General features: G+C 46.2%; 3 protein-coding genes across 7 annotated transcripts; all 3 read left to right on the top strand.

Annotated features, from left to right (window-relative positions):
• The first annotated feature begins 15,431 nt into the window (after nucleotides 1-15,431).
• On the top strand, nucleotides 15,432-20,265 carry LOC136503613 (uncharacterized). The gene is made up of 7 exons (XM_066498632.1): nucleotides 15,432-15,938; nucleotides 16,011-16,145; nucleotides 16,257-16,409; nucleotides 16,497-16,562; nucleotides 16,746-16,843; nucleotides 19,051-19,135; nucleotides 20,179-20,265. Exons 1-7 carry the CDS (start codon nucleotides 15,432-15,434, stop codon nucleotides 20,263-20,265), a joined length of 1,131 nt encoding a protein of 376 aa, XP_066354729.1.
• An 11,014-nt stretch (nucleotides 20,266-31,279) lies between these two features.
• LOC136506075 (protein DA1-related 1-like) lies at nucleotides 31,280-37,760 on the top strand. Of its 4 annotated transcripts, XM_066501198.1 has the most exons (13): nucleotides 31,284-31,903; nucleotides 32,456-32,597; nucleotides 32,823-32,919; nucleotides 33,076-33,283; nucleotides 33,670-33,790; nucleotides 33,878-33,961; nucleotides 34,069-34,188; nucleotides 34,800-35,012; nucleotides 35,103-35,162; nucleotides 35,255-35,373; nucleotides 35,549-35,607; nucleotides 35,830-36,197; nucleotides 37,692-37,760. In XM_066501198.1, the coding sequence occupies exons 2-12, from the start codon at nucleotides 32,493-32,495 to the stop codon at nucleotides 36,159-36,161; spliced, it is 1,518 nt and encodes a 505-aa protein (XP_066357295.1). In that variant the 5' UTR covers nucleotides 31,284-31,903; nucleotides 32,456-32,492; the 3' UTR covers nucleotides 36,162-36,197; nucleotides 37,692-37,760. The 4 variants fall into 4 exon arrangements, with proteins under 4 accessions (XP_066357297.1, XP_066357295.1, XP_066357294.1 ...); XM_066501200.1 differs by lacking the exons at nucleotides 35,830-36,197; nucleotides 37,692-37,760 and adding an exon at nucleotides 35,736-35,800 and having other exon boundaries at nucleotides 31,280-31,903; XM_066501197.1 differs by lacking the exon at nucleotides 37,692-37,760 and having other exon boundaries at nucleotides 31,286-31,903; nucleotides 35,830-36,530.
• A 10-nt stretch (nucleotides 37,761-37,770) lies between these two features.
• LOC136506076 (uncharacterized) lies at nucleotides 37,771-42,653 on the top strand. Of its 2 annotated transcripts, XM_066501202.1 has the most exons (6): nucleotides 37,771-38,265; nucleotides 38,642-39,011; nucleotides 39,094-39,248; nucleotides 40,449-41,040; nucleotides 41,159-41,454; nucleotides 42,487-42,653. In XM_066501202.1, the coding sequence occupies exons 1-4, from the start codon at nucleotides 38,170-38,172 to the stop codon at nucleotides 40,698-40,700; spliced, it is 873 nt and encodes a 290-aa protein (XP_066357299.1). In that variant the 5' UTR covers nucleotides 37,771-38,169; the 3' UTR covers nucleotides 40,701-41,040; nucleotides 41,159-41,454; nucleotides 42,487-42,653. The 2 variants fall into 2 exon arrangements, with proteins under 2 accessions (XP_066357299.1, XP_066357300.1); XM_066501203.1 differs by lacking the exon at nucleotides 42,487-42,653 and having other exon boundaries at nucleotides 38,646-39,011; nucleotides 41,159-41,636.
• The last annotated feature ends 28,525 nt before the right edge of the window (nucleotides 42,654-71,178 follow it).

Raw genomic sequence — 71,178 nt, 5'->3', positions numbered from 1 at the left:
CACATTGTCATGAGAGCCACTTATGCTTGCTTGATTTGTGTCAACTTACATATTTGAGTTAGAGAGTACTTGCACTTGATCATCTTTTTCATCAATCACTTGCCTAGGCCTCAAGTCACCAACATCCATGTTCTTCATGGCATTTGAAAGTTGAATACCTCTAACATCATCAAGATTCTCATTCTCATCTTGGAAACCCTTGGTTTCATCAAATTGAACATCATGAACTTCCTCAAGAGTACCGCTTTCTAAATTCCAAACTCTATATGCTTTGCTTGTAGTGGAGTATCTAAGTAAGAATCCTTCATCACACTTCTTGTCAAACTTGTCCAATCTAGTGCCTTTCTTCAAGATATAGGATTTGCAACCAAAGACCAAAAATATATACAATATTGGGCTTTCTACCATTCAAGAGCTCATGTGGTGTCTTCTCTTTCAATGGGTGACAGTACAAGCGGTTGCTACAAGCAAGCCGTGTTGATAGCTTCGGCCCAAAAGAATTGACTCACATTGTACCCGCTAAGCATAAAACATGCCATATCAATAAGTGTTCTATTCTTCCTCTCAACAAGGCCATTTAATTATAGAGTGTACTTGACTGAGAATTGATGTCTAATTCTAACGTCATCACACAACTCATTAATTTTTGTGTTCTTGAACTCACTACTATTGTCACTTCTAACCCTCTTTATGGTTGTTTCAAACTCATTGTGAATGCCCTTGATAAATGATTTGAAAGTTGCAAACACATCACTCTTGTCCACTAGAAAGAATGCCCAAGTGTATCTTGTATAGTCATCCACTATCACAAAGCCATATTTGTTTCCACCAATGCTAGTGTATTGTGTTGGCCCAAACAAATTCATGTGCAACAATTCAAATGCTTTGCTAGTGCTCATAATGCTCTTCTGAGGATGGGTGTTTCCAACTTGTTTGCCGGCTTGACAAGAGCTACAAAGCTTATCCTTCTCAAATACACCATCTTTCAAGCCTCTAACCAAGTCATGCTTAACCAATCTATTCAATTGTTTCATTTCAACATAACCAAGCCTTCTATGCCACAACCAACCCATACTATACTTAGTGAATAAGCATGTTGACAATTGAGCTTTACTAGCATTGAAATCAACCAAGTATAGATTCTCATATCTAAAGCCTTTGAAAATCAAGTTGGAGCCGTCTACACTTATGATATCTACATCGTCTACCCCAAATATGCATTTGAATCCAAGATCACACAATTGAGCCATGGATAGCAAATTGAAGTTCAAGCTCTCAACTAGCAACACATTGGAAATGCTCATGTCATTGGATATTGCAATCTTATCAAGCTCTTTGACCTTGCCTTTGCCATTGTCACCAAATGTGATACTATCATAATCATCATTACCATTGGTATTGATTGAGTTGAATATTCTTGCATCACCGGTCATATGTTGAGTGCACCCACTATCAAGAACCCAATGCCTTCCTTCGGCTTTGTAATTGACCTACAAAAGAAGATTAATTCTTTTTAGGTACCCAAACTTGCTTAGGTCCTTGAAGGTTAGTGACCAAGCTCTTTGGCATCCAAATGGCTTTCAGATCCTCATCCTAGCGGCCGCATTCAGATGTCGGCATCCAGCTCCATGGTGCCGATGCGTCCGACATCAGCAAGTTGAAGACCGCCGGCGATGCGTGGTCTCCTAGTGATGCGATGATTCTCGTAGTCCGGCGCCATCTCAATCATCTGGATACCGTGTCATTTTCTTCTCGGTCGGAACGGTGACACCGACCAATATGCATGCTGATGTGCAAGATTGAAAGAAACGATAAGAATGATGTGCACGCCATCTCCTCTTGCTTATGGCCTCCTCATGACTTGAACATGGACGCCCGATGGACTCTCATGCGGCCAATCGGACGTCAGGTGAAAGGTCCTAATGGCTAGAGGGGGTGAATAGCCTATTAAAAAATTCTACAACAACACTTAGCAAACCGGTTAGACAATTATGAGGCGATGCAAGTGTTATGCTAGCCTACTAAATTTGTAAGCCACCTATCATAATTCTAGTTTATATACTCTCTATCCACACAATGGCTATATCACTACACTAAGTTAGTGTGCTCTCAATGGCTAACTAAAGAGCCACACTAACCAAACTAATAAGCTCTCACGACTAGCTACACTAAAGAGCTTGACAACTAGTTTACGGTATTGTAAAGAGAGAGTGAGCAAGATGGTTATACCGCCGAGTCGAGGAATGAACCAATCAATCACAAGAGTGAATACCAATGAAGACCAATCACCTCGGAATCAAATGATGACACAATGTTTTTTACCGAGGTTCACTTGCTTGCCGGCAAGCTAGTCCTCATTGTGGCGATTCACTCACTTGGAGGTTCACGTGCTAATTGACATCACATGCCAAACCCTCAATAGGGTGCCGCACAACCAACACAAGATGAGGATCACATAAGCCATGAGAAATTTACTAGTTTACCTTTTGGCTCTCCGTCGGGGAAAGGTCAAGAACCCCTCCCAATCACCACGATCAGAGCCAAAGACAATCACCAACCTCCGCTCGACGATCCTCGCTGCTCCAAGCCATCTAGGTGGCGGCAACCACCAAGAGTAACAAGCGAATCCCACAGCGAAACACGAACACCAAGTGCCTCTAGATGCAAACACTCAAGCAATGCACTTGGATTCACTCCCAATCTCACAAAGATGATGAATCTATGATGGAGATGAGTGGGAGGGTTTTGGCTAAGCTCACAAGGTTGCTATATCAATGCAAATGGCTAAGAGAGTGAGCTTAAGCCGGTCATGGGGCTTAAATAAAAGCCCCCACGAAATAGAGTCGTTGTACCCCTTCACTAGGCACTGCTTAGGGTGACCGAACGCTCCAGTCAGATCGACTGGACGCACCTTGCCAGCGTCCGACCAACGGATGGCTGCCACGTCATCCCTCTCTTCAAATACTAAGCTCCCGATCCCAACGGTCAAGTGATGACTGGACGTAGCACAGTGCCACGACCGGACACAGGACCCCAGCGTCCGGTCACTTCCAGTAAGGTTCTAGCTATGATCGGACACATCCGTTGGATCACGATCGGACACAGGACCCTAGCGTCCGATCACTTCTAGTAAGCCTCCACTCGCGACCGGATGCGTTCGGTCATGCCCGACCGAACTCACCCAGCGTTCGGTCACTCACTGTCTCCTCTGTGCGCTGCCACATCAGTAGGACCAGACATACCCCGCCAGCATCCGGTCATGAAGTGACCCAGCGTCCGGTCGAAGACCGATGCCAGCGTCTTCACTGCTTCCACTAACCGGACGCTTCGATCCAGTTGAGACCAGCGTCCGGTGCACTCTGTGAAACCCTATCTTTTCTGTACAGGGCGTCGGTGGCACCATCGGACTGCCCGCACTCTACGAGTGGACACTCTGCCTGTGAAGTTTCTTACCCTTGCTCGCAAGTGCTAAACACAATGTGTATCACCTTTGTGCATGTGTGTTAGCATATTTTCACAAATATTTTCAAGGGTGTTAGCACTCCACTAGATCCTTAATGCATATGCAATGAGTTAGAGCATCTAGTGGCACTTTGATAACTGTATTTCGATACGAGTTTCACCCCTCTTAATAGTACGGCTATCGATCCAAAATATAATCACACTCTCTAAGTGTCTCGATCACTAAAAAATGGCTCCTACCACTTATACCTTTGCTTTGAGCATTTTGTTTTTCTCTTTCTTCTTTTCAAGTCCAAACACTTGATCGTCACCATGGCATCACCATCATCATGTCATAATCTTCATTTGCTCCACCACTTGGAATGTGCCACCTATCTCATAATGACTTTGATAAACTAGGTTAGCACTTAGGGTTTTATCAATTTACAAAAACCAAACTAGAGCTTTCATCAGGCCATCGTGCGGCCGGCCGGACGTCAGGAAGAAGGCTCGCTGTTGCCCTCGGCTGGCTGCCTGTGGACTCGATGAGAAGAAGAAAAGCATGGCTGCTCTCCTTCTCTAGAAGCAAATTGTGATTAGCCCCTTCGTTTGAGGCCCGGGGTTGTCCTTTATATCATTACTGGAAACTCGAATACTCGTGTGTGTGCCGAATTTTTCTATGTGTTTTTTTTGGTACGCACAGAAAAACTAGTAATTATTCTGTGAGTTTTAAAAATACAGACAGAAAAATACAAAAACCAACAGAATAATTGTATGATTTTTCTGTGTGTGCCAATACACACAGAAAAATTACAATTATTCTGTACGTTTCTATAAAATGCACAGAAAAAAGTAAACACACACAGAAAAAAAATTTCTGTGGGTTTCTAGCACAGAAAAAAATTATTCCGTAGGTTGCTATAAACACACAGAAAAATAGAAAAAGTGTCCTCATACTAACTTCATATGAACAAGCGCAATTTTTCTTTTCAATCTCTCTCTAAAACTTATTGAAGGGACCGTGACGCCTAAGAGGGGGGGGGTGAATCAGGCAACTTAAAATTCTAACTCTAAAATATGGCCTCTTTTTCTAATCCTAGCAAAACCTATGCAATAGATAAACTATCTAGATGTGCAACTATAGTTTTACTAGTATGTTGCTATCTCTACCGCAAACGTAGTAAAGTAAACAATATAAATACGGAAGCTAAAGAGCAAGGTAGAGATATACAAACTCCCATCGATGACTCTAGTATTTTTACCGAGGTATCGAGAAGCGCGCAAGCTTCCCCGTAGTCCTCATTGGAATCCCTCGCAAGGGCCAAGCTCCTGGTCGGGTAACTCCGTGGATAGCCTCGGGCCTTCCCCACGCGCAAGTGGGTCTCCGATGTGCCTTCCGGCACGCCTCTCCCGAATGCTCCCCGCCGTCTTCACTATCAAGCTTCCGGCCAAAATGCCGCAGGCCTTGTTCCCTCCGGTACACGGTGGCGGCCACACCATAAATACGGTTGGTGTGATCTCGCAAGACTTCAAGCCCCTCTGATGTACAACACTTGTGCTCGCAAGCACGAGGTAGCAAGAGGTATGCAAACCTCACTAAACACTAGGCCTAAACCTAGAGCAAGCGCATAAGCGGTGATCTAATCAACCTAAGCACTTCGCAAAGCCCCTACGCTAATCACCTGATAAAACACTAAGCACTATGCAAGTGGAGATCACTAAAATGGTGTATCAACACCCTTGGTATGTTTCCTCAGCTCCACTCCTTTCAAATGGCAGGTTGGGGGTTGTATTTATAAGCCCCACTTAGAAAGTAGCCGTTGGGGTCAGATTCCCGTGAAACTGCTACTAACCGGATGCTAAATCGTCCTGACCAGACACGTCCGGTCATCCCGACCATTGAGCCGGCAATATACTGATCGAACGCTGGCCAGCATCCGATCACCTGCCACCAGATGCGTCCGGTCGTAGATTTGTCGCTCTAGAACCTCTCTGTACTCGATCGAACGCTGTTGTCCTGTGTCCGGTCGGTTGTCGCCAGCGTCCGGTCCAGTGTCCGATCGCCTGTCTACCGAGCCACTTGTCCAGCGTCTGGTCGCAGCGTCCGGTTGCTTGTCTAGCGTCCGGTCCTGCATTCGGTCACCACAGTGAGCTCATTTCTTCATGATCTTACTTATGGCTTGGTTCCAATCTTTATGCTTGGACTTTGCATGATCTCTTGGGTCTTCTCTTATGCTCCTAAGGTCTTTCTTAAGGTGTTGATCATCGGATCTCCACGTCGCCTTCGTCCAAGTCACGTCTTGCACCCTATTGAACTACAAAATAAACACTTGCAAATTCATTAGTCCAATTTGGTTGTATTGGTCATCAAACACCAAAATCCAAAGTAAATGGGCCAAGGGTCCATTTTTCTTACAATCTCCCCCTTTTTGGTGATTGATGCCAACACGACCAAAGCAAGCAAATAATAGGAATTTGGAAGTTAAAAACTACCTACTTGCTAGGATGCAATGCAAAGGGCAAGGTTATATGATACTAATTAATAGATACTAATTAAAACTTTACTTAAAAGCTTGTCTTGCCCTTGCAAAATGTCCCCATGTGATATTATGGATTAAAGCCTAGCTTTCAAAAAAAAATTCCCATTACTTAGACTAATCCATAATTCACTTTCCTCCCTTTCTTGGACCATTACCACTTGTAGACATCAACTTGATGCTTGCCTTTGGTCCTTCAAATTCTCCCCCTTTGGCATCAAACACCGAAAAGGAAGATATTAGTAGCACAAGGGAGGGTCAAATTTCATGATCTTTTGTGTATAGAGTGAAATGGATCACAAAATTTGACTCTCACATTATATAGACTAAGCTCCCCCTAAATATATGCATACATATGGTAGAAAGCAAAGCATATGCATAATTAACAATTTATTGTACAAGAGAGTTTAATCTATATAATGCTTGGAGAAAGCATATAAATATGAAAGAAATCAACATGACGATGCCAATTGAAGAATGATGCTTAACTCTGGGGACTCCAATTTCCTTACAATGAGACTACTACACATGTGATAGGTTTGAAAAAATTGATACCATTTGAAAAAGTGTTAGTCTCAAAGCATCCAACTTGTAGATTAAGCTCCCCCTAAATTTGTGCACACAAGTATTGAATACTTGTAAAATTTGTGCACATTGATTTAAGTATTAACATACCACTTGAAAGATGATATTTGAGAGAGATTATCTACAATTTGGTCTTTGGCACATATTAGATAAATACTTGTAAAACAAGCTATGTACCGGGCTCCTAAACAGGTTTAAACCATGTAGGTTTGCTCCAAGGGTTGATAATGAAACCGAGCAAGCCTACCATATGATATACCTGTTGAATGCATGACAAAAGATTTAAGCATGTAAATGCAAACATAGGCATGAAAGATAACTAGATGCTTTTAAGAGTATATCAATTGAAAAACAATCAATTGAAATGAAAACTAATTGAAAGTAATGACATCTAGTTACCTAACATGGGAAGGGACATTTGGGTCCAAAGTATTCACTAACCCACTTGGCAATGACTTTGACCATTATGATGCACCCCATGAAATGCACCCAAACTTTGCCAAGTCTCCAAATTCCCCAAAGTCCGACGGACTTCTCACTTTCCTTTCGGGATCCAAACCTTCTTGGTGCTCTTCATGTTTGAAATGATTTCCTTTGGCACCCAAAAGCGTTTGACCCCATTGTTGGCTTGCTTATTCACCTTGATGGTCACCACCTTGTCATCTTTCTTCTTCTTCAAGAGATAAGGTGTGGAGGCCTTCTTGTCCACCTTGTTGGTGTAGGTGTTGGAGAGCTTGCTTGTTTGCTTTTTCTCTTTCTTCTTTGCTCCTCCCCCATTCTTCACCTTGCACTCATAGGAATTGTGACCTTCCTTGTGGCACACGTAACAAACTATGGTTTGTCCTTCATCAAGCTTCTTCACTCCCTTGACGGTGTTATCTTGATGAAGTTGGGTTTGCTTCGCCTTGCCTTTCATTTGAGTCAAGTCCTTGGTGAGGCGAGCTATTTCTTGCTTGAGTTGCTCATTCTCCTTTGCAACCTCTTGTGTGCATGTATCTACAACAACTTTCTCAACACAAACTTGGTTGCACAAAGGTGAGTCTAAACATAAATCATTGCAAGAAGTAGAGGCATCCCTTTTAGACATGTTAAAGATAGAACTTTTTTTAGATGCCTTGGTGGGGGTTGTGCTAATAGCTTCAAGATTAGCAACTTTATTAGTTAGCTCATCACAATATTTGCACATGGTTTCCATTTTAGCAAGTAAACTATTATATGCTTCTTGTGAGCTAACTAACTTTTCTTTTAATTTTTTATTTTTCTTTTCAAGTTACTCGTCATTGATTGTGCATGTATTTGTTGTTGCACTAGCCTCAAGTTTCTCAATTTTAGTAGATAGTTCAACATTGAGATTAGCAAAGTTCTCATATTGTTCAAGCAAGATTTTGTATGCTTTTTGTGAACTATCTAGCTTTTCTTTTAAGCTTTTGAGCTTCTTTTGTTGACTAGTGTAAGTTTTAGCAAATTTAAGATTTTCTTGCACAAGTTCATGATAAAAAGGCATATCATCATCACTATCACTCTTACTAGAGGAAGAGCTTTTGTTACCTCGTGCCATGAGGCACACACGAGAAAAGCTTGATGATGATTGCTTGCAGCCTCGCCTCTTGTGATGGGGTTCTTCTTCACTTGAGGAATCATCCCATGATCTTATTGATGTGTGGGTTTGGTTCTTACATGCCTTCTTCCTTGTCTTGGGTGTGGGCTTGTTTGGACAAACTTCCACAAAGTGCCTCAACTCGCCGCATCCATAGCATTCTCTCTTTCTTTGCTCTTTTCTTTGATTTGAGAAAATGAAATCTTGAATTTGGATGGGCACACCCTTGACATTGAGCCTTTGGATCATCTTCTCCACCTTGTTGATCACTTTGATTGATTCTTCATCAAGATCGGAGGTGGAGGAGGAAGATTGATCATCACTTGAATCTTCATCATCATCATCATCGTCCTCATCATCTTCTTCTTCTTCTTCACTTGAGGAACTTGAGCTTGAGCTTGTCTCAACTTGCTTGCTCTTCATCTTCTTTTTCTCGCTACAAGCGAGAGCTTTGCCTTTGCTTGATGAAGAAGCTTCTTCTTGACCCATCTTACGTGACATTTCAAATGCCACTAACTTACCAATGGCTATGCCTGGGGTCATGTTGCTCAAGTCCTTCATGTTGTGAAGGATGGTGATGATGCTTGTATATTTCTTTTGTGGTAGCATGGAAATGATCTTCCTCACGATGTCCGCATCATCTAGCTTTAATAATCATATAGAATGGAGCTCATTGATAATTAGATTCAAACGAGAATACATATCACGAACAAGCTCATCATCATTCATAGTAAAGGAATCATAGTTTTGGTTTGCTAGACAATGTTTTTGCTCACGGACATTGCTTGTGCCGTCATGGAGCTCTTGGAGTTTTAACCAAATTTCATGTGCCGTATTTAAAGTGAATACTTGGTTAAAAACATCCATACTAAGTGATTCAAACAAGCAATTTTTAGCTCTAGCATTGAAGTGCATTTCTTTTTCATTACACTTTGTAGGTTTTTCGGGATTCTTGATGGGTTTCATCCCGTCATGAGTGACTCTCCATACACCCAAATCAACCGCCTCAAGGTGGCAAGCCATTCTAGCTTTATAGTAAGGGAAGTTAGTACCGTCAAAGTGCGGAGGCCTAGCGGTATCCATCCTAACCACTCTAAATAGCGTCGACTCAACGGCGGTTAAGCCAAAGGTCCAAATTGAGCCAACCGGCTCTGATACCAATTGAAGGGACCGTGACGCATAAGAGGGGGGTGAATTAGGCAACTTAAAATTCTAACTCTAAAATATGGCCTCTTTTTCTAATCCTAGCAAAACCTATGCAATAGATAAACTATCTAGATGTGCAACTATGGTGTTGCTAGTATGTTGCTATCTCTACCGCAAATGTAGTAAAGTAAACAATATAAATGCGGAAGCTAAAGAGCAAGGTAGAGATATGCAAACTCCCATCGACGACTCTAGTATTTTTACCGAGGTATCGAGAAGCGCGCAAGCTTCCCCCTAGTCCTCATTGAAGCCCCTCGCAAAGAATCCCTCGCAAGGGCCAAGCTCCCGGTCGGGTAACTCCGTGGATAGCCTCGGGCCTTCCTCACGCGCAAGTGGGTCTCCGACGTGCCTTTCGGCAAGCCTCTCCCGGATGCTCCCCGCCGTCTTCACTCTCAAGCTTCCGACCGAAACACCGTGGGCCTTGTTCCCTCCGGTACACGGTGGCGGCCACACCACAAACGCGGTTGATGTGATCTCGTAAGACTTCAAGCCCCTCCGATGTACAACACTTGTGCTAGCAAGCACGGGGTAGCAAGAGGTATGCAAACCTCACTAAACACTAAGCCTAAACCTAGTGCAAGCGCATAAGCGGTGGTCTAATCAACCTAAGCACTTCGCAAAGCACCTACGCTAATCACCTGATAAAACACTAAGCAATATGCAAGTGGAGATCACTAAAATAGTGTATCAACACCCTTGGTATGTTTCCTCAGCTCCACTCCTTTCAAATGGCCGATTGGGGGTTGTATTTATAAGCCCCACTTAGAAAGTAGCCGTTGGGGTCGGATTCCCGCGAAACTGCTACTGACCGGACGTTGAATCATCCTAACCAGACGCGTCCGGTCGTCCTGACTGTTGAGCCAGCAATATACTGATCGAACGCTGGCCAGCGTCCGGTCGCCTGCCACCGAACGCGTCCGGTCGTAGATTTGCCGCTCTGGAACCTCTCTGTACTCGATCGGACGCTGTTGTCCTGCGTTCAGTCGGTTGCCGCCAGCGTCCGGTCCAGTGTCCGATCGCCTGTCTGCCGAGCCACTTGTCCGGCGTCTGGTCGCAGCGTCCGGTTGCTTGTCCAGCGTTCGGTCACCACTGTGAGCTTATTTTTTCGTGATCTTACGTACGGCTTGATTCCAATCTTCAAGCTTGGACTTTACTTGATCTCTTGGGTCTTCTCTTGTGCTCCTAAGGTCTTTCTTAAGGTGTTAATCATCGGATCACCACGTCGCCTTCGTTCAAGTCACGTCTTGCACCCTATTGAACTATAAAATAAACACTTGTAAATTCATTAGTCTAATTTGGTTGTGTTGGTCATCAAACATCAAAATCCAAAGTAAATGGGCCAAGGGTCCATTTTCCTTACACTTATAACTAGTTTTTCGCCCTCATACTTACTTTAAATTTGATGATTTTTTCCTAAAATTTTCTAAAATCATGCTCTATCAATTTATTGTGTTCTTATAGCTATTATTTTGGCCATATTTTCATGTGACTTTGTTTTATCAATTCAAAATTTGAATTTTGAAAAATGACAACTTCAAACAACATTTTGAAACAGTAAATGATTTCAGCTGAAAAAGTTATGAACATAAAAGTTGTTGAACTCATCAAGATCTATAACTTTCTCACATAGTTTATATAACTTTCTCACAAGATTTATGGATTTGTGAACAATGTATACCACCACTTTGTCGGATGAAGAAATGATCAAAATAAAAGTTGTAGACCTTGATGAGTTGTACAACTTTATTGGTGATAACTTTTTCAGCTGAAATCATTTGTTATTTTAAAATCTTGTTTGAAGTTGTTATTTTTTAAAATTCAAAATTTGAATTGTTCAAACAAAATCCAATGGAGAAATGACCCAATTAAAATTTGTAGATCTTAATGAGTTTTACAAATTTGTGTTTTACAACGTTTTCATTTGAAGTTCAAATTTTGAATTGTTCATATTTTGAAAAGAAAAAAAGACAAATAGTCTTGGGCAGCCCATTATTTACTTTTACTAAGCCATGAAGGATAGCAGGGCCCTAACCTGGGCCTGGGCCAGAAATTGGCATTCGGGCTACTTCCTCCCCCCGGCCCAGCTAAAGGCACGAAGCCTTCTGAGCCATCCATTGCGATGGGACAGTGGAGCTTCTTTCTCGTGGGATCAAAACCAGCATCCAGACGGCAACCCCCTCAAATCCTAACCATTTCTTTCTCCTTCCCCGTTGCCTCCCCTGACCCGGAGAGCCTCATGTGAGGATGCGACCGTGATGCCGCCTTCCACAGAATCGATCCCAACGGCGGCGGCCCTCAGCCCCCGACACCACGATGCCCCTGTGGCCTGCGCCCTCACGCTGCCAACGCCGCCCGTCCGCAGTTTCCACGCCGTGGAAGCCCCGTCTCTTCTCCGCTCCTCCACCGAGCATCGAGCGGCGGAGATCCAGATCCCCCGCCACCTGCTCGCCCCCACCGCCCCGTCGACCGCTGCCTAGTCGAGCGGGGAGCAGCATCCCCGCCGCGCCGCCACCCGTGGCTCTACACCTGGCCGGCAGCTGCCCAATGCCCAGTCCGCCGTGCTGTGGTGCCACCACTGGCTGGAGGTGGTGGGAGCCCTTCTGCTTTGGTGCCTCGTTCCTCCTCTCCTCAGTCCTTCGTTGACGAGCACCAACGAGGTATTGTTTTCTAGTTTCTTTAGTTCTTTACTCTGATTTGGCAAATAGATGCATGTCAGTGCAGGTGAGCGCATACTGTGATGACTGATACCGACCCAGTGTGGCCTGCAGCGTCGAATCAAACTCTACTACATCTACATCGAAGGGTAAGCTTGATTTCTTTTTCCATGTGCTATGGTTAGTTGCTCACTTGAATAAATATACGATATACTGTGTTATGCTTGGTTAACTTAAATAGATTTTGCTCCAAAATATAAATATATGAAACTGATAAGAGGACTATAGTAGGTCAGTGCACCAACTGTTTGTATAAATGCCTAGCTAAGAGGAAAATCATTATGCCTAGCTGGGAGGAAAAAGAATATGTCTTTGAATTTTAGTAACAGATACCCTATTAATAATATATTTGTTAATAGATTATATATTGCAGCCCTAGCACGGGTGATGGAGTGTTGATTGACAGTTTCTTTCACATCAGCAGTTAATTCTTAGGGCCTGTTCGGCTAGTATTAAAGCTGGCTGATAAGCTGGCTGAAGCTGTTTTGTTGTGAGAGAAAAATACTGTAGATTCTAGCTGATAAGCCGGCTGATAAGTTCAAACGAACAGGCCGGGTCCATCACTAATGCTTCGATTCTTTTATCTGATAGCAGGTCCCTTCGAGTACTGCTGTCGATTGCGCTGTGGCTGACTGCTTTTGTTAGTCTAAAGATATCTGTACCATATCTTTTTCAATTTTGACAGAAAATGGCTGAAACATTGCCTTTCATATTAAAACGATGGATAATAATATGTATTGAGTGGAATTCGGGTTAACTAAATAGCCTTTTTCCATTGAATTTGTCACCATGATTTCATTTGACTGTTCTTACGAGTAGAGATGGAGTGCAAGGTGAAGCAGTTTACTTTTGGTTGAACAAGAAAAAAAATATGGAGTGCAAGGTGAAGCAGTTTACAATTGGTTGAAGAAAAAAAAAATAGTATGGTTTGTTTTTTGATATATATATTTGTGAATTCATTGTAGTATTTGTGTTGACCGGGCACCAAAGCAGAAGGGCTCCCACCACCTCCAGCCGGCTCCTTCCTTCGTACGCCGGGTGAAACATCCACGTATCCCTCGTGGTAACGCTTCTAGGCCTTGTTTAGATCGCTGTTAGGAATCAGTATTTGGCACTGTAGCACTTTCATTTGTATTTGATAATTATTGTCCAATTATGGTCTAACTAGGCTTAAAAGATTCGTCTCGTAATTTACAATCAAACTGTGTAATTAATTATTTTTTTATCTATATTTAATACTCCATGCATGTGTCTAAAGATTTGATGTGATGGAGAGAGAGTGAAAAAACTTGAAATCTAAACAAGGCCCTAGAAGGATTCTGATTTGGACTTCCCATCCGCCGGCCCAAAAATTCACCGGGCCGGACTGTGGTTGAGGTACAAGATCGTACTCCGTATACGGCTTCACCTATACGCCGTATAATATGCACAGGATCTGAATTCGACCCCACGCTGTATCTGTATGGCTGCCTGCTGGGCTCTGATCGCTTGCTCAATAAAAGCGTTTGAGCTCCGCCATATTTGAGAAGTGTATACCACGGCATGGACGCATACACCTCTTCCATTGCATGTCAACACGTATGCATGCATGCACGGCATAGTAACGTGTTAGCTTCTTTCTTTTCCAGCACACGTAAATAAACATGCGCACTTGCACTATGTATTAGCTCATCACAGCCCAATGCAACCTGATTCATGTTTTTCCTTTTACTAATATTTTCAGTAGTGCGTATAGATGTACATGCCTACTAGTGAGATTTTGTACAAAATCTCGTCCGAAGTCAGGCTGCTGGGCCCGCTCTTGGCGAGGCCCGGGCCGCGGAGCGCGGGGCGGTCCCAGCTTCAGCCCCTTGCGGCGCGGTGCGACGCCCGCCCTCGGCGTGGCTCGTTCGCCTGCTGCACCTCCGCTACGCTCTTCCGCTCCGGCGAGTGGGAGGCGGCCCGGGCAGGGACCGGCGGCAACCACCTTGCGGCGCGGTGCGACGGCTGCCCTCGGAGTGGCTTGCGTCCGCGTTCGCCTGCTGCACCTCCGCTCCGGCGAGTGGGTGGAGGCCGGGGCAGGGAACGGCAGCAGCCACCTCTGAGCCGTTCATGGCGGAGGCGTGCAGGACACGGACCCGGCGCTTGCGCGCGCTGTGGAGGCGCAGGTGGCGCGCCTGAGCGAGTGCGGCGCCCCTCTCTCTCTCCTCCACGCCCTACAGGCGTTCGCTGCGCGTTCGCGACCCGCTTCGGCTTGGGCGAGGTAGCAGCAGCGCTGTCCATGGTGAGCCTCGCCCCGGCGCGGACATGGCCACGGTTGAGGCTGCCGCGGAGGACTTCGACTTCGCCCGCGCGGTTTCGATCCGGGAGGCCCGCCGCCTTCTGCGGGAGTTGCGCGCGTCGCTGTCCTGGGACCAGCAGACCCAGGTGCTGGTGGCCAAGCTGCGAGACGCCGTGGCGGTGCTGCGGTGCTGAGCTGCGGGACGCCTGTTGGTGTAAGCCAGCTGCACGGTGAAGGCATAGGAGCTGCTGACGTTGCTGGTGAAGCAGGAGAAGTAGCAGGTTTGAATTCAAAGTGCAGGCGGGAACGGTTATGCACGGCGACGCGGTGAGCGCGCCCACGTCGTGCGCAGACAGTGCAGTTGCATTGTAGGCCACTTGTATCCATCGTTTAGCAGTTTTATTTGAAACAAGTGTGTGTAAAAGTTGCTGGTATAAGTAGCTCTCATGTAATAGAGTGTGTTAGCGCTTTGGCTCACTTGTAATAGCGTCTGTACTGAAAACCTCTATCAGTGGAAAAGAGCACTGTCCTCTGATAGTTGTTGTTCGTCTCTTTGTGTTCTTGAGCGCATTCTTGTGTTTAGGCCAGCCAATTTGATCTATGTGCTGTGATTTGTGTTCCTGATTTCCTACATTTGGTATCGGAACCTCTAATCACACACATCTACTTGCTTGATCCACGTCATGGGTGATCGGAGTAGTGGCGCAGGCGGCGGCGGCGGTGACCAGATCACATATCCGTCACTCACTGCAACCAACTACACTAGTTGGAGCATTCATGTCCAGGAGATCATGGAGGACCAAAGAGTATGGGAGATCATGGAGCCGTCAGAGCAGGGAGCGGCGGCGGTTGCAACGGCGGCAGCGAAAGACAGGAAGGTGAAGGCGTACTTGCTGCAGTGTCTCCCCGATGACCTGCTGAGGCAAGTGGCCGGGAAGAAGACAGGCAAGGAGGTGTGGGATTCGCTGAAGGCGAGGTTTGTCGGGGCGGATCGGGTCAAGGAGGCGCGGTTACAGACTCTGAAGAGCGAGTTCAACGTGATGCGGATGAAGGAAGAAGAATAGCTCGATCAGTAGTATGTCGAGAGATTGATGGCGATGTCAGTCAAGTACAGCAACCTCGGCGGCACGTTGGATAACGTGGCGCTGGTGAAAAAGTTGTTTGACACCGTGCTGGAGAGGTTCATCAACGTGATCGTCGGGATCGAGCAATTTTATGATCTGAACAAACTGCCGTTCGAGGAAGATGTAGGCCGGCTGAAGGCGTTCGAGGAGCGTACCAAGCGGGGAGGTGGGGGAGTGCGCGGGCAGTTGTTGCTCACTCAGTCTGAGTGGGAAGCACGCCAGAAGAAGTTGGTGGGAGAAGTTTCTGGAGGCGGGAGGTCTCAGGACACTGGAGGACGCGGTCGGGGAAGAGGTCGTGGCGGGCAAGCTGATGCGGCGAAGGAGAGCACGGGAAAGCGTGACAAGAGTCACATAAAGTGCTTCAAGTGCCACAAGTACGACCACTACGCAAACCGGTGCCCGGGGGAGAAGGAGGAGGAGGCGCACCATGCCAGAGCAGTGGAGACAGAGCCGTCAGTGCTGCTCATGGAAACGGTTGAACTGGGACCGCTTGAGCGCACGCCGCAAAAGAGTCTCTATTAAGAGGCGTATCTAGAGGAGATTAAGGAGACGCCGGAGCTTCACTTCACCGGTGAGGAGGAGCCCACGAACAATGTCTGGTACCTGGACAATGGCTCCAGCAACCACATGACTGGGGATCGACTGAAGTTCAGGGACATCGATCAAGCCGTCTCTGGAAAGGTATGGTTTGGTGATGGTTCTTCAGTTGAAATAATGGGGAAGGGTTCAATCTTGTTTCAAGGGAAAACGGGTGATCAATGGTTACTACGTGATGTTTATTTTATTCCTAAGCTTAAGAGTAACTTGATCAGTTTCAGAAAATTAACTGAAATTGGACACCGCAATGTTATGGATGATGATGAGATTGTGGTGTCAGAGAAGGATCCATGCAGGTTGATCATGAGAGTTCAGAGAACTGTTAATCGTTTGTACAAGATTGAGTTGGTACCAGTGAAGCCAGTTTGCTTCCTAACCAGTATTGCAGATGAGGCATGGTTGTGGCATGGTCGGTTTGGCTATGTGAATTTTCAGGCTATGAAGAAATTGGTTGACAAGGAGATGGTAAGAGGTGTACCACTGATACAGCATTCAGATCAGGTTTGTCAGGCATGTTTGGCAGCCAAACAGACCAGGATGCCATTCCCTCATTCAACATTGCGGAGGGCAGATGAGCCACTTTAGCTTGTACATGTTGATTTGTGTGGGCCCATTTCACCACCTACTGCAGGAGGCAACAAGTATTTCATGCTGTTGGTGGATGACTGCACCAGGTGGACTCAGGTGTACATGCTGAAGATCAAAGATCAAGCTGTAGAAGCTTTTGTCAAGTATAAGGCTAAAGTTGAGAATAGCTCTGGGCAGCACATCAAAATTCTCAGGTCAGATAGAGGGGGTGAGTTTCTTGCTAGAGTGTTGCAGAGTGTGTGTGAACAGGCTGGCATTAAGCATCAGTTCACAGCACCCTACACACCTCAACAGAATAGGGTGGTAGAAAGGAAGAATAGAACAGTGATGGAGATGGCAAGGGCTTTGCTGAAAAGCATGGAAATTCCAGGGAGGTTTTGGGCTGAGGCAGTGAGACATTCAGGCCGTGTTTAGTTGGCAGAAAGTTGGAAATTTAGCTACTGTAGCACTTTCGTTTTTATTTGACAATTAATGTTCAATCATGGACTAATTAGGCTCAAAACGTTCGTCTTGCAATTTTCAACCAAACTGTGCAATTAGTTTTTTTATCTACATTTAATGCTCCATGCACGTATCGTAAGATTCGATGTGATGGATACTATAGCATTTTTTTAGAAAACTTTTCACGAACTAAACAAGGACTCAGTGTATTTGTTGAATAGACTGCCACAGCAGGGTTCATAATCTATGGTTACAAACACTTCGAAAGCGTGCAAAATTGCTTATACCATCCAGCCAATCGTCCCACACGGCCACACCGACAGGACACGGTTTGGCAACTGGCTCTGCTACCTAGAAAACCGGGCCAGCTGCACGAGAGAGAGACTTGATGGGTACGCACAAGGGCAGCACCAAGGCATGTATTCCCTCCGTCCACACGAGAATACTACCTCTATCCGTGAAAGGAAGTAACTATAATATGCGTGCCAGTTAAAATGCTTCACGTTTAACCATATTTCTGGTAAATAGTATTCACATTTATAACTCCAAATTAATTTATTATAAAAATATATTTCATAATTAATCTAATGATGTTTATTTATATTATAAATATTTATATTTTTTAACTATAATTGGTCAAACTTGAAGTACTAAACCATGACACTGTTCTAGAATTGCATTCTTTTGCGGACGGAGGAAGTACAATTTTCACGTTTTAAGAAATCAAAGTTTTAACTTTGACTAAAATTATATAAAAGTATATTAACACTCATGAGACAAAATAAGTATTATTAGATTAGTTATAGAATATATTTTTATAATAAATTTATTTTGAGACATAAGTGCTAATATTATTTACTTTAAGCTTGGTCAAGTTGAGCTAATTTAACTGGCCCGTTTCTCATAATTACATTCTTTTCTAGAGAGAGTAGTACTACCGATGGCGGTCTTAGTTCAAAATGGCAATATATCAGGTGCAAACTAACCAACTTGTGTAAATTTGAAAAATATCAATCATGACACCACTAGATGTTGATCCAATGGATGGGGTGAAGGACTTAAGCGCAAAAAAATGCCAGCGGGTGGGGGGCTTAAGCACAAAAAAAACTCACCTCTCACCCCATCCATTGAATCAGCATCCAGTGGTCCTAATTTATAGTTTTCAAATTTACACAGGTTGGTTGGTTTACATCTGATACGTTGCCCTTCAAAATTTAGGTTTCACGTAGATTTAGATCGACAGAGGCATATGGTCTTCCGATACAAATCAGTGAAGCTACCAAACTTCCGGTCCCATCAACCTCTCGGTGCGAAACCGTGCACCCAAACTCCGGGCGCGTTTAGTTGGTAAATTTTTTTGGTTTTTTGTACTGTAGCACTTTCGTTTGTAGTTGGCAATTAGTGTCTAATTATGGACTAATTAGGTTCGAAAGTTTCGTCTCGTGATTTCTCATCCAACTGTGCAATTAGTTTTGTTTTTCGTCTATATTTAGTACTCCATGTATGTGCCGTAAGATTCGATATGACACTTTAAGGTGAAAATTTTTGGAATCTAGACAGGGCCTCCGATAGAAACTATCTGTGTCCGGATCTGACCCAATTATGTCATAAATGTATTATGCCTGCTAACTTACTTCGCTTTTTTTTGTTTCAAATTATCGGTGTGCATGTGTACGCCCCTCCCCTATACTGGAACCGCCACTGCTTGCCCATCCGCATCACCAGGCATTTCAGAAGGAAGGTTGTATGCAGGCTTGTAACTTTCGGTTAAGCTCATCAAGGCTTCCTTGGTTAGAGCCATAGCTGCTTCCTGCTGGATCCCCGCGCGCCATGGATAGTAGCTACTTTTTGGGTGACCTGGATGCGCTCTGGTTTTTTAGATGTTTTTTTGTTCTGTTGATGCATTGAGATTCTAACATCAGTACATCACGTCAGTTTTTGTTGACTTGTTCTTGTATAGTGGGGCAGGGACTATCCAGGTTGAAATATACAGCCTGTTTGGCTGGCTGGGCTGGATCGTGGATTATTTACTGTTGACTGATTTGGTATGAGAGAAAAATATTGTTCCAACTTATAATCCACGATCGTATACGATCGTTTACGGCCTGCCGAACAGGCTGATAGAGCACGGTTGCTCTCAGCTATAACTCTCTGCTAATTCAGTTCACAAAAAGAAAGAGGTATCCTCGAGTGTACACTAGATAATTGGATATTTATTAAATAGTACATAATATGATTACTAGCTACAGTTATATTTGAAATTTGCTTTTAGTCCTATGGTGATATTGCATCTTACGCCTCGTTTAGTTCCACCCCAAATTCTCAAAAAGTGCTATAGTACCTATCACATCGAATGTTTGCGGCCCATGGAGCATTAAATATAGACGAAAAAAAACTAATTGCACAGTTTGGTGGGAAATTGCGAGATGAACGTTTTGAGCCTAATTAGTCCATGATTGAACACTAATTGCCAAATAAAAATGAAAGTGCTACAGTAGCCCCAACTTACAACTTCATGAAACTAAACACGCGCTTATTGATCGTAGAAGCGTATGCTCTGTAATCAATGTAATACTGGATGCCAAGGACACATCTTTTGGGACTAGCGAGAATAATGAGCTACAGGTCTTTGATGAATTGGATGTTGATCCTTATCATCATGATCATGGCTGGATCTTTGCCAAGCAGGTGAAATTTCGTTTCCAGTTGTTGTCTATGGAGATTTGTATCACACCATGAAAAATAATTGAATTTAAAAGTCTGTTTAAGTTGTATATCACTCCCATGACCATTTTTTCATCTATGAAATTGAAATAGATTGGAGATGTTGCTAAACCTGCAATAGAGCTGTGACTTCAAAAAACTCTTTCTGAATGGCACTAAGACTTTAAAACCGCAGTGTATGACAAGCACACCAGGTGTTCACAATTTAGTCTACACCATGCTTCATTCTCTAGCTTCCTTTTCACTCACTCTGTTTTATTCCAAAATTTTTATATGCAGTCTACACTTCTTAAGTTCAGATATATTTATGCAACAAAATACTTTGTTCTCAGTTCGGGCTATAAGCAAATGAAAAATTGTACAGATTGAAAATTGGATAAATGGTGGCAACAAAGGTGAAGATGAGGTCCAGGGCTATCTGCAGCTACTGAAAGGTCCTTGTTTGGTTTAAGTAATTGAGTGACAACCTAGGTGGACTAATTGTGTTTATATGAGATACACAGGTGATTAGTCCACAGGTACATGTGTGTGAGCAACATATGCCATGAAGGTGAAAATGGCTTGGAGATGTTGCAAAGCTCACACATGTGATGATGAAGGAGCTTAAATGCACATGAGACATGACATTGAGTCATGTGATCAAGGTGAAGAAGATCAAGACAAGACTTGGCTTGATGGACCGGTTGCAAGCGTGAAGGGCAAGTCGAAGGCTTTGGAGTGATGGACCGCGTGGCGGTGAAGCTTGAGCAAGACTTGGCGCCGATGGACGAAAGCAACGGTGAAGAGCAAGTAGAGTCAAGATCGATGAACCAATATGATCATGTGATGATATGAAGTGGATCATATCATTGTTGATCGTGTTGGTGCATGTGTTGCATCGACATTGGAGGATATAGAATGGAATGCGCAAGGCAAAGGTATAACCTAGGGCATTTCATTTCACCGGTCATAGGTGTGTAGAGAAGTTTATGACCGGGTTTAGGGGGTTTAGGATAGATGGCCGTACTATCAAGAGGGGCAAACTTGTTTGCATATCGGTCATCTAGTGCCACTCGAGTGATCTAACTTTGCATCATCGCTAGGATCGAGTGGCGTGGCAAGTTGAGTGGCTAACACCCTTGAAAATGTTTATGAAAATATGCTAACACTTGTGCACAAGGTGATACACTTGGTGGTGTTGGCACATCTACAAAGGAGGTGGTGTTTGCAAGCTCGGCGGGATTCGGCGCTTTCGGAAAAATTGAATGCATATTTTCTATTACGCCGGATGCAAATTCTTGTGGTTGGCTCTTTGGAGCAAGGGTGAAGAAGTTAGAAGTGAAAACGAGTTGATCGCAAAGACGCTGGCGTCGGTCAACTGACCGGACGCTGGGTCTGGAAGCACCGGACGCTGGCAGGGTGCGTCCGGTCAAACTGACGGGTCTACACAGTACCGAGGGTATTGCACCGGACGCTGGTCTGTGTCCGGTCAAGGTGGACCGGACGCGTCTGGTCGAAGAAATACGCCTCGGGGAGCTTACTGGAAACGACCGGACGCTGAGGTCCAGCGTCCGGTCAGTTGAAGCTGCTGCGTCCGATTAGGTCAAGTGACCGTTGGAATCGGGACACATGGCCGTCTGTGGGCGACCGGACGTTGAGGTCCAGCGTCCGGTCAACACGACCGGAGCATTCGGTCGGCCTAATTTTTGCCCAGTGAAGGGGTAACGGCTAGTTTAGCCCTTGGGGCTATAAATAGAAGTGGCCTTCGGCCATGGCTAGAGCTGAGCACCTTGGGGGACTTTATGTCCATGCTTGAGAGTGCTTAGGAGCCCTCCATCTCACACATACTTGATAGCGATCATCCGATTGTGTGAGTGAGCGATTCTAGTGCGATTGCATCGTGAGGTTGCATCGAGTGGCACTAGGTGATCGAGTTGCAAGCCGGTGGTGCTTGTTACTCTTGGAGGTTGCCACCTCCTAGACGGCTTGGTGGTGGTCTCCATCGAAGCGCGCAAGAAGCTTGTGCGGCGCTCCGGAGAAGTGCTTGTGAGGGGCACTTGTGCTCGCCCCGCGGGAGTCGCGAAGAGCAACTTTAGTAAAGCGTGTCATTGAGCTATCCTCACTCAAGGGGTAGATTCTTGCGGCGCTCGACGTGTGGGCTTAGCGGGTGATGCTAATTAGCCGCCGAACCACCAAGTGAGCGGTCGACACAACGGGGACTAGCGTGTTGGCAAACACGTGAACCTCAGGAGAAAAATCATCGTGTCAACCTTATTCTTCCCGTTGGTTTGCATCCCCGTTACACAAGCTTGCAATTACTTTTATACATATTAAGCTTGTGTAGTTGCTCTTGTAATTAGATAGCTTGTATAGCTTGCTAATTACCTTCTTGCTTGTGTAGCATAGAAGTAGCTCCCTTACGTGGCTAATTTGATTTTAGTAACCTTGTTAGTCACATTGCTTAGTTTGTGTAGCTAAGTTTTTGCGCTCTCTAATTAGGCATTGGTTGCCTTGTTATTGAGTATTGCTAGTGAGCTTAGTTAGCTTTGTGCTTTTGCTTACTAGCATGTGTAGGAGCTCCCTTGTTGCTTAAAGTACTAGTGGCATAGGTTTGTGTAACATTGCTCCTAGAATTGGTTAGGTGAGCTCTAGCTAGCCCGACACCTTTGTTGCTTGATTAGTATCTTTGGAAGGTGCTAGAGAACATAGATAGAGGGGTGTAGTCTTGGCTAGACCGATAGTTATAATTCCGCACTTGTTTCGGTTAGCCGACGCGATTAATTTTAGAAAAGACTATTCACCCCCCCCCTCTAGTCCGCCATCTCGACCCTTCAGCTACCTCTAGCTTCCTTTTCACTCTGATTTTTTTTTTCAAAAATTTTACTATACAGCTTACAATTGCTTGAAAGTTCAGGTTTTTATATATGCAACAAAAGAATTTGTTCTCAGTTTGGGATATAAGAGATTGAAAAAATTTACAGACTGAAAAATGGTTAAATGGCTTGCTCTATGCATATATGCACATGATATGTCGTAGGTTGCTAGATATTTTACCTTTGCCTACATGATATAGGGTTTAAATAAACTTGTCAGATACTCCTTTTGAACATGGATGGACCTATTAACTCTTTTTATTTTGGTGCTCAATGACCCTGTTTTTGGATGATTCATTTACAAGAATATGTTCTCGATATTTTTTAAACCACACAGGGTCCTTCTCATGCAAGCATTGATGTTAATATCCCCACTCTGCCCTTGATGTTACTTATTTTTTTAAAAAAAATTCATGTTACTTAATTCTACTTAAATGAAAAAATACATCAAATTCTAGCATGCTATCCGAGATGCCTATCCAGACATTCATATTATTTCTAACTGTAATTACCTAAATTTGATATATGAAATTGTTGTAATTGCCAAACTAAATATGATTGAAGCATATGTTCCGATGACACCAGCCTACTCCATCAGAGGTGAGATGAAGCTCCAAAATGCCCATTGCTATCTGATTAACAAACTGATCTTCCGTCGGATACAGAAGAATGAAGGATCTAGAAATACTGCTAATCCTATGAGAGGAGCAGAGATTCTAGAAATCGATCCACACGGCCGACTACACTTTTTCACTTGCGGCTATCTTTTGGTGTAAGTCGCTTTGGATACATGTATATCTTTCTGGATGATCTTTTGGGGCTCTTGTGTGCTTTTTTAAATGCCCCTCTGTTTATGATACTCTGATTTAGTAAGCCAACTGTTATGATACTGTAGGCTCATTAATTTAGGGGTATGTAGCGAAGTGTACTATTTATATGCAGAAGTGAGACATGATTTGTTTCCTTTTCGGATCTATCCTGTATTTATATCGTAGAAATGAGACATGAAGTTAGGCAAAGTATTCAGTATTAGGTGCAACTGTATCCTGGTCACAAACGGATTGTAGCTTGTATGCATAGATCATTTCTCTTGGCTGATAACTCTGATAACAGAGCACAAAAGTAAAGGAATAATCAGATGATTATATATTAATTGCGTTTAACAGTTCCTGTTTTCGTGCCTGAATCTGAAACGTCAATTTGGAATCTGTAATTTGGTGAATTGTTTCATTTAGCTATAATACTTCTTGTATGGTTCTGAACTATGGCCATTTGTATGTCTGTGATGTGATTCCCTATTATTCTACTCTGAAGTCATCCAACATGCCGTAAGAACTAATGGTTCGTGATGTCGGGAAAGCTGTCCAAATTGTTCAATTGCAACCTTGTAATTTTTCTTTTACATGAAAAAAATTGGTGCTGCACTCAGCTTCCTACCACTTTGGTTGTTTCCATGGAAAAAAATATAGTTGTTTGACTGTTTTCATGCGCATCTCTGAAATGTTGCCGTGGCGTTAGCACGGGCACTATACTAGTGAAGACCTAGTGAAGGGCTACATTGCTTGACCAGCGTCGCCCCGATTGAAGAGGTGAACTGAATCGAGCGCTAGGCGCGTCGCCCACAGCCGCACGCCGGCCTTCGCCCTCGCCAGCAATCCCGCGCCGACGCGTCGCACGTCGCAAACCGGCCTTCACACTCGTCCGCTGGTGCTGGTGGTGGCTGCCCCCAACGCCGTTCAGCTCCTCCGGCGAGGCGAGGGCCAAATCAGAACTCCGCCCACCGTGCGCCCCGCCGTGGCCTCGTCCTGTGGCAGCGGCGGCCCGTGCGTCCCTGGGGTCGCGTGATGTTGCCGTGGCCTCGAGCCCATCAACGGAGGCGGTGTCGGCGGGGCGCGGAAGGGGCGACACAGCTGCTTCCACCGCAGAGGCGTTGGGGCCTGCGGTCGGCTTGCCCTGGTGGCCGTCGCCCTGGTCGCGCCTTGGGGAGAGGATCGCCGGCGCCCGTGAGTCGCGCGTGTGGGAGAGGAGAAGGCGTCGGGGCAACCGAAATCAACACGAGCCTGACCTGCAGGCGCATGCGCGTGGGAGGTTCGTGGGAGGGCGATGGAGGGCAGGCACACTAAACATGAGCCGTCGGATTTGGATGAGTAATGAGAGAATGGCTAAGAGATAATCTGGTGCATCCGTTTTGATGGTGTTATATTTTCTGGGTATATTCATGGGTGTGGATGTAGCATATGTCATGACTGTGGAGCAGGCATTTGTTGTGTAGCTATAGATTTATTCTAACTGGTGTATTATAGGGTGGGTAGATTATTGAAAGAATCAGCTAGGTATAGAGGGGTAAAGAGACTATTATCTTAAAATTCAAACAAGCTAGCTGCAGAACTAAGTTCCATTTACCTGAGCTCTAGTTTTTCGCTTAAAAAATGAGCTCTGGTTTCGACCGAATGTCTAGTACTAGAAACTGGATCAGCCTTTTATCTGTGTGCCATTAAAAAAGTTTATAATTACACACAAGCCATTAAAAAAGTTGACCGCACACAGGTGCCACTACTCTAAACTTCTTTGCCTTACAGGCCATTCCGTCCTTGTTCTGTTTGTTTTTCGCCGTTTGGTAGCCTTTACAGGTGGGACCGTGCCAGTGAAATTGTCCATGTTGGCCTTAGGCGGTGGAAACCGTGTTGACTATGATTGACCACCACCTTAGTTTTCTTAGTCTCCCCATGTGCCCCTCTCGGAGAAGGGGAGCGCAGGGGAGAGTCACGACCGCCGCCGGGAAGGCACGTCATTGTTGGAGCTCACGGCCACCGAGCAAGCGCGTGGCTGCTGGGCAGGCTTGCGGCCGTCGGGACGCGACGCCGGAGCTCGAGACGCGGCCACCGGAGCTCGAGACGCGGCCGCTAGAGCTCAAAACGTGGCCGTTGGATCTCGAGAGGCGACCGCCGGAGCACGTGACGTGGCCACTGGAGCTCGGGATGCGGCCACTAGAGCTCGGGATGCGGCCGCCAGGTTGCCGACGTGTGGGCGTGCGGCCGTTGGAGCACAGGCCATGGCCGCGAGGGGGCGTTGGGGCTCGGGGCGAGACCGTGGGGCCGCCGTGGTTTGCTGCACGATTGCTTGGGAGGTCGTCGGGCTGAGTCGCGGGTCGGGTCACCGGGGAGCAGGCGCTGGCAAGCGGCCGGGCGCGGCTGCCAGCGTGGGGCCTGGAGCGTGCGCGGTCCCGAGGACGCGGGGCCGGGCCGCCCCCGCAGAGGGTGCAGGGCAGTGCGGGGGCCGGGAGCCGCCGGGGGAGAAGGGCGGGGCCAAGGCCTGGAGGTGCCGGGGGCGTAGGGCTGGGCCACCGGGCGCGGTGCTGACGACACGCAAGCCGCGTTGCGGTGCATAGGAGCGTCGGGGTCGTCATGGGAGGGGGGAAGAAGATAAGGAGGAACACAGAGAGAGAAAACTGAGGTGGCGGTCAATCGTGGTCAACATGGTCTCCACCGCCTAAGGGCAACATAGACAATTTCACTGGTCGGTCCCACCTGTAAGGGTTACCAAATGACGAAAAACAAACGGAACATGGACGGAATGGCTTGTATGGCAAAGAAGTTTAGAGCAGTGACACCTGTGTGCGGTCAACTTTTTTAATGGCTTGTGTGTAATTACAAACTTTTTTAATGACACATAGGTAAAAGGCTCATGTTCGATCAGGTAGAAAAGCCCCTATGAAATTATATGGATTTGACTGAATAAGTTTGAATCACTTGTTATCAAAATATCTCGGAGATGTAGAGGTAAACCCAAGTATCACCGCACTCAAATGTGATTGAACAAGTAGATCAACGGGGACAAGCTCAAGGACACAAAAAAAACACAAAGGTTTTATCAGACCACAAAAGAATGCGTATATCCTTGTTGTTGAGGAGGCCACAAAGCCTCGGGTCTCTCCCAACCTTATTCTTTCCTTGAGCGATTCACGAAGATCGAAGATCGAGCCTGAGGGTTCTGACTAAATATGTCAGGATAATACAAATTTCTAGGAGCACTCCATAAACACTGAGGGTGCTCAACAAGTAACTCCTTATCATCTAGGATTCATCGAATCCAAGAGTACCAAACTCAAATTCAAGTCTTAGAAGGAGTCTCCAAATGCTCAAAGGGTTCAAAAGGAATGTTTGATGTCCATCTTTTCCCTCTCACTCCACACTTCAAATATTTCAAGTGATAAGTTTCTAGAGTTGTGGAGGAGAGAATTTAATACTATGACTAATTTGTCTTAAAGTGAGTGGAGAGAGTTATAAAAAAGGGGGTAGATGGGCCTAAAAATGCAAACGCTATCGTGTTGACTCGTGGAATACCAAGCATTAGGAAATATGTGAAAAGTGCACATGAAAAACTCCTAGTACCAGTCATCACATCCGGTATGCTCAACCTGAGCACACGAACTAGAGCATCGGTTCAGACTTAGCCCACACGGCCACACATTAGTCCTTTGATTGTGTATCATTAATCGGCAAAAACCCACAATATGGTTAGATGTACTTTCAAAGATCTAAAGTCATCTTTTACAGTTTTTTACAGTTTTGATTCCTTGGATATATGAACATGTGTTAGTGCCGTAAAAAACATGGCCGTGTACATATTGTTTAGTCTAAAGTCCATACCCTAAAGTCCTAAACAATGGGTGGCTCACTCTCTAGCATTGAGGCAAACACTGGAAACACATTTCAGATCGAGCTGAATTCATCATAAAAAAAAAGCGCCAGACATGCGTAACAACGTTGAAGAGGTCAAGAGAATGAAGCCGACAATGACAAATAGACGTAAAGTAACTGTCAAAGCCCAGCTTTTCCAGTTAAATTATGACGAGAAATCGTGCAGTTTCTTTCTTCAGATGTTTCTTTCTTTAAGCTCGAGGTGTCTTTTCCTTTCTTGAATTTGGTCGTGTCCGTGTGTGCTGAGTGCTGACTCAAAAGTGAGTATATTCTTTTTGTGGGTCCATGGTTTGGTTTTCGCTGTCTTGGTTTTATTTGGCATTGGACTGGATAGAGTTGAGTTGGAGAGGTTGCAAGGCATGCAGTTGGGGTATGATTAGACTGTCTCCAAGAAGGAATTCATATTGACATCTAAATCTAAAGCAAGAGATCTAAAATTAGTCTTCAATAAAGTACCTATACGGGAGACCTATTTTGGATTGCCTGTTGTAGAAATAATTCTTTTTGGGGTCTTGTTGTTGAAGAAGATGCCGAATATGTATTGAACATCTGGCCTTTAGCGCTACTCAAAGGATGAATGTATCTTGTATTTTGAGTGTTATTGTTGGAGATAGCCTTAGGAGGAGGAAGAAAGTGTCTGGGCACACATCAACTTCAAAATATGGCATTTGGGTTGTCATCTTTCGTCAAACCACATGAGTACTAGTATTATATATTATGTGGTTGGACATTTGGATTGTAGAGATTGGAGATTATCAGTAGAGATGATTAATAACGAGAGTCCCCAATGAAAAGCATTCACATTAACTCATGGTTATCCACCAACCATGATATATTGTACAACCAAATATATACTGATAATGACTTTAACACGGCCGGCCACTTTTTTGGCGCAGCGGACGCGCACCGCCAAGCGCACACGTCTCTTCTCTCTCTCCCCACGCGCGGCGCTAGGTCTTCTTCCACCTCACGCCCGACGCGCACACGGCTCCTCCCTCTCTACCCTCTAGCGGCGTCGGCGGCGCCTCCTCCCAACGCGCCCAACACGGCTCCTCCCTCTCTCTCCTCCGACGGCGTCAGCTTCGGCGAGGTAGGCAGCTTCCTCCTCCTGGATCTGCGAGTTAGGGTTCCAGCGAGATCTCCCTCTCATCTCCCCCAACTCCGACGAGCTTAGAAGAGAAGATTTAGGGGGAGGAAGGACGGCCAAGCGGTGGGGATGGATGGAGGACGGTTAGGGGCCTTGGCGGCGGTGGAGGCGGCCTGCCAAGTCGTGGCATGGGAGCTCTGGTAAGAGGGAGGTGAAGGCCGCTGCCGTCGTAGGGCTCCAGCGAAGCTAGCCCTAGCGCGTTGTGGCTAGACCTGAACATTTTGCGGGCCGGGCCAAAAAAATAAAGCCCGTTATTTCAGGCTAAAAAGTTCCGCCTATGACCGTTCCACTGGGCAAGTCAAGCTAGTTTTTTTAGAATGGACTCGGGTTGGGCATGGGCCTGGGCAGGCCGTCCGTGCATTTTACATTGTAAAATAGCTGAAAATAGTATTTCGAGCTAGGTTCGGGCCAAGAATTTTTTTCCTGGGCAGTAGGATCTGTGACCAGGCCCTGTCCACTAAGGTTCGTGGGCTGGCCAAAAACCGTCGGGCTCGGACCGAGCCGGGCTCAATTTGCTTAGGTCTAGTCATGGCGGTGCGAGGGGCGCCGGAGAAGAAGGTGGCCGTGCGGCCGTTTTTTAGAAGTATCATATATAATCCACATAATTGAAATGGACGCCTATCTTTTCGCAAGTGATGATGTCATGAGTTTTTCTTTTTGCGGCTATGATCTCATGAGTATTGAGATTAATTAATTACTAACGAGGATTCGCATAAAGCTTACATTCACGTCAATTCTTGGTTATCCAAAAACCATATGCTCCATGCCAAAGTCACATCATAGCATATTAGCATGCACTACATTCTCCTTTTGACGGCTCTCTCTTCAGAAGTCATCAGTCAATTAGAAAGGAAAAAAAATCTGGAAATAAAAGGTTGTGTGAGGTAAGGATCAACTGGGTTGATAATCTATGGTTACAAAGTTTCGAAAGATTGAAAAGTTTCTTATATTGTTGGTCGCGCTTTGCTCAGTATATATCCATATCATCCAGCCAATCTTCCCATACCGACAGGCGACAGGACACGATTTGGCAACAAATTTTGCCGTGTCTGTCATGGTGTGATGTTGCGTGGAGGCGTAATGATATGTTTTTTTAGCATGTATATGATTCTTGTGACTCATGAGCAGGTACCTAACATGGGCAGAAGCAACTGCTCCTCCACACATGGTACGGTGTGCCGTAGAGCCAGCAAAGCTGTCGTTCATCATGTCGTGAAATTTTTCTCATGTAGGAACACGGCTCTTGAAGCAGCTCCGGCTCCTGTCGGAGCCTTGTTAAATAGGCAAACCAGAAACAGCTTTGGTTGAGAAGAAGAGAAGTCAGAGCAATTTTCCTCCTGTGCGGATGGAGCCTGTAAAATGTGGTCTCGCACCATGTCCTCTCCTCGCAATTAATTACCAAATTAAATACCGTCTGTCGGGCCACCGAACCCATACTCAGACGCGCCAAGGCTATCGTTTGCCGGAGCCATACTCACCACACAGGCGGTGAGGTTGTCGCCCGCTGGAGCCATACAAACATATTCTTTCTTTCTTTTTTTCATTTCTATCTTGTTTTGGACATAAAATTATTCGAAATACTAGTGTGTGCGTTACAGATTTGAAAAATGCATGTGCGAGTTAACCTCTAGATAGATAACATGTAATGTGAATTCTCAACCTATTGTCAGGATTTTAAATAACAACTAACTCGCTACTTATCCCAACTTAGCTAATAGATTGCAAAACAACAGTTTTATCCTCCCCGCATGGTTCATATGTCCTAACAAATACCGATACCAAATAGAAAAGAAAAGACATTATAAACAAGGTAAAAGCTTTGGGCTGCGCTTGCGGGCATTTAACGCACCACACACCCACCTCCCGCATCTCCCTCCCCACTCCCCCCTCTCTCTCTATGCATCTCTTCTTCCCCACCGCGACCATGCTCGAAGGTGAGACCTTACCGCGAAACTCTGCCTACTGCGCAGGTGCTCCTTGGCGGCTGTAGTAGCCTCCTCAACGGCCGCACCACCGCCCCCTTCTTCCCAACTCCGGCATGTGGTGCGTCATCTTCTCCCCCCCCCCTCCCTCCCTCCCTCTCTTCTTCCCCAACTCTGGCGGGCTTAGAAGAGGAGGGGCATGGGGAGACAGATCGGCCAGGCAGTGGAGACGGCGGGAGGGCGGCTTTAGGGTTCTAGCGGTGGTGGAGGCAGCCAAGCCAGGTCGGGGCCGGGGGACGCCCATGACATGGCGGCGGCGAGAGGGGAGGGGAAGAAGGAGGTCGCGCATGGGCGGTGGGCAGCAGCGGGGGCGAGGACGCGGAGGAGAGCGGGGTCGAGGGGCAGGACCGGGAGGTGGGCGACGAGGCAGGAGAGGGTGGGGCACGAGGAGGAAAAGCGATCGTGTGTGTATTTGACGCGCTGTTACGTCTCCAACATAGCCATACATTAGCCGTGTCCTATAAACAACCACCAATGCATCCACCTTGGCTAGTGGATCCATAATGACAATCACCTTTCACTTCAGAGTTCAAATGGTATATCAATTGACCTATAACGTATTGCAAAGTAGACTGATCAACTTTTGATTTGGTTTCACGAGAATTTACATCAACATAAACCTTCCTTCAATTGAAGGGTGAATGAACCATTTTGCAAGTACTACTGGTACGTAGACGTAGCAGTAGCATCAAAAAATTGTTGACCAGTAACTTGCTCTGACCACCACGGGTCCACGCCTCCATTCCATTCCAGTTACTGCGCGCCATCCGCGACCTCTTCTCCGTCGCCATCTCCTCTCCATCTCATCTCGACGTCCGCAAGGCGTTCGGCGAAATGTGACGCCACGCCGCGCGGCGCGCGCCCATGTGGCCAGGTGTCTCCGGTCTCCCCCCGCTCGCTCCTCCTCCTCATCCGGCCTCGCGCCGTCGCTCGCGTGCGCGAGGGCCGGAGACGTCGCTGTGCCAGCGCGAGGCGGACGTCACCTCACCTAGTTTTTCTGACCCGGATGCTACGCTGCGTCTCCACTACTCCGCCTCCCGTCCCGCCCCTGCCGTCCATGTGACGCCTCGGCTCCTTCCTTTCGCCTCCCGCCTCCCGCCTCCCGCCCCTTGTCCTCTTCCCCAACCCCTCCGGAATCTGGCCGCGCACCTACTCGTTGCCCTCTCGCTTTCCCGTCTCAGTTTTCTTTATCCTGCGGGCGGGGCGGGTGGAGTGGGGCGGTCGTTGCTCTCGGATCAAGGAGAAAGGGTGGACAAAAAAAAAACAGTGCTTTGTCTTTGTGGCCGGCGGTTCGCCCGTCGCTCGCTCGCTGAAGCCGTGTAGCGGCTGCATCCGCGCCCTCTTATTGTGTGGCCAAACGGTATACGCAACTCGAGCTCCGTTTTGGGGGGTTCCGAATCACTTTGAGGTGAGCAGCTTTACTGAGTTGTGAAGCTTTTCATGGTGTCTTGGGATTGGGCTTAGTGGTCTGATACTGGTTAATCGCGGGGGGTCAGAGAATAGGGTGATCGCCACTGATTTGGGCTCCTTTGGATAGAACGCTGGGTCCCTTTTTTTCACTGAATTCGTAGTTAAATCAGGAGCCCGAGGATTGGTATCCATGTTTCTTCGTCTTGTTCGTGTGAGGTCAATTCTGAGCCGTTCCCTTTTGTCCCTTCAGCTCAGTAGCTTGTCTTTAGTATTTACTGTGCTCATGTGCTGATTCGGCTTCTGTTTTGCTACACGTGTGAATTGTTGAGAACATACTTGGGTTCACTGAAATTTTTGGCAGTTTTATGTTTTATCCTTCGGGTATTCGTAAGGTAAGGGATTAAAAAGGTCTTCCTTTTTTTTTCCAGTCACGTTATGCCCTTTGCTAATAGTACAGAAAAAGTGCTCAGTGATGAATGAGAATCTTTTCAATTTGTGACTACAAAGGTTTCTCCAGTTTCTTCTGGATTCATTCTGTTCTTCGCTGCAGGCTAAAGGAATTTTGACCATCACATAAGCTCAAGATCATGAGTTGGTTCAAAGAAATTTTCAAGGGTTCAGTAAACAGAAGAGTTTCAAGGGGTCACTATGATGGAGACTGGCATGAAGGCCATTCATCTGATCACATCAGAGTAAGACTCTACCCATGTGCTCTGCTGTTGAACACCATCTGCCATGTGCATTCCTTTATCCTTCCTAGTTTCTACTGCAGCTGGATGTATCCGTTCATATAACCTATGCCTAAACAAATAAGTTTTAATCTTACAACTTTTAACGTGATTGTTCATGTTCTATAGAATGTATTATCCTGAGACAAAAGAAATGGCATTCAATGTTGCTTGTCCTCATTACTGTAGGATACTTACGATGACAGTGATAATGAAGATATGGATCGTGCTATTGCATTATCGCTAGCTGAGGAAGATCAGAGTAAGGGAAAGGTGGCGGCTATTGGTTAGTGTTTGCCTAGCTATTCACATCCTGTTTTTACCTCTTTGTTTATGCCATCAATGATGACCATCTTGTCCCATATGATAGAATTCATCTCCTTGGGAACAGTAGCTTTGTAAATGAAATTGATCTAGACTACATTGCTGAATTTTAATGTAGATACTGACTATAATTTGGAGGAAGATGAACAACTTGCACGGGCTCTGCAGGAGAGCCTCAATGCAGAGTCTCCTCCTCGACAGAATGTTCGTATTGAGGATGTGCCAGTGCCTCCTCGATGGGATGTTCCTGTTGAGCGTGTGCCTCCTCGGCAGTATGTTCCAGCAAATGAGCCACCTACACTAGTTTACCCACAGAGTGGATCCAGGTACTTATTTTTTGCGCTGATTTAGTTGATATTTTAGTTGTAAAGAACTAAGAAGTCATACAAATCTCCTGTTTCCTTTCTATATTAAAAAATGGTCTAAACATGTATGGTCTTATCATGCTACCCTCTTAGGTGATCTGAATTCAACCGCTAATTGGATGACAATACATATAGAAGTAGCTGTTAGTGTCATCTTGCTAGTACCAAAAGAACTCATGGAATGATTAGCTCTGCACATATGCTAGCACAGCGTGTGCAATTAAGTCATCATATGCTTACCTGCATATATCAGCTTCGTGGCCCATTCCGTGTGTCTATTATCATTGTTAGATGTCACTAGTTCTTTTCCAGCATTGACTTGACCAGAAGTCCTGTTATTTGTGTAGGATTTGTGCTGGATGCCACAACCCGATTGGCCATGGGCGTTTCCTTAGCTGTATGGGTTCAGTTTGGCATCCGCAATGCTTCAGATGTTTTGCTTGCAACAAGCCCATATCAGAGTATGAGGTACGAGAGTATCAGAGTAGTATTTTTTTTTCCATTTAGTGTTCTTCAAATTGATCAACTAATTGATGATAATGCATCTTTGTGCAGTTTGCTATGCATGATGCTCAGCCATACCACAAATCCTGCTACAAAGAGTTTTTTCATCCAAAATGTGATGTCTGCAACAACTTTGTAAGTGCCCACAATTCAAGTGTATGGATAAGCATGAAGGTATTTTAATCAGAATTATATTTCTGATCCGTCTGTATAACTGCAATTATTATGTCTTTCTTCCCCAGATTCCAACAAATACAGATGGCCACATTGAATACAGAGCACATCCTTTCTGGATGCAGAAGTACTGTCCTTCCCATGAAGATGATGGCACTCCTAGGTGCTGCAGTTGTGAACGAATGGAGGTCAGTACAGGGTTTTATATCTGTCAACGAGACCAGTTTCCCTGTTCAATTCCTGTTTGGAAGCCGGTCAGTTTTGACTAACATTTAGAAAATACAGCGGATTTGCTTGGAATCAGTATAGATCCCTATACATCATCGCTGAATAGATTGAGTAGCTACATCATTTAGTCATTTTGTTGTTACAATTCTCAGTTGCGACCATTGCACTTCACTGCTAGTTTTAGAATGCCAGCATGGTATGTAATACCCGAGCCAACTAGTGATATTGGCCTGTGTCACCTGTTGTTATGGTGTGGTCTGAAAATAGAGATCTGCATGGATATTTTAGATATGTTGGAGCCAGCATATATAGCCCAGCTTCTGACCTCTCACTTAATCCTTTTGCACAAATGACGACACAAGTGTAAGCAGGGTACTCTTTCTAAGTCCAGGCAATATGTGGGCTCAGCATACGGAGGCAATACACAGTTCATTTGCAATTAAGTTTTGTGCCTTTATTGGTTCTTTTATTTCTTCTGCAATTATTCATTTTCAGTTTTGCTCTTTCTATGACATTACAAGTTGCCCTGGGTGTCTATGTTCTTATGCTCCTTCCATCCTGAAAAATTCAGCCAAGGGAGATCAAGTACATAACATTAGATGATGGGAGGAAACTCTGCTTGGAATGTCTCACTTCTTCAGTAATGGATACTCCAGAATGTCAACATCTTTACATGGATATTCAGGAATTTTTTGAAGGTTTGAACATGAAAGTAGAACAGCAAATTCCATTACTTTTGGTTGAGAGGCAGGCTCTGAATGAAGCCTTGGAAGCTGAGAAAAATGTAAGTGACATGAACTGGTTATTTGGTGCACAATACTTGACATACTCCCTAACTTATGACATTTTATTTTGCTTTTTTGCTTTGTTCAAGGGGCACCACCTACCAGAAACCAGAGGTCTATGTCTTTCTGAAGAGCAAATTGTTAGAACGGTGAGTTCTTTAGTTGCATTTCTCTGCTGATTTGACTACTAACACAGGTAAACTTTAGGAGATGCATGTACTGAGTGATATAATTCTTCCAGATCTTAAAAAGACCAAAGATTGGACCAGGAAACAGAATCATAGATATGATTATAGGACCATACAAGCTGTCTCGTCTGTGTGAAGTGACTGCAATCCTTATATTATATGGTCTGCCAAGGTAAATTATTTTACCTTTATTTTTCCTCCTTGATTGTTTTACTAATGTCATCCTTCGAGGCTTCTGCCACTTCCATTGTGAATGAACCTCTAATGGATCATGAAGTCGTGAAGTTCTTATGTTTGAAGCATAGCTAGGTAGTATCTACTTACTTGTTAATATGATGGCTACGCAGATTACAAACTGGTTCCATTCTTGCCCATGAGATGATGCATGCATATCTTCGTCTCAAAGGTAATTTATTTATGCTAATATTTTTTTGGGCCTCACATGTATCACTATCACTTTCAGCACTCATTTTCTTCCAAAAGAAAGATAGACAATTGGTACTCTTGTTGCTGACATTATTTTTCTTTCTGTAGGATTCCGAAATCTTAGTATTGAGGTTCATTTTCTTCCAAAAGAAAGATAGACAATTGGTACTCTTTGTTGCTGACATGATTTTTCTTTCTGTAGGATTCCGAAATCTTAGTATTGAGGTTGAAGAAGGCATCTGCCAAGTTCTGGCCTACTTGTGGTTAGAGTCAGAAATCATCGCTGGTTCTAGTAGCACCGTCGCATCCAGTTCAGAAGCATCATCTTCGTCATCCTCAGGTCCTACCTCTTCAAAGAAGGGTGCAAAGACCGAATTCGAGAAGAAGCTTGGGGCATTCATCAAGCACCAGATCGAAACGGATTCTTCTGAGGCATATGGAGGTGGTTTTAGAGCTGGCTATCCGGCTGTTGAGCGCTATGGCTTGAAAAGAACCCTTGATCATATTAAGTTGACAGGGACTTTCCCATATTAAAGCAACTGAAGTAAAGAAGGGGGCATTCTTCCATTTGTGAGTATACTCCACATTGGAGGATTTTGGTTTCGGTTATACATATACTGGTATACATAGTTACATACCAAATGAGGGAATTTGGCTGTAAATCAAGAGGAGAAAGAACCCGTTGCTGCGAAAACTTATTGCAAGTGTCTTTTTACTTTTTATAGGAAAACAATACATGTAAGTTTTCAGATAGGGAAATTGAAAAGACCATATGTAATGGTGAACTCTTTGCTCAGTTCTCTAGTTCACTTCCCCTTTACACATTTACGTTTATTCCCCACAATGGTTAAAACTCGAATTTCGTTATCTCAGATTAAGAAATTACAAGGGTCAATTAGTTTACTGTCCCCAAACTAGAACCAAGAGTTACTGCCAATCCAAAAGATTGAAGCGCTAATAGGAAGTACTCTCTACATTTATCTTGTTATAAAGGCGTCAATATATGCTTTTCACCATTAATGTATCTTAAAATATGTCATTAGTTACTACAAAATCATTTTTTTCATTAAAATATAGGGACATACTAAAATTCAGGTGCCTGAATTTTAGTCTTCTTTCAGGCAATGTTTATTGCATATATTCTATACTAAAATTGAAGATTTCGTTCATTGTAATTTTTATAGGCGTAATCTGCAATTTTCGGTACCGAGATAAAAAAAACGTTAGACAAAACCACAGACCCGATAAAATCTGATTTATGTTGGCACAAAGACAATTAACAATTTACAATTATTTTAATAGAAAGTAAAGGACAAAAAAATTAATATGTTACGACACAAAGACATAACAAATCACAAAAATAACAATTTACTTGTACTAGTTGGTGTTACAAGAGTGTTGCCTAAAATCATCTTAAAATTCAGGCACCTGAAATACAGGAGAAGTGTAAAATATACTCCTATGAAATATGAATATGTTGATTTATCGTTTCAACACAATGTATGCTTTGAAAATTAATGTATCATATAAACTATGTTATTAGTTACTAGGGTAATTCTTGGTGGGAGTTCCATCAGAGTTTTATTTGCATTTAATAAGTTGCCACATAAGCGTTTTTGATGATGTGGTAACATTTTTAAGATGGGAGAGAAGAAATTAGTTCCATGGGGATGGAACTCTCTTGTCTCGGTTACCAACTCAAGATGAGTCATATAATTAAATGTCTATGAAACAAAAGGATGGAACTATGTATTGAGAGTGATGGTTTCATCAAGTTTCATTGCATTCTATGTTTTTAGAAACAACGTTATAAAACTCTCCATTGAGAATGACCTAAAAAATCAATGTTTTAATAAGAGATATGTGAACATTGTTTATGCACATTGTACATATGTTTTGATTAACTAATTCTCAAATTTCATGATTTAGCAAACTAAGCATAGCTCACTGGTTAGGTTACTTGTGTGGAACTTGTCATCTTTTTAAAGTTGTTGATTCGACGTAGGTGCTCACATTTTTTAGATCCATCTTTGGATTTAACGAGACTATTTTTTTCAATAATAGATGACGTGCTAGTCGACAATGAGACGCCAGTCATCACTTACCAATCTCAAGATCTGCTGCTCCTGTTATGTAAGAGCCTGTATTTTGGAAAAAAGTTCATGATACTTGTGTTTTTTTAAATCCTACTAATAATAGTCCAACAAACCCATACATTTTTTAAGCTCAAACCCATAAATTTTGAAATGGAGGCAGTATCATTGTATTGTATCAAACCACAGCCACGTGCAATACCAGAAAAGCCCCAAATGGCCGAGTTGAGTCCAGTACTACAGTTGGCCCAGCCAAATTGATTGAGACGGACCAGCTCGGCCCAGGCCAGGCCCCGCCATTGCCGTCGACCAGGCCGGCCCTCCGGCGTCCGCCGCGACGAGATCCGCGCCTCCCCGACGCCGGCGAGAGCCGAGAGGGGTGCGCCCCTACTTCTTTCTCCGATCTCTACCCACAAGTTCCTTGCGCCGCCTTCTCCTCCTCCTGACAAATGGCAGCGGGGGCCGGGCGATGCTTGCTCGCCGTGGCGCTCGCCGCCGCTTGGATCTCCGGGGCGGCGGCCGCCGCCTCTTCGTCGGCTGAGCAGGTACGTGGGGGTGGATGGGCGCTCCTGGTTCACGCGGATTTACTTGTGCGCAGTTTTGTGCGGAAATTAGGATGCTTTGTTGGTTCGGATTTGCTGGTGCTGGGGCCGTGGTGCGCGTTCATGGATACTGTGTGGAAGGGTTACGGAAATCGTTCGTTTTTAGCTGATGCTGAATTTTACTGTACTTGTACTCTTTTAGTGTAAGTGTCGATCTATCCCAAGTTCGACTTAAATGTGTGCTTGTTTGAGTTGGGTGGCCTGAGGGTAATTAGCTGTATCTCGTTTGGATTTTAAGATGCACCCTGCTTCTAATAATATTTCCGTTCAGATTTGGTTGATGCTTATGTGGGTAAGTTTTAATTAATGCATTGCACAGGCAGGCGGAAGCCACAAATCCATCAAATGCGCGCCCTGCTCTATGGCGTACATTGGTGATGCATATCTCGATGACACCTTGACGGGCCAGCTTGCTCAGCGTCGTGACTTAGCGCAAATGTCTGATTCTGGTGAATTGTGCAAAGGACTTACTGATGATGTTGAAGTGCCTATGCTCTCAAAATTGCGCCGGCAACTGGTTGGTGAAGGTTCTCACCGCCGTTTAGTCTACTCTATGGATTTTGGTGCCTGTGAAGGTGCTATGGTTAATTTCCTTGATGGCTATGATGCCCATCTGGTGATATTTGAAAAACTCCCCGACGGGGTGTTTGCTGACCCATTTGAGCTACAGCATTTTGTTGAGCGCAAAGGTGAAATCTGAATCTGAGATAGACTGTAGAACTGCATTATTATTTGTATTTTGCTAATTTTTTTGGTTAAAAAATCTTGCAGTTTTCGTTGATGTTGCTGTTTTTGGAGACACCAACCTTGAACTGCCCACAGCTCTATCCAATCGGTCATCTGTTGAGATTCATTTTGATCTCTGGCTAATCATTTCTACCAACTGTAGCCTTGTAATAGACATGCCTCTCCATGCTAGATACCCAGTAAGGTTCTATAGACTACCAGTGAAAAAAAAGAGGTTCATTTGAATTATTTAGTCCCTGCTATCTGCAATTGAACATTACTTGTTTTTGCCTTGTAGCCTACTAGCTTAGGATATGCCTCTGTACTGAAAATTCTGTATGCAAATAAAATCTTCATATTTGCCTAGAAATTGACTTGCACGAATGTTTAAAATATTCAACAACTTGGTGATGGTTAGTGGTATATTATTTCCATGATGGACATCAAACAATGCATGCCGGAACATAGCTCTTATATTGGACCACGCTAATGCATAATAATAGTATATATATATATGTTTGCCTCTCTCTTTGACATGTTTGTACCGAACATGGGCCTAATTAATATATAGATAAGCTATCCAACTACTTTAATAATTTCTGTTTGGTTCGCTTTTAATGCAAAATACTATCTTGCCAGTTTCTATGGATTTATGCAACTGTGATGGGCCACCCCTTGTGCATGGTACCTTTAAAGGTTTCCAAGAAATTTAGAAGAAGGAAAAAAAATCCTGGCATTGTTTAGAATTCCGATGGATTACTGTAAAAATAACTTCAGTTGCAGAGTCAACTGGGAGACAGAGAAATGAGAGTTAGATGATTATATGAGTAACGAACTGAAAATGACTATTTTGGTATAGTTGTGTTTTGTAGGCCCTACTTGTTTAAATTAAGTTTGAGCTTAAAACGTTTGCTGCATTGTATATCCTTGTATTTTGCTCTACTGTGTATATGTCTTAATTTATATGTTGGAAAGTGTTAAAGTTGGGATACACAGAACAGACAACTGAATTATGTGATTAGGCAACTCAGGTTGTGAAGAGAAAGTTCTATTATTGCATATGATTTCCTCTTGCTAGGGAATAATAGGTGGTGGAATACTTATATATGTGATGTTCATGCTCAATGTTTCGGAGAGAATTGATGGTGCTCCAACTCCAAGCAATGTGAAAATGAAAAAACAATAGAAAACAATATTTCCTAGTGATGGTCATGTTGACCACCTTGCCATTTCCATGTTTTGCAATGCTACAAACATGCCTGAAATGCATGGTGTTTTGAAAAATACATGTTTCATTGTTTATCTTGGTCAATTTCTCATAGGCATATTTAGTAATAATCATTTGTCAGAACATTTCTGAATAAACTTTGTTGACTACTGACTGTGATGCTTATTTGCAGCCTCTTGATGCCAGTGGCTATGCCACAGTGGAGTTTGGTAACCCAGATCTGTTCGTGCGCTACAGAAAAAAGGAAATCCATTCTGATTCCTGTCTTTGGGTGATTAAGAATCTTAAAGCTGCACCCCTGGACAAAGCTGCATGGCGCATACCCTGTGGAGATGAGGCCCATATAGGATTTGTACCTAGCATCACGTTTCTTTTAGCTCTTGTTTGTTCCCTGTCCATCGTGTTAGCTGCTCTAATTTTTTGATGTCTTAGGGTCGCTGGTCCAAGTTTTTTCTTTACACAAATACTGAAACACGAGACAGTAAAATTTTCTCCATGCATCCACACGTCCTTGCAAATGACAATCTAGTTGCCATTACTTTTCCTAGCACTAGAGGAGTCTTTGCAAGTTCCATTGAATTGGAGTTGCAAACTTCCAATCACATAGAGACCAGAACCAGATGAGGGTTCCTCTTTGACTCTTTGTGATGGAAAAAGGAGTTCCAAAAGGGAAAAAAAATCATTTACTTCATGTTGAGTCATGCTCCTGAGGCAGTCTGAGGCAGAAGCTGCAATACCCCATGTCCCCATCATCTTGTAAGAAGGCAAGTTTTCTTCCTACCCCTTTTTTAAAAAAAAAAACAAATAAAGAAGCCTAATAGATGAAGCATCAAGTGCAAGCTATTATGTGTAAATAATACGGTGGATTTTGTTCTGTTTCAGGTAAGGCAGCTTGCGACCCCCCAACTCTCAGGAGTGTTGTTGTTCTGTCTTGCCTGACAGTCTGGACCTGCAAGAGGAAACCTGATTATATTGTGTTGACAACATGGTTGGCAGAGCACAATGTTCATCGATACAGAATCATAAATAGTCTCATGTCAGAGATCAATTTATTTTGTTTTGATGGGATTCATGGCATCAAATTACTACCAGTTCCAATACCACTGGCTCCTGTGAGGACTTATTTGTAACTAGAAAAGATACAGAGGTTATAATTGGCTCACTGCATTCTTTCAATGGTATGAAATTGATGCTCTGAGTTCAACCATTTGAGTGCAACCATGCTTTTAAACAATCTGATGCATTTATAATCTTCCATTCCAGTAAATGATTTCAACCATTATAGACACAGTGGGAATTTTCCAATAAAGACCGGTTGGAATGGGCTCGTTCCCTAGGAATTTGGAGGATTTCTAACAAGGGCTTTAACGTCTTCCTTTGTGTCTATATCTAATTTCTCTGTCTTCCATCTAAGTATGGTACTTTACTAATGTTTTATTAACTCATAATAAGTACCATCCTCTGTCCCCAAATTATAGTCCATTTTGACTTCTAGATATTTATAGTTTTTGTTATGCACCTAGATATACGATGTCTAAATATATAATAAAAGTTGAATATCTAGAAAAAAACCAAAACGACCTATAAATCGGAACTAAGAGAGTAGAAGAATAAGATCATGAGCAGGAGACATCACATTTTCAAATAACTGATTGCCTGAAAACTATTGTAGCATCAACTTTAGATCAACCAAAACATGCTTGATTCCTCAAGAATCTTCCCAACTTCGAGGTACGAGAATACATACCGTGCGAATAAAAATCGTATGGTCACTCAACACTCAAGCTCTAACCACTAGAGTTCATGCCCCCTTTCTCACCACACCTGAGAGTTCATTTCCCCTTTGTTGCAAAATGTTTTCCCCTTTGTTGCAAAATATAAGCGTGGCGAAGAGACGACATCACCGAGCTCAGACGGGAGGCGGTCGGCGGTGGCGCCGTGGCGGCGATTCGGCCGTCGAGAGGAGTGATTTGGGTGATTCTGGGAACGAGAAAAGACAGAACGCGATCATGCGCAGTTTCATCAAATTTGAGGCCCATATTACTAGATAACGGCCCATCAGTGTTTTACTTAGTGTATTATTCATTTTTATTTCTTCCTTTTTTTCCCCTCAACCCCAGTTCTGGACCTCTTCCATCCTGCATGACCAACTGAATATCCTATCATGATATTTAATGTTGGTTTATTTTGACACTTCTCATATATTTCAGGGGTCTAATTTTTTTCGATGTTCATGTGGAATTGTTGAGGTGTAATGAAACTTGAGCAAGGAGACGAAGAAAAAGAGAAGTCGGCTTCGCAAAAAAAAAACGTGGGCTGCATTATTCTTTGTTTCCTCTTTCCTGCTGTTCACAATTTGCGTTGCAAGATGTACCCCTCCCCAACCCCCCACCCCCACCCACCCACCCACACACACTCTTATTCCCGCAGCTCGCAACTATCCACGGGTTGATTTTTTTTCCCTTCTTTATTCTTTATTTATTCTCCTTGCATAGGTTTCCATTGTAGTTAATTTTTGCATGATGACATCTATCTATCCACATCTTTTGTTGCACTCGTGCATTCAATCCCTAGAACATTTTCACCGCGGGAGTATGGGAGCACCTTACCCCATGGGCTGTGCTTGTGCGGCCTTTTAGTATCTGTTTGGATTGCGGGATGAAGTAGGATATCCCGGGTTTGACCCAGATGGTGCGCTGTTTGGTTGAGGAGCTAGGTGAGATTGGGTTGGACCAGGGACCGAATATTCCCTCAGATGCGGGTTCCCTTGGTCCATTCAAATTGGGCGGACCATCTCGACCCAGATGAACGGCGTCGTTCACCGTCTCCTTCTCCCTCCCTTCGTCGCGAGCGCCGGTGGTTCCGTTTCTCCGGATGTGGGCGAGCAGCGACGTCGGGCTCTGGAAGCCGGTGCTGTGTCGCTTGCGCGGGCGAGCTCGCGCGAGCTTGGGGCGCTGGCGCTAGACGAGGCAGGGCCGCCATGGCCGCTGAGACGGGTGTCGGCGGGGCCTGCGCGGGGAGGCAGGGCCGCCAGGCCACCGGGGCGGGGCGGGGCTGTGCGGAGAGGAGGGGTCTCCATGGCTACCGGGGCGGGGCCTCTATGGTCGCAGGGGGCGGGGTGGGGTTGCGCGGGGAGACAGGGCCTCCATGGCCGCCGAGGCCTGCGCGGGGAAGGGTCGGGGCGGGGCAGGGCGGGGAGGCGGCGACCGAGGGGGTGAGGGCGGGGCTGGGAGGTGACGGCCATGGCGATGTCGGGCTAGGAGGTGATGGGCGAGCAGAGGAAGAAGATGAGGGGAAAAAGAAAATAAGGAGGATGACATGCGGGTCCCACTAATGGTACTGTTAACGGTATCAAAATGGCGTCTATTTCATCCCTCTTGAACCTCGCAACCAAACACAGAACTGGGTTCATCCCAACCCCTTAACCAAACACGAGATGGGTTCATCCCAACCTAGAAAACTAGGTTGGACCCAACCCATTCCACTTGGTCCCTAAACCAAACACACGGTTAAAGTTTCCGGTGATCGAAGAGGAGGCATGCCTGCCACTGCCAACCTGCGACCCCATGTCTGTCAGGCGAGAGCACCATCTCTTCTGTTTGACAGTCGATCTGCTGGGGGGAAAATTTGGTCAGGTTCGTTTCGCTGAAATTTGGCTGCTGCTGAATTGTTGCGAGAGAAAAACATTGTTACTTCGCTGAAAAGTACTACTGAAGTAGTGTTGAAAAACATGGCGAATAACCCCCAAAACCTGACCAGGTCTGTGTCAGATGCCGACAAACATGATTGCAGACCACTTGCTTGATGATTGACCGATACTACAACAAATACGACAGCACTAGCGCTCGGACGTCCGGACGCCCGCAGCTGCTCTGCCCCATCCACTCAGATTCGCGCGCTGTTCGCGCTAGCTCCGTTTCCCATGCTCGCATCCGAACCGCCCGCTTAAGATCCGTTGCCCACGCTCCTCAGATGACTTGCCCCCGCCTCTTCGACACCGGTGCAGCGCCCGCCTCTTCTAGGCCGCCCGGAAGACTCACCCCCGCCTCTTCCACAACAGCACCTCGCGGCCTGTGCCTTCTCCCCACACCGTCGGTGGCAGCCTGTGCCTCCTCCACGCGTCAGTGGCCATGGGTTAGCCCTGCCCGCCCTCATGGACACCGACGTGGGCGGTCTGCACTTACAACATGAAACACTCAAATACAACATACATTTGAAACAATTGAAACATTTGGGACATACGCTTGCAACATGTGTGTGAAACATATGCAACATTCAGACAAAACAATTGCAACGTGAAAAAACACTTACTGCAACATAAGACTGGAACAACTAAAACATTTGGAACTTAGTGTTGAAAACATATGCAACTTCAGATAAAAAACGATTGCAACATACGTCTGAAAATAAATGAAACATTTTAAACAAGCGCTTGCAATATGCTTCTGAAGCACTTGAAACATATGCAACATCCTTGATATACTTTTGCAACATACCTTTGAAACGATTGAAACACCTGAAACATACATTCGTAACATAGGGGAGGAGAAGCCTGGGCCGGTCGATTCCAGCCGTCGGGGTTAGAGCCGACGGTGAGCGGTGGTGCACTAGCACCAGCGCTACCACTACCGAGCTTGGCTCGACGTGACGGTAGGGGATGGGGGGCGAGGAGCGCCATGGCCGCCGGGGTTGGGGGAGCTCGGTCGCTGAGGTGAGAGAGGGCACAGCCGGGGTGGGGAGGACGCCGCGCCGGGGTGGCGGAGAGCCGCCCACTCCCCTGCAACACCGCAGCGCCACCTCTATAGATCTCGCCAGAGGCAAGTGGATCTCGCTCCTGCTCTATGGATCTCGCTGGGGTAGGGGAAAGGGCTGCCGGATCTGCGGGCATTGGGGGCTCCTGGTGGGGTAGGACGTCGGGCGTTGGTGCGCTGCGGCAGGGGGTGAGAAGCGCGAAAGGGGTAAAGGCGGGAGCGGAGCGGAGGGAGGCGTGTAAGAGTTGATTTTTTTTTATTAGGTGAGCGATGCATGCGGCAGTGAGTGGAGCGATGCGTCTGCCTCTCTAGATGTTTTAATGGTAGCATTACCGTAACAAATAACACTACCTTTGACCCCATTTGGTGTATCCTTTGCGGATTCTAAATCGAGGTAAAAGCTGGGTTAGGTTTGGGTGATCTACCTGTTTATCATTTTCGTTAGATCCCATTGCAAAATTCCTAGCTAGTGATCGAACCACTTGGCTCCTGTCATATACTGATATACATAGGCTAACAATTTGTTTTATGCGTTAAAAGAAAAAAGAAAATTGAATGTACGGTGACTAAGCAAACGAGAGCAGTCTTTGGCTCTGCTCGGCTGCACTATTTGCAACACACACTGCAGGTAGCTAGTGCTGCAGCATGTTTTGGTTTTCTTTTGTGCTTGCTGTCTCCATTGAGCCTTGACAATCGCACTAATCTCCACGACGTCAGGTTCTTGCATTATTTACCGGCCTAATGAAAGCTGTCGTCGTCGCTTCCCACGTGGCTGATCGAGACCCCCGCCCTATCCAATCCGTCTCGGCGTCTCGTGTGGTCTGAATTGAATCGGCTCCAGATTTTCTTTTTCTTTCCTGCACGGCCAACGTATGTCACGCAGGTTCGCATGAATGCACAAAAACAAATTTATAGGAAGGCATAAAATGTGGAAGGTTCACGTGTACATAAGTTGGAATATATTGTTGCGCCCAAATGGTTGTGCGTATCAGGTATGATACCGACCCTATTTACTCCCCCCCCCCCCCCCCCCCCCCCCCCACCCCCCACACACACACCCCATCCACACACACATACACAGAAAATACAATTTTAGTAGGATTGTAAATACTTTCTCCATCTCCGAATAAGCATCATTTTAGGTTCCATGCATATTAAACTTTCATAAATTTAACTATATTTATAGAAAACATTAACAACATTTATATTCCTAAATAAGTTGATTATAAAAATATATCTAATAATTAATCTAACGATACTTATCATGTACCATAAATATTACTTCCTATGTTCCTTTTATTAGGCGTGCAAGCGTTTTTGGTTTGGCTATTGGTCCCGTTCGGCTTACCCATAAGCTGGCTTATTCGGATTCTTTTTTCAACGAGAACAGTGTTTTTCTCTCACAATAATTTAGTCAGAACAGTATTTTTCAACCAGTTTCAGCCAAAATTCAGCGAGCCAAACGGAGCCGCGAGCTATAGTATCAAGGGGACTGGTCATTACTATGCCTAAGTCAAAACACGGAGCATCGCATGCATACATGGCTGTTTTATACACTCAGCTACTATATTTTACTAGCAGTAGAGAAGGATGCGGAGAGAAAACGGCACGGGTGTTAATCGTGATGGATAGTAAATATGATTATACGATGCTCCTATTTCTTGAAGCGTCTTGGTACCTCGAAACTCCTCTAAGAGAACGGAGGGAGTAATGATTTCTGGTATAGATTGGTTAAAATTAAAAGCGTTGGACTTCTTAGAAAATGAGAATGAGAGCACCTTCAATATTTTTTTTTAAATCCCACTCTCTAAACGATCATTTGGAAGGTCATTCACATAAAAATCTTTGTCTATATCTTTTCATTCTCTAATAATGGTTCTATATCTTGTTTTCACTATAGAGAGTCATTCTTATTTTCTATTTTTTAGCTAACGAGAATTTCTGAATAGAAGATGATTACATTTGGATAACCAAATATATAAGATGTTGGAGGGTACTTTTTCATCCGAATCTCAATTCCTCGCAATTTGGAAGCGCTAGCTCCTGGACGTCCGGACGGAAGCGCGCGTTCGGACACCAGCGCTTGCACTTCGTTTCCCACGCGCCTACACTCCACCCCCGTCCGTGCTTCGTTTCTCGCGCGCACCTGCGTTCCGCCCCATGCCTACACGCCCTGCCTTGCCTGCGTTTTGTGCGCCCACGTAGGGACCGCGGCGCTCCGATATCGCCCGCTTTCGCTAGACCGCACGTGGAGGGCGCTCACGACCCCCCCCCCCATCTGCACCCCAGCAGCTGCTACTGGTGGCTGTAACAGATGGGCCCCGTTGCAACATGTGCAACACCTGATCTACTTTTTCAACATCCAGATGCACCATTTGAAACATACGTTCGAAGGCAGATGAAACACTTATAAAACACTTGAAAACCATTACAAACATACTGAAATGTCCTAATATGGCTAGAGAGGGGGTGAATAGCCTATTTAAAAATCTACAAATCAACTAGAGCAATTTGATTAGTATGATAAATAGCGTAATGCAAACTTGCTCTATCTCTACAAGGGTTGCAAGCCACCTATCCAACAATTCTAGTTGCAATGATTACTTAGGCACCCAAACTTGCTATGTAATTACTCACTAAGAGCTCTCAATCTTGCTAATCTAAAGAGCTCAACTAGATGAATGACAATAATAAAGCAAGCTCTCAATTCTAATTACACTAAAGAGCTTGTATCAACTAGTTTACAAGAATGTAAATAGGTGAGTAGGGTGATTATACCGCCGTGTAGGGGATGAACCAATCATAAGATGAAGATTAAGCCAATCACCGGGAGAATGCAAAAGACAAGAGACAACCGATTTTTCTCCCGAGGTTCACGTGCTTGCCAACACGCTAGTCCCCGTTGTGTCAACCAACACTTGGTGGTTCAGTGGCTAAGAGGTGTTTCACAAACCTCGTCCACACGATTGGACACCGCAAGAACCTACCCATAAGTGAGGTAACTCAATGACATGAGCAATTTACTAGAGTTACCTTTCGGTACTCCATTGGAGAAGGTACAACTCCCCTCACAATCACCGGAGACGGCCACGAACAATCACCAACTTGTGCCGATCCTCCACCGCTGCACCGAGCCGTCTAGGTGATGGCAACCACCAAGAGTAACAAGCGAAATCCACAGCGCAACACGAATACCAAGTGCCTCTAGATGCAATCACTCAAACAATGCATTTGGATTCTCTCCCAATCTCATAAAGATGACGAATCAATGATGAAGATGAGTGGGAGGGCTTTGGCTAAGCTCACAAGGTTGCTAAGTCAATGAAAATGTGCAAGAGAGTGAGCTTGAGCCGGCCATGGGGCTTAAATAGAAGCTCCCATGAAATAGAGTTGTTGTACTCCTTCACTGCACTGAACACGGGTCGACCGGACGCTCTGGTCATATTGACCGGACGCTGGACCTCAGTGTCCGGTCGTGCGATGTGCGCCATGTGTCATCGGCTTCAAATGCCGATCATCCGATTTCAACGGTCAAGTGATGACCAGACACGTTAGTTAGAAAGTGACCGGACGCTGGACCTCAGCGTCCGGTCATTTCTAGTAAGGTTCCAAACGTGAATTTTCACAATCGGACGTGTCCGATCAAGCCCGATCGGACTCACCCAGCGTCCGGTCACTCAAAGTCTCTTCTATGCGCCCTACGTCAGCGTACGTTAGCACTGACCGGACGCACCCTGCTAGCGTCCGGTCACTTTTAGCGCCAGCGTCCGGTCGAAGACCGAAACACGCGCTCACTGCTGCAACTGACCGGACGCGCCGGTCCAACAGAGACTAGCGTCCGGTCACTTATAGTGACCTCCGTCTTTTCTGTCTAGGGCACCGGTGGCACCGTCGGACTGTTCGCACTCTACGGGCAGACACTCCGCCGGTGGAGTTTCTTACCCTTGCACCTAAACTTCACCACCCTTGATCAAATGTGCCAACCACCAAGTGTATCACCTTGTGCACATGTGTTAGCGTATTTTGACAAACATTTTCAAGGGTGTTAGCACTCCACTAGATCCTAAATGCATATGCAATGAGTTAGAGCATCTAGTGGCACTTTGATAACTGCATTTCGATACGAGTTTTACTCCTCTTAATAGTACGGCTATCTATCCTAAATGTTATCACACTCACTAAGTGTCTTGATCACTAAAACAAAATGGCTCCTATATTTTATACCTTTGCCTTGAGCCTTTTGTTTTTCTCTTTCTTCTTTTCCAAGTTCAAGCATTTTATCATCACCAATGTCATGATCTTCATCATAGCTTCATCACTTGGAGTAGTGCTATCTATCTCATGATCATCTTGATAAACTAGGTTAGCACTTAGGGTTTCATCAATTAACCAAAACCAAACTAGAGCTTTTAATCTCTCTCTTTTTGGTAATTGATGACAACCCTTATACAAAGATATGAATTAAAGTTCATTTGAATCCATGTTGCTTGCCCAAGCATATTTACCATGTGTAAAGGATATGGATAAGTTTCATGAACTCCATATGATAGCAATTGCTCCCCCTACATATGTGCTAAGAGTTTGGATTGAAGCTTTGCACATATGATTAGATAGGAAATATAGGAGACAATTTCTACCAAATGATGCTAAGGTATAAGAGATGGACCTTTGAAGCGTGATACCAATCGGAGTGCACCAATATACCATCCTTAGCATCATTAGTAACTAGATATATACAAGAACTAGAATACCCTGTGAGATCAACATTACATGCAAGGGTCTAGTTTCCATAGAATGAACATAAGTCTAGTTACTTAGCCTATGCATGCTAGTTTTTCATTTCAACATTCAAACCTACAACTAGCATACACCACACAAGTATGGATATTTGAAATTAAAACTTATGCCATGCAAGCAAAAATATGTAATGCACATTCAAATGCACCATACAAGTTTATGAGCTTGCTCCCCCTATTTGTATGCTCAAAATTTTAATTGATCCCCTTATTTTGTCATATATTATCTCTCCCCCTTTGTTTCACTATCTTTGTACACTATTTCTCCCCCTTTGTCATCAATGACCACAAAGGCTTAAAGTATAGATAAGGTAGGATTATTAATGTCAACAATTTTCACAAAAGGTGGCCTTAAATTATAGATATGTTGGGGTAAAACCATGTGAAATGAGGATCATTTTCCCAATTTGGTTCAATCTAGATTACTTGCAAAAGATATTGAACTCGGTTTGATCCAAGGACAAGCTTCTTCACACCTCCAAATAAGGGTTATCTTGTACCATGTTGAGTTAAACACTTATAGCTTATTTTCTAAATCAAACACTAGGTTTACAAGCCCACAACACATGTCATATGCTACCACTAGATCATTTCAAACATACAAGCAATAGTGGTACCATACAAGCATCAAATTCATTTGATTTTCATGAATGAGCCTATTCAAGTGTAAAATATGTCTAGATGCAATAATCATGTCCTTAGCAAGGATGTATGTCATGCCAATCAACTTTTACCTTGGATTACTCGAAGGAGAGGCATGTCATATAAGTTGAAGGGGTGCATCAACACATATTGAAGAAGTCAAGTATGTTCAATTCATTCCTTAGCTTACAAAACCTCTTTTCATCAAGTGGCTTGGTGAATATGTCAGCAAGTTGATCTTCGGTGCCCACACTCTCTATGTAAATGTCCCCTTTTTGTTGGTGATCTCTTATGAAATGATGACGGATATCTATATGCTTTGTTCTTGAGTGTTGAACTGGGTTGTTGGTGAGCTTTACGGCACTTTCATTATCACATAGCAATGACACTTGCTTGAACTTGATTCCAAAATCACTCAAGGTAGCCTTCATCCAAAGTAATTGAGTACAACAACTACCGGCCAAAATGTACTCCGCTTCGGCGGTTGAAAGTGCTACACTATTTTACTTCTTTGATGACCAAGACACAAGTGATCTTCTCAATAGTTGACATGTGCCCAATGTGCTCTTTCTCTCAACTTTGTATCTCATATAATCAGAATCCGAATATCCAATCAACTCAAATCTTGCTCCTTTGGGATACCATAATCCAACATGTTGTGTATACTTCAAGTACCTCAATATTCTCTTTGTTGCCTTCAAATAACTTTCTCTTGGTGAGGCTTAAAATCTAGCACACATGCATACACTAAACATCACATTCAGTCTTGATGCGGTCACATAGAGTAGACTTCCAATCATAGACCGATATATCTTTTGATCCACCATGTTGCCACTAGCATCACTATCCAAGCTTCCACTTGTCCCCATTGGTGTACTAATAGCTTTATTCTCATCCATTTCAAACTTTTTGAGCATGTCCTTAATATACTTGCCTTGACTCACAAATATACCATTCTTCATTTGCTTGATTTGTAGACCAAGGAAGTAACTAAGCTCTCCAATTATAGACATCTCAAACTCACTTGCCATCATCTTGCCAAACTCCTCACAAAATTCTTGATTTGTTGATCCAAAGATGATATCATCAATATAGATTTAGTTACAAACAAGTCATTGCCAAGCTTCTTGGTGAAGAGAGTGGTGTCAACCTTTTCCATCTTGAATCCCTTAGAGAGTAGGAAATCCCTCAATCTCTTATACCATGCTCTAGGTGCTTGTTTCAATCCATACAAAGCCTTTCTCAACTTGTAAACATGGTTGGATTTCTTTTCATCTTCAAAACTAGGAGGTTACTCAACATATACAAGCTCATTGATGTACCCATTAAGAAATGTACTTTTCACATCCATTTGGTACAACTTGATGTTGTTAGCACAAGCATAAGCTAGCAAGATCCTAATTGCTTCCAATCTTGCAACCGGGGCATATGTTTCTCCAAAGTCAAGACCTTCAACTTGAGTGTAACCTTGAGCTACTTATCTTGCTTTATTCCTTATTACTATCCCATCTTGATCTTACTTGTTCTGAAAGACCCACTTAGTTCCAATCATATTATGATCCTTAGGCCTTTCAACTAAATCTCATACTTGGTTTCTTGTGAAGTTGTTTAGCTCTTTATGCATAGCATTGATCCAATCAACATCCCTCAAAGCTTCATCTATTTTTTTAGGTTCAATGGATGACACAAATGAGAAATGCTCACAAAATAAAATCAATCTTGATCTTATTTGCACACCTCTTGAAATATCACCAATGATAGTATTTAATGGATAATCTCTTACAACATTAGTTGGTTGAAGCACTTGCACTTGATTGCTAGCATTTAATTGATCACTTGGTTGAGATGATGAACTAGTCATTTATTGATCTTGCACATTGCCATTATTAGTGCTTGCTTGGATTTGATCATGAGAACCACTAGCTTGCATATTTGAGTTAGAGAGCACTTGATTCTTGTCATCTTCAACATCAATCACCTCTCTAGGCCTTAACTCATCAATATCCATGTTCTTCATTGCATTGACCAATTGAGTGCCTCTTACATCATCTAGATTCTCATCTTCCTCTCGGGAACCATTTGTTTCATTAAACTCCACATCATGAACCTCCTCAAGAGTGCCACTAGCCAAATTCCAAACTCTATAAGCCTTGCTAGTAGTGGAGTAACCAAGCAAGAAACCTTTATCGCATTTCTTTTCAAACTTGCCCAATCTAGTGCCTTTCTTCAATATATAGCATTTACAACCAAAAACCCGAAAGTATGCTATGTTGGGCTTTCTTCCATTCAATAGCTCATAAGGTGTTTTCTCCATCATGGGGTGACAATAGAGTCGGTTGCTATAGTAGCAAGCCGTGTTGATTGCTTTGGCCCAAAATGAATAACTCACATTGTACTCACTCAACATTGATCTTGCCATATCAATCAAGGTTCTATTCTTTCTTTCAACTAGCCCATTTGATTGAGGAGTATACTTGGCCAAGAATTGATGTCTAATTTCAAATTCATCACATAACTCATCAATTCTAGTGTTCTTGAACTCACTTCCATTGTCACTTCTAACTTTCTTGATTGTTGTTTCAAACTCATTGTGAATGCTTTTGACAAATGATTTGAATGTTGCAAACACATCGCTCTTGTCAACAAGAAAGAATACCTATGTGTATCTAGTGAAATCATCCATAATCACAAATCCATATTTGTTTCCACCAATGCTAGTATATGTGATTGGTCCAAACAAGTCCATGTGCATCAACTCAAATGCCTTAGATGTGCTCATTATGCTCTTCTTAGGATGTGTATTACCAACTTGCTTTCTGGCTTGACATGCACTACATAGCTTATCCTTCTCAAATGTGACATCTTTTAAGCCTCTAACTAAGTCATGCTTAATCAACTTATTCAATTGTTTTATTCCAACATGACCAAGCCTTCTATGCTATAACCAACCCATGCTAGACTTAGTGATCAAACATATTGACAATTGAGCTTCTCTAGCATTAAAATCAACTAAGTATAGATTCTCATATCTAAATCCTTTGAATATCAAGTTAGAGCCATCTACACTTATGATTTCTACATTATCCACACCAAATATGCACTTGAAACCAAGATCACACAATTAAGCTACCGATAAAAGGTTGAAGTTCAAGCTCTCTACTAGTAGCACATTAGAAATGCTCAAGTCATTGGATATTTCAATCTTACCAAGCCCTTTGACCTTGCCTTTGCCATTATCACCAAATGTGATACTATCAATCCCATTGCTCTTGCTTTCATTGATTGAATTGAACATTCTTGGATCACCGGTCATGTGTTGTGTGCACCCACTATCAAGCACCCAATGCCTTCCTCTAGCTTTGTAATTTACCTATAAAAAAAGATCAATTCTTTTTAGGTACCTAAACTTGCTTGGGTCCTTATAGGTTAGTCACCAAGGACTTTGGTACCCAAATGGCCTTCTTCTTTGGGCCCACAATTGATGTACTAATGAACTTAGCCTTCACACCATTGGCACCCTTATAAAGCATATAACAAGAATCAAATTTGATTGAGGATACATTAGGTAGCTTGTTCTTGTTAGTCTTGCAATTTTGCTCTATATGCCCAACTTGCTGGCATCTATTACAAAACTGACCATTGCCCTTCACAAAGCTAACTTTGGGAGTGACAAAGGCTGCCTTGCCTTTCTTGGGGGTATAGCCTAATCCCTCTTTATTGAGAAAAAACCTTTGGCTACCCAAGCACTTTAGCAAACGGGCATCTCTACCATAGGCATTGCCTAAGGCACGAGTGAGCTCATTCACCTCCTTTTTGAGGTTCTCATTTTCCACCATTAGTGATGTATCATTCATAGGTGGAGTAGTAATGATTGTGCTACAAGAAGTGTTAGTAGGAGCAACAATAATGGGTTCATGAAAAAATTCATCAATAAGATTACATGTTAGTCCCATATCACATGTTATGATCACTTGCTTCTTCTTGGCTTCCTCCACTTTGACTTGCTCAATGAGAGAGAAGTGAGCCTTTTCAAGCTTAGAGTGAGCTTTGCCAAGCTTCTCATGGGCATCCATTAGCCCCTCATAAGTGGCATTGAGCTCATTAAATGATTGCTCAAGAAATTTTACTTTCTTGCGTAATTCTTTGTACTCCTTTCTCTTCATCTCATTGCAAGTGTGTACTTGCTCACACATGTCCAAGAGCTCCTCCTTGAAGTACTCCTCCTCCTCCTCATCATCATCATCATTCCTACAAGAGTCACTTTCACATTTATCATCATCACTTTCATCATATTTTACCTTAGTAGGCTTTGCCATGAGACATGTTGATGGAGTGTCAAAGATGGAGAGCTTCTTGTTGATGGCGATGCTTGCTAGTGCTCTCTTGATAGATTTCTTGTCATCATCACTAGAGCTATCACCATCTGAGGAAGCATCACTATCCCAAGTGACTACATAGCCTCCACCCTTCTTCTTCTTTTGGAAGGTCATTCTATTCTCCTTCTTCTCCTTCTTTTCTTTCTTATCCTCCTTGTGCTTCTTCTTCTCATCCTCATCATTGTCACTATTATATGGACAATTTGCTACTACATGATTGGGGCTCTTGCAATTATAGCATCTTCTCACATACTCTTTCTTCTTGGTGTGATCTCTTCTCTTTCTTGCACCATAGCCCTTCTTCTTCATGAATTTTCCCATCTTGCGCACAAAGAGAGCCATAGCTTCATCATCAATATCACTAAGATCATCATCATCACTTGATTCTTTCTTGGACTTGCCCTTATTCTTTGATGATGATGAGCTAGCCTTGAATGCTATGCTTTTCTTCTTCTTGTCTTTTTCTTCCTTCTTGTCATCCTTGTCATCTCCCTCCCTTTTCACACGGTATGTCTCTTGTGTCATGATATCACCTATTACTTGGTTGGGGGTAATGTCCTTCAATCCTCCTCTTATGATGAGCTATCTTAACATCTCAAATCTTGGAGGTAAGCACATCAAGAATCGATGGGAGACATCATCATCCTTGATCTTCTCTCCCAATACCTTCAAGTCGTTGATAATGACTTGCAATTGATGGAACATCTCCGGAATGCTCTCATCTTTCTTCATCTTGAAGCTTGTCAATTTATCCTTGAGGATATACAACTTGGCACTCTTCATCGCCGGTGTGCCCTCATATGTTTCCTCCAATCTCTTCCACACCTCATTTGCTTTTTCACAATCCTTGATTTGCTCAAACACCTTAGAATCAATGGCATTGTATATGATGTTGAGAGCCATTGTATTACATTGCTTGTTGATCTTATCTTGATTGGTTGGATCATTGGGATCAATGATAGCATAGTCATTCTCGGTCACTTCCCATACTTGATCATTGATTGAACCAAGATACATCCTCATCTTTCTCTTCCAATAACTATAGCATGTGCCATCAAAGAACGGTGGTTTGCCCCCCACATGGTTGAACACAACTTGAGCCATAATTTAACACCGAGGTTGTTAAGCCTTCAATCAAACAATGACCACGGCTCTGATACCACTTGAAAGGTCCTAATATGGCTAGAGGGGGGTGAATAGCCTATTTAAAAATCTACAAATCAACTAGAGCAATTTGATTAGTATGACAAATAGCGTAATGCAAACTTGCTCTAGCTCTATAAGGGTTGCAAGCCACCTATTCAACAATTCTAGTTGCAATGATTACTTAGGCACCCAAACTTGCTATGAACTACTCACTAAGAGCTTTTAATCTTGCTAATCTAAAGAGCTCAACTTGATGAATGACAATAATAAAGTAAGCTCTCAATTCTAATTACACTAAAGAGCTTGTATCAACTAGTTTGCAAGAATGTAAATAGGTGAGTAGGGTGATTATACCACCGTGTAGGGGATGAACCAATCACAAGATGAAGATTAAGCCAATCACCGGGAGAATGCAAATGATAAGAGACAACCGATTTTTCTCCTGATGTTCACGTGCTTGCCAACATGCTAGTCCCCGTTGTGTCGACCAACACTTGGTGGTTCAGCGGCTAAGAGGTGTTTCACAAACTTTGTCCACACGATTGGACACCGCAAGAACCTACCCACAAGTAAGGTAACTCAATGACATGAGCAATTTACTAGAGTTACCTTTCGGTACTCCACCGGGGAAGGTACAACTCCCCTCACAATCACCGGAGACGGCCACGAACAATCACCAACTTATGCTGATCCTCCACTGCTGCACCGAGCCATCTAGGTGGTGGCAACCACCAAGAGTAACAAGCGAAATCCGCAGCGCAACACGAATACCAAGTGCCTCTAGATGCAATCACTCAAACAATGCACTTGGATTCTCTCCCAATCTCACAAAGATGATGAATCAATGATGGAGATGAGTGGGAGGGCTTTGGCTAAGCTCACAAGGTTGCTAAGTCAATGAAAATATGCAAGAGAGTGAGCTTGAGCCGGCCATGGGGCTTAAATAGAAGCCCCCATGAAATAGAGCCGTTGTACTCCTTCACTGCACTGAACACGGGTTGATCGGACGCTCCGGTCATATTGACCGGATGCTGGACCTCAGCGTCCGGTCGTGCGATGTGCGCCATGTGTCATTGGCTTCAAATGCCGATAATCCAATTTCAACGGTCAAGTGATGACCGGATGCGTCAGTTAGAAAGTGACCGGACACTGGACCTCAGCGTCTGGTCATTTCCAATAAGGTTCCAAACGCAAATTTTCACAATCGGACGCGTCCGATCAAGCCCGACCGGACTCACCCAGCGTCCGGTCACTCAAAGTCTCTTCTATACGCCCTACGTCAGCGTACGTCAGCACTGACCGGACGCACCCTGCTAGCGTCCGGTCACTTTTAGCGCCAGTGTCCGGTTGAAGACCGAAACGCGTGCTCACTGCTGCAACTGACCAGACGCGCTGGTCCAACAGAGACTAGCGTCCGGTCACTTACAGTGACCTCCGTCTTTTCTGTCTATGGCGCCGGTGGAGTTTCTTACCCTTGCACCTAAACTTCACCACCCTTGATCAAATGTGCCAACCACCAAGTGTATCACCTTGTGCACATGTGTTAGCGTATTTTCACAAACATTTTCAAGGGTGTTAGCACTCCTCTAGATCCTAAATGCATATGCAATGAGTTAGAGCATCTAGTAGCACTTTGATAACCGTATTCCGATACGAGTTTCACTCCTCTTAATAGTACAACTATCTATCCTAAATATGATCACACTCACTAAGTGTCTTGATCACTAAAACAAAATAGCTCATACATTTTATATTTTTGCCTTGAGCCTTTTGTTTTTCTCTTTCTTCTTTTCCAAGTTCAAGCATTTTATCATCACCAATGCCATGATCTTCATCATAGCTTCATCACTTGGAGTAGTGCTACCTATCTCATGATCATCTTGATAAACTAGGTTAGCACTTAGGGTTTCATCAATTAACCAAAACCAAACTAGAGCTTTCACATACGCAACATCCATATAAAACACTTACAACATATATGTGAAACATATACAACATCTAGATGAACACACTTGTAACATGCGTTTGAGAAAATAGATGAAGCATTGGAAATAGAAGCTTTGCAACATACATGTACAACCATTGCAACATATGCAAAATCCCGATCTACTTTTGCAACATCCATACGAAACACTTGTAACATACCTATGGAACATCTGAAACACTTAAAATATACTCTTGAAATATGCGTTATTCACCTTCTTCTTCTGGACGACGCAAAGTAGACCGAGGAACGGCTGGTTCCGACTAGCTGACGGTCGAGGATGGTGGTGCGACCTGGCAGCAGCCAGCTGGCCTACGCCTGGCCTGGGCTCGACAATCGACGGCCCCTCTCCTGGCCGCCTGACCACACGAGGCGGTCGACACCCTGCGCAGCGCTCGGTGAGCGCAGTGGAAAGGGATGAAGGCGGCCGCTAGCGCTCGGATGCGGTGGGGATGGAGGATGGAGGAGGGTGCGGAGGATGCGGAGAGTGCGGCTTTGGGGATCGGCGTGGAGAGGAGCGAGGCTCGGTGGACGGTGCGGGCGGACATCGTGGCGCAACGAGCGACTGTGCGAGGAGGAAGAAAATTGTGTTCCTTATTTTTAGACGGACTGTAGAGGAGCAGGCCGGGCTGGTCCGTAGGCCCAGGGAGCCAACGTCCGAGCAGACGGACGCCCTAACCCCGCTAGCAATTAGGAATGATATAAAGAGTGCTTCAAAGCTGCTCTAATACTTATTTTGAGAAGAATATAGTATTCACAAAACAATGTTATACTAATCTGTCATTGTCGGGGACCGAATACCAGGGTACCCCAGAAGGTGGAACCGATAACCACCAAACGTGAAAAACTTCTGGACGCATAAGGGCGTCATGTCAACCCTTGTTCGAGTGACAGGAGTTCGGTTCCGCCTCGCCCGACACCTTTGGGGCGGGCTCAGCGTCTTGCCCGATGCCTTGAGGGCGGGTTCGGTCTCGCCCGAGGGCCGAGGGATAAACTCCGTCTCGCCCGACGCCTTGAGGGCGGGCTCGGTCTCACCCGAGGGCTGAGGGATGGATTCTGTCTCACCCGATCCCGGAGGGGCGGGGTTAGCCTCACCCGACGCCTTTGTGGGATAACCCTGCCTCGCCCAAAGGCTCAAGACTAATCTCCGTCTCGCCCGATGCCTATAGGGCGGGCTCGGTCTCGCCCGAAGGCTAAGGGATGGATTCCGCCTCGCCCGATCCCGGAGGGACAGGGTTAGTCTCGCCCAAGAGATAGGGAATGGTTTTCGTCTCACCCGACGGCCTAGAATGAGCCTCGCCCTGATCGATATCTATCCCTCATCGGGCATATGTCGATGACATCGTAGTCAAAACCAAGCGGGCTGACCACCTTGTCGCCGACCTTGAACGCACCTTTGCAAAACTCCAGGCAAACGGCATCAAACTCAATCTCGAAAAATGTGTTTTCGGGGTACCGAGGGGCATGCTGCTCGGCTTCATCGTCTCCGAGCGTGGCATCGAGGCCAACCTAGAGAAGATATTAGCCATCATGAGAATGGGCCCGATCCAAAACATAAAGGGGGTTCAGCGGATCACAGGGTGCCTTGCCGCCCTTAGCCGATTCATTTCACGCCTCGGTGAACGAGGACTCCCCCTTTATCGACTCCTGAAGAAAACTGATCGCTTGGAGTGGACAGCCGAGGCTCAGGAGGCGCTTGACATGGTTAAATGATTTTTAACTAAGCCGCCGGTCCTAGTTCCTCCATGCGACGGAGAATCTCTCCTACTATATATATCGACCACCACCCAAGTGGTTAGTTCCGCCTTAATAGTAGAGCGAGAGGAAGAGGGGCACGCCTTCAAGGTGCAGCGCCCTGTATATTTCATCAGCGAGGTGCTATCCGACTCCAAAACCCGCTACTCCCAGATCTAGAAACTCCTCTACACCGTCCTCATCACTAAAAGGAAGCTACGTCACTACTTCGAGTCACACCCCGTGATAGTGGTGACGTCATTCCCCCTCGACGAAGTCGTTCGTAGCCATGACGCTACGGGAAGAACCGCAAAGTGGGCACTCGAACTAATGGATCAGGGCATTTCTTATATCCCCCGAACGGCGATAAAATCTCAGGCACTAGCTGACTTCATCGCGGAGTGGACCGAGGTCCAGATGCCACCGACAGCCGTTGATCAAGAATACTGGATAATGTACTTCGACGGATCGCTGATGAAGAAGGGCGCTGGAGTAGGACTAGTCTTTGTATCCCCCCTCAGGGTCCACATGAGGTACATGGTTCGGCTTCATTTTCCCTCATCAAACAATACTGCAGAATACGAGGCGCTCATCAACGCCCTACGAATCGCCATCGAGCTAGGCATCCGACGCCTCGACATTAGGGGTGACTCTCAGCTGGTCGTCAACCAGGTCATGAAGGAATCAGGCTGCCATGATACCAAGATGGAGGCGTACTGTCAAGAGGTCCGACGTCTGGAGGACAAATTCGACGGCCTCAAACTCAATCATATCCCCAGGCGCCTCAACGAAGCCGCCGACACGCTCGCAAAAGCAGCATCCAGCCGAGAGCCAGTTCTAACAGGCATCTTTGCCAGTGATCAACGCAAACCCTCGGTACGCTACGCAGGGTCGGAACAAGCCGACGATGGCCCTTCTAGTCTGACCCCCAAGGCCGATCCGCCAACTGTTCCTCCTGACCCCGAGGTCATGGAGCTTGAGGAAAACCCAAAAATGGAGTCCGATCCTCCCAATGACTGGAGAACACTTTACCTCGACTATCTCCTCCACGACGTGCTGCCGACCGACAAGACAAAAGCCCGACGGCTCGCACGACGTGCTAAAACCTTCGTTCTTGTAGAGGGTGAACTCTACAAACGAAGTCACATCGGAATTCTGCAACTCTGTATCCCTGGCGAACAGGGAAAACTTCTACTGAGCGACATCCACGGTGGAGCATGCGGTCACCATGCCACACCAAGAACCTTGGTTGGGAATGCATTCCGACAAGGTTTCTATTGGCCCACCGTAGTAGCCGATGCCGAGCAAATTGTACGCACCTGCGAAGGGTGTCAATACTACGCTCGGCAAACACACCTCCCGGCCCAGGCTCTCTAGATGATCCCCATCACATGGCCCTTCGCGGTCTGGGGGCTCGACCTGGTTGGGCCACTTAAAAAGGCACCCAGGGGCTTTACCCACTGGCTTGTCACCGTAGACAAGTTTACAAAGTGGATTGAAGCTCGGCCAATATCCACAATCAAATCCGAGCAAGCTGTGCTGTTCTTTCTCGACATCATCCATCGCTTTGGAGTACCGAACTCCATCATCATAGACAATGGCACGCAGTTTACCGGTAGGAAATTCGTTCGCTTCTGTGATGAACAACACATCCGAATCGATTAGGCAGCCGTCGCGCACCCCCGGACGAACGGGCAGGTCGAGCGCGCAAACGGCATGCTTCTTCAAGGCCTTAAACCCAGAATTTTCAATCGGTTAAACAAGTTCGGCGCGCGTTGGCTCGCTGAGCTCCCGGCTGTGCTCTGGAGCCTAAGGACGACTCCTAGCCGGGCCACCGGCTACACACCCTTCTTCATGATCTACGGTTCCGAGGCCGTTCTCCCGATGGACCTCGACTATGGAGCACCAAGAATTAGAGCATATGACAAATAGGGAGCTGAGGCATCTCACCAAGACGCCATGGACCAGCTGGACGAGGCCCGCGACATCACCCTCCTCCATTTAGCTAAGTACCAGCAGGCGTTACGGCAGTACCACAGCCGACGGGTGTGGGGTCGAACCTTCAACGTCGGAGACCTCGTCCTCCGTCTTGTGCAGAGCAACAAGGATCGCCACAAACTCTCCCCGCCCTGGGAAGGGCCCTACATCGTCGCGGAAATACTTGGCCCAGGCGCCTACCGGTTGAAAACCATCAAAGGCGAGGTCTTCACCAATGCTTGGAACATTGAGCAGCTATGTCGTTTCTATCCTTAAAATAAGCTTACACTTTTCCTTATCAGTTTTTGTCTTAACAGAACCCCGATCCTTAGTGACTTCCGACCCCTACAAATCATGAGGGGTCAGACCTCACTCGGGGGCTGGCATGTGATCGTAACATATGTCATGTGTAATACAAGTATTACACTTGCAAAAAATCCCTGTGTTATACTTACAAACATTCTCTAAGTTTTCCATTCGCCTCGTAAACGAGTCTCGAGGGCTAAGATCTTGGGAACCAATTCTGAATACAACCGGTAGGACTGCGAGACACCCACGCCCCAGCAGCTGCAACCTTTTTGCTCACCAGTTCAATCAGAATTAGTTCGCCCACGTTCCTAGCTTCCTATGACTTAGACCATGAGAAGAGTTGAAAAGCGCTAAAATTGTTCCTACAGAAGAGAGAAAGATAAAAAATGACTTGCCATAAGCAAAGGATGTAATTTTGTTCATTTTTTGCACAAATTCACCACTTACAAAGCGATGTCGTTACAAAAAAGGAACAATATACTCAGAGAACTGTTTACTCGGGGGCTTCCCCACAACGTTATTTCATTACAGTCTCGGCTCAGCTCAAGTGCTACTACAGTCGCCGTGCCACGCTCTCCATCGGTGACGTCCGGGGCGTGTACACGGGCCAGCTCGTCTATTGCGGTCGCCGTGCCACGCTCTCCATCAGCGACATCTTCGCTGGATCCTCGAAGGCGCCACCATCTACGACGCCTCCGTCGGAGCGTCCGGGGACTACGCCATCGTCGTCAGCCGCAACCCCGGCAGCAACGCCACCGCCATGGCGTCTGGGGACTACGCCATCATCCCCAGCCATAACCCTGACAACGGCGTATGGGCAGGAAACGCCTCCCGCCAAGGGAGGAGCGCAGCGAATGACGGCACAGTCAACGACGTACGACGCCCACCGACACCTTTTTTCCTTCAGCAGCAGCGACTCCTCAGCAAGGGCCGTGCGCACCATCTCATCTACGTTGGATAACCTCTGGCTCGACATCACGCACCAGACTCACGAGCAAGGTTGTAAGTTCTCTATCTCTCTCTGGCATTACTCTTCCTCACTCAGGAACTGCCACGACGCACGGACGCGTTCGGCGGAAAGGAAGAAGAAGGAGAGATAGCGGCTCGGAGGCAGAAGGGGAGGTGGGATGAGAACTCCTCTCCCCCTCCCTATTTAAAGAGGAGGCGCTGTAACTAAGGAAAGGCGAAAGGTCGAACAAAAAACCCTCTCCCTTCCCCTTTTTTAATACGCAATCAATGCTGATTGATATCTGAGGGGACGCGCCAGAAGTGACGGGACGAACCCCGGTCTACGAGGCATCCCTCTTTGGTCAAACTGAACACTGCCTGGGTATGGCCCGCCACTGACCCGCTCCAAACGCGGCGATTAAGGCACCCACATAGGCAGACAACTTTTCGCCTCCCTATGTAGGACCATGGATGACCCGACGACGGGACCTTTCAGATCTCCTGGGTCGGCCGTTTGGCCCAGAAGACACGATGAACGAACGACCAAAGAAAGATAAGCCTCTTAGCTTTCTCACTTTATGCGTTAAAATTCGTTCGCAAGATTCCGACCCCGTCAAATAGCAGGGACGCGAACATCACTCGGGGGCTACCGAGGATGACTACCAGTCTAGACATCCTCTTCACCCGACCCCTCCGTACGCTTGAAACTAAGGGAGCGACATACAGGCACAAAGCTTTGAGTAAAACTGGATGAACTAGCAAACCCTACGCCCCGATAGCTACGGTGTTTCTATTCACCAGAAAAATCCTACTCAACGCCCCTTGCGTCTCTAGTTTCGACGTCTGCCTTCTCAAAGAAGGGATCGGAGGGGTCCGCCTACAGAATCTCCCCCAAAGGAGAAGCTGTCAGGCTGCCCAAGTTAATCAAACAGCTCGGATCGTCACCGAGACACGAAAACAAACAATAGCAATTCTTACGCAGTTTTTTCCAACCTCGTCACAAACGTCAGGGCCCGAACCCATCTGGTAGGAGCTTTTCCGCCACTCATACCACCAAGGTAACGTTACTGACCCTGCCTTTATTTTCAATTAAATCTTGCATTCAAAACATTACATATGCAGAACATTGCATCCCAACGATTCGTGTTGCACCATGAAACGGCTGTCGCCTCATTCGATATAGGCAACCACAGGCTGAGGTTCGAAGGTCGGCCCGCGAAGGGCTCGAGGCCGCCTCACGCCGAACAGAGCCAGGGAGAGATAACCGAGACGAGCCCTAGCGGCCCTGCCCGACCCCGCTCAGAAGCAAACCGGGATGTCTCAACCTTCTCTCGTTTGATTCTAACCTCGAGCCAAACCCACAGAATCTCCATCGAGGAGAGGCCATCGGGCCCCCTGAGCTTATTGAACGACTCAGGCATCTGCCGGGAGGCGGGTTAAGAAGTTGTGGAGTGCCACCAGAGGGCTCTACCGACCCCATCAGCAAATGATGGACCTGGATTCCGCACGAACGTACCCGTTAGCGAGCTCGTTGAGCGCGGTACTCAAGCCATCGAGGCAAGTGTCGTTCACTCAGCCCCTCCGATTGCGAAAACCGAGGATGGGGTAACACGCAAATAACGGCCGACCCCTATCAGAACCTAACAAGGCTCGGGGGCTTGGGCCAAACAATGCAGGGACACAGGTTCGAAGGCCCCACCTTGCCGAGCCCATAGAGTCCCCACTTGGGATTTCTGTTGGAAGACAGGGCGGGGATTATTGCGATGACATCCATCGTCACCAAAACCACGATTCCGGTCTCCAGTAACACCCGACCCCAGCAAGTGCGGGGGTCAAACCTTACTCAGGGGCTGTTAAGGTACGGCTACCTCCTCAATCTCCTCGCATTATAATCAGCGGCATAATTCAGGGGAACATATTGGTAAGATCGTAAAAAATCAAATCGCAAAAAATCAAACAAAACGAAATTAAGACGCAAAAGCACGAAAGGCGTCCAGACTCGAAAAATACCAACACTTGTCCACATATTACATATAAGTTGTTCTCGAAATTGTTCGATTAATTACTCCCACAGAGGGAGAACCATTTCTTTCAGACTGTCTGCTAGGTTCTTCGCAAGGGGAGCGACCATCTTCTCCATTTCCTCCAGCTCTTCATCCTCGTAGGTGGACGGAAAGCCTTCGCTCATCACCTTCAGGTTTATCTCCTTCTCGTAATGGGCGTGGGCGACGGTGAAGGCCTGGGTAATCCCGGCATGAAAGGCACTCTCCTCAAGTTGGCCCACCCGAGCCGTGATGCCTCCGACACGAGCCGCGAGCGGGCTGGTCTCCACCGGCTCCGTCACATTCAGGGCGTTAAGGACCACCCCGACCACAGCTTGTAGAAGATCGTGCTCATCGCTCTCAGCCTAAAGGGCCCTTCGCGTATAGGCAGCCTCTTTCTCCAGCTTGGTGGAGACATTCTCAGCACTCAACCTTCCTTTCACCGCGTCACCAAGCTCCGCCTGGAGAGAGCGGACCACCTCGACGTCCTCGTCCACCTTCTGCTGGAGGGCCGCGGCCCTACTCTCGGCCTTCCATCGGAGGTCACGCTCCATCTCCAGTTCCTTCAGGACTTCGCCGGCCTTCTCATTGGCCGCGGCATTCCTCTGCAGCAGCTCGTCTCGCTCTTTTTAGAGTCTGGTAATCTCTTCTCCATCCAGCTTAGACCTCGCCGACAGGTCCTCGAACATCCCGTGCGCCTCCTCCGCATCCTGACACGCTTGGGCCTCCCGCTCCTGGACGGTAGCAAGCTAGGTGGCCATGTCTGCTCGCAGCTGGGCCTCCTCGGAGAGGTGATCCCACTCCGCCTTCTGCTCACGGAGGAATTGGAATTTTTTCCGGCTACGAGCAACAAGAACCTAAGGAGGAAGAAGACTGATATCAGAAACATGAAAACACAAAAACATACGAAGAAAGAAGAAAGCCCAGAAAGTACCTGAGTGGTAGGGATAACGATCTCACAGAGGGCTCCTCTGGCCTGGTCCAGGGCATTCAGCATGGTCGAGATCCTGATGTCAAGACCCTCCCGCTCCATGCTCTCGGAATGATCATCAAGCAAGAAAAGAGCCGACGACGGGTCCTAAGCGGCCATCCACTGGAGCGGCGGCTCCCCCCGCGCAGGGGAGCGGCTTCCTCCCAATAAAGGGGCCGGTGGCGGCTCACTCCTAACCCTGTGCGGCACCACTGCCGCACTCGAGGACCCTCCGGCTGGACCCTCCTCCGTCTGGGCGCCTGGCGGCGCGGATTGCACCACGCCCTCGGGTGCCACCGCGACCGCGCCCGGCTGATCCTGGCTTGGCGCAGTCATGATCACCTTCATCGGCGGTATGCGATCCTCGACCGGCTGTTCCACACCCGCCACGGAAGAAACCGCTCGCTCAGTAACCTCCGCGGGCGTGGGAGCCACCATGGACGCCGTCGGTTCGGCCAACGCGGCCCCGACATCGGCACCACTCCTACCCAAAATAGGGGTGACTCCAGGTGACGCCGTCTGTCCCACTTGAAGGGCGAGACTCTTCTTGGGCGCCAGCCCCAGGGGGTGACCTGTCCGCAAGAACCTACACAAAGGTAATAACCGTTAAGTCAAAAAAAAATGGAAAAAGGATGAAAACAGAGGAGTCAAGAGCTTACGTTGACGTCCTTGGCCGGCAGAAGCATTTTGGGGACGGATCCCCAGATCCCTGCCCTGACTCGTCCGGATGGGACCGTTTCATGCCTGCCCCCTGCTCCGGGGCAGGGGGGTTCATCTCGTCGGGCGCGGCGCCGGAGTCGCTCCCCTCCATCGTCTCGTTGGGCGCGGCACCGGAGCCGTCCCCCTCCATCGTCTCACGGGGTGCAGCACCGGAGCTGCTCCCCTCCATCGTCTCATGGGGCGCAGCACTGAAGCTGCTCCCCTCCATCACCTCATAGGGCGAGGCATCAGAGCCGGGCGTGGCTCCGGTGCCACCCCCCTCCACGGTCGCCTCGAGGTCGGCGGCAGCAAGCCCGGTGTCCCCCGTCCACCGATCCTCGGCCGGCACGCCGTGCGAAGCGGCGGACTCGCCAGCCTCCACTGACCTCATCGATTCACTTCCCTCTGCGTGAAAAGGGAAGGGCCCCTGCACGGGTGGGCGGCCACTTGTCAGCGTTTCCTCATCCTCCAGGACGCCCCAATCCACGTCGATGGCTACCTCGTCGTCGTCGTCGTCATCATCATCATCGTCGTCATCCTCACTACTCACGTCCTCTCCCCGATCCCGTGCCTCCTGCTTCAGTCGTTTCGCCTTCTTCATCTCCTCCTTTGCTTTCTTGTCCCGCTCGGCCGCAAGTCGATTCGCCGCCGCCACAACCTTGTCCTTCGGCAGTGGGGCCAGACTATCCTTGAAGACTAGCCCCCTCGGCTAGCCCCAACATTACAAAAGCAAGTATTAAAAAAGGGAGATTCAGGAGAAGGAAAAGAGTGCGGGAGAAGAGGGCTTACGAATTCGAAGAACCCAGGCTCCGGCCGCATTGGAGGATGCCCGGGCACTGGATACATGATGTCGAGGACACTGCCGGCAGAATCCTTCGTCGGCTCCGTCGCCTCCTTGATGCGCTGTGCCACTTCCGAGTAAGGGAGCGCCTCATCAACAAGCACCGTCCCCTCGTACGATATCCCGGGCATCATCCGATGCAGGGGAAGCACACGCGCCATCAGGGGTGCCACCCTCCTAGCATGGTAGGCACCGATGATCCCTGTCCCCTTTACACCCCGGTCCTTCAGGGCTTGGAGGGCGGAAAGAAGGTCGGTGATGTGTTTCTTGTCTCTAGACTGGACGCCCCAGCCCCACGACTCCGGAGCATCCACAATAAGACGCCCGGTATACTTCGGCAGGGTGGCACTCGCATCATCCTTAACATAAAACCATTGCGAGTGCCATCCCTTGTTGGATGTTGCCAGACGCATGTATGGGTAACCCTTCGACCGAGTATGGCGCAGATGAATACTGGCACATCCCATCGGCGCGTTCATTTCTTTCCCCCCAATCTTCCTCCTCGACAGACTAATACTAAAGAAATACCGCCACAGATCAAAATAGGGATCGATCCCCAGGAAGCCCTCGCATAGGGCAACAAACACTGCCATATGCTGAATCCCATTGGGAGTTAGATGCTGCAGCTCTACCTCATAGTAATCTAATAGCCCCCGGAGGAATCTATGCGCGGGTACCCCGAATCCCCGCTCGTGAAAGATGGCAAAAGAGACGACATACCCTTCAGGCGGCACCGGCTCACCCTCATCGCCAGGAAGCAACCACTCCTAGACGGCGGACAGTGGGCGGAGAAGGCCACGGCGGACGAGGCCCTCCAGACGCTGGGAGGTGATGCTTGATCTACCCCACAACTCCATTAAAGCAGTAGGGGGGAAGGGCAGGCGCGATCTTAACGGCGGCTGGAACACAACACACAGGCCGGTCGACGGTGGTGATACGAGCGCGAGAGGCTAGAAAGATTGGCGGCGGATGTTTCAGAACGCAAAGGAAGGGGAGCGAAATACGGAACCCTGGGGGCGAACCCCGCGGTTTTTATAAGGGGCAACGAACGCGAGAAGGGCAACCGTCCGCCTCGATCTCCGGGCCTACCACGCGCGCCACTGCGTCACGTCGCGGGACACGCGCCCGCAGTCCCTATCTTCTCACCCCAAAAATCTCGGCGGACGGTTCGCCTTCCCCAAGCGAATCCGAACTCTCTACCCACCAGGGAAACGCAAGCCGCAAAGGCCTGTTCTTTTCTCTTTGGCCCACCTAGGGTCCAGAAACTCGCCGGCTGGCCCAACTAAGAAGGAATCCACGAACGATCCGCAATCAAGGGCAGAAGCACCAGTTAGGACAGCCCCGAATTAGTTCCCAGCGAACGGGATGCCACGACCCACTCGGAAAAACATCCAGTTGATAAAAAACTAAGTCCTTCAGCCTTACCCGCGAAGGGGCCGATACAGCCCCCCGGGCGACTCTACTCGAGTCACCCGGAGGCTCGGGGGCTACACCCATCGGGTGCGCTCGCACGCACCCTCCGGCAAATTAGCTTCAGCGAAATCAAAAACACCCTCCAGGCAGTTCTACACGAATCACCTAGAGTCTCGGGGGCTACTGTCGGGGACCTAATACCAGGGTACCCCAGAAGGTGGAACCGATAACCACCAAACGTGAAAAACTTCTGGACGCATAAGGGCGTCATGTCAACCCTTGTTCGAGTGACAGGAGTTCGGTTCCACCTCGCCCGACACCTTTGGGGCGGGCTCAGTTTTGCCCGAGGGCTGGGGGATTAAACTCCGTCTCGCCCGACGCCTTGAGGGCGGGTTCGGTCTCGCCCGAGGGCCGAGGGATAAACTCCGTCTCGCCCGACGCCTTGAGGGCGGGCTCGGTCTCGCTCGAGGGCTGAGGGATGGATTCCGTCTCGCCCGATCCCGGAGAGGCGGGGTCAGCCTCACCCGACGCCTTTGTGGGATAACCCTGCCTCGCCCAAAGGCTCAAGGCTAATCTCCGTCTCGCCCGACGCCTATAGGGCGGGCTCGGTCTCGCCCGAAGGCTAAGGGATGGATTCCGCCTCGCCCGATCCCGGAGGGACGAGGTTAGTCTCGCCCAAGAGATAGGGAATGGTTTCCGTCTCACCCGACGGCCCAGAACGAGCCTCGCCCTGATCGATATCTATCCCTCATAATGATGGGTACAGGACGAGACAAGACGTTCGGGTCAACCATGGCTCCAACGACCATACCCTGCGCCCTGGCAGGAAAAGGACTGCCAGGGAACGACAGGACTGATGCTTTAGACCCTTCCGGGCGCCGCAGAGCCCAAAAGGTATAACAGGTGCGTGCACCTCACCCTGTAGAGTTGTAGGCGCCGCCTTCAGCTCTGGGACACGGAACCCAACGAAGATATACGACAACCGCTACGCTCCAGGAAAGGATTTGCTATCTCCACGGACGACAGATATTCCGTCACCACGCTGTGGACCCGAGGGAGCGGCGCCCGCTTCCCGACCCCTCAGGTCCTCCCAGTCGGAAGGCCTTGGCCACGGCGCTACACCGGACCCCGATCCCGAATTCTCCCAACAAGGAATCGTGGGAACCAGAAGGCGTACGGAGCAAGGCTGGGAGAGGCTCATAAGTCAAAACCACTGTACTACAGCCCATACCCTGCGCGGGGCAGCGCTCTGTGACTAACCTGACATCCTACAGAGGCATCAACAATATTGTAAGCACTTATCTTCCTTCGCACTCATCAGAATGGAGGACCTGATCAGGTAGACGTGAGCCACAAGACTAAGTAGAATACGCATCCTGGAGTCCTCACCCTTGTAAAGCCGGCCCCTTCATCTATAAAAGGGGATGCGCTTCCTCCATCAAGGGGGACGGAAAAAATAGGACCGAACAATAGAACGCACTCATACACACATTCAAGCAGCTACGAAGCTCTTGACCATCTTTTAATCCTTCCATCAGAGATTTGGGACCAGTCCCTCTCTCGGCAGTTTGTATCCCTTACTACAGACCGTTCACGGTGCTAATAACACAAGCAGCAACAAACTGGACGTAGAGACGTTCCGCCCGAACCAGTATAAATCATGTGTTCTTTAGCGCACCATCCAAGTCTAACGCGTATTACTATAAATTTATTTGTCGGTGCTTGTACGAAACACCGACAGTTATATACACCTATTAATAAATAAAGACTTTCGTCAAATCGTGCGCGCGCCCAAAAACTCTGATGAGTACGCGCGCCCCGAAACCGAGCCTCATACCCTGTGTTCGCGCAACTCCTCCGCAGACGTCTGGACTTGGCCGCACGAGCAATAGCTTGGACCCATCGTGGCAAGGAGTACGTGACGTGGGGAAACACCAATCTACCCGTTGTTAGCCAAACCAGATTTTACGTGACTCTTCTTTACTTTTGTAGGGAAAAAAAGAGGGATAAACTCCCTCCGTAAAAAATAAATCAAGCTCTAAAAAAACAAATAAATTGAATTTAATTAAATATTTCCCTTTTAATTGTGTACTATCATAGCAGATTATTTAGTTGTTTTTATCTCACACAGACAAATAGTATGCCAGACTAAAAGAAGTCACCTTAGGATCTCGTAGTCGTAGGTAGAGAATAATTTCTTCAAGTTCGCTTTTTATAGTTCATAGTTGTGATGAACACGGTTGTTACACTACAAATTAGATTGATTTAATTTTA

Source organism: Miscanthus floridulus, chromosome 14, assembly GCF_019320115.1.
Source record: "Miscanthus floridulus cultivar M001 chromosome 14, ASM1932011v1, whole genome shotgun sequence".
NCBI classification, from domain to species: Eukaryota; Viridiplantae; Streptophyta; class Magnoliopsida; order Poales; family Poaceae; genus Miscanthus; species Miscanthus floridulus.
Note: the sequence above shows the minus strand (reverse complement) of the source record. Positions and strands in the feature narration are given on the sequence as shown.

Excerpts from the sequence above, each read along its gene's own strand:
- LOC136503613 (XM_066498632.1), top strand. The coding sequence starts at position 15,432 with ATGGCGATGTCAGTCAAGTACAGCAACCTCGGCGGCACGTTGGATAAC. Across the intron at positions 15,939-16,010 it reads CAGTGCTGCTCATGGAAACG|GAGACGCCGGAGCTTCACTT; the intron begins GTTGAACTGGGA and ends GAGGAGATTAAG. Across the intron at positions 16,563-16,745 it reads TGATACAGCATTCAGATCAG|GTGTACATGCTGAAGATCAA; the intron begins GTTTGTCAGGCA and ends AGGTGGACTCAG.
- LOC136506075 (XM_066501198.1), top strand. The coding sequence starts at position 32,493 with ATGAGTTGGTTCAAAGAAATTTTCAAGGGTTCAGTAAACAGAAGAGTT. Across the intron at positions 32,920-33,075 it reads GGGAAAGGTGGCGGCTATTG|ATACTGACTATAATTTGGAG; the intron begins GTTAGTGTTTGC and ends ATTTTAATGTAG. Across the intron at positions 33,791-33,877 it reads AGCCCATATCAGAGTATGAG|TTTGCTATGCATGATGCTCA; the intron begins GTACGAGAGTAT and ends ATCTTTGTGCAG.
- LOC136506076 (XM_066501202.1), top strand. The coding sequence starts at position 38,170 with ATGGCAGCGGGGGCCGGGCGATGCTTGCTCGCCGTGGCGCTCGCCGCC. Across the intron at positions 38,266-38,641 it reads CCTCTTCGTCGGCTGAGCAG|GCAGGCGGAAGCCACAAATC; the intron begins GTACGTGGGGGT and ends TGCATTGCACAG. Across the intron at positions 39,012-39,093 it reads GCATTTTGTTGAGCGCAAAG|TTTTCGTTGATGTTGCTGTT; the intron begins GTGAAATCTGAA and ends AAAATCTTGCAG.